The sequence below is a fragment of the Nicotiana tabacum genome, chromosome 7 (genome assembly GCF_000715075.1).
Source record: "Nicotiana tabacum cultivar K326 chromosome 7, ASM71507v2, whole genome shotgun sequence".
Classification (NCBI taxonomy): domain Eukaryota; kingdom Viridiplantae; phylum Streptophyta; class Magnoliopsida; order Solanales; family Solanaceae; genus Nicotiana; species Nicotiana tabacum.
The window spans coordinates 7,507,098-7,579,186 of record NC_134086.1 but is presented as its reverse complement, the minus strand read 5'-3'; the positions used below and the strand labels follow the sequence as shown (position 1 = coordinate 7,579,186).

Here is a 72,089-nt window from a genome sequence, read left to right as displayed (position 1 = left end):
TCATTGGGTCTGCACTCCTGGCAGGAACTATCACCTTATTCTGAACCAAATAATGGTCTTCGCTCCTTAATATACTTCATATAATCAGATTGCAATGATCCTAAATCCACGAGCTCGTCTCACCTAGTAAGAACTGCTCAGGCAATAAGCCACCCCGGACATGATCAAAAAGTCTCATATGCTATCCCAATGTGCCAATAGGCTACCAATTCGAAGACGATACATAAATGAAACGAAATCTGAAAAGGAAATCCAATTACCCCGCTCGCGAATCATACATGCGACCCGGTCAACATAATTGAACAGACACCCCACTCACGAATCATACATGCGACACGGGAACACATCTAATATGAGTTTCCCTCAGAAAAATAGGAAACAAAACACATAAAATAGATATAGGGAACTATACTCAACATCACACTGTTGCGGCGTGCAACCCGATCCAAATAACATACCCATGGCGGCGTGCCACCCGATCCACACATAAAATTCACATAAGGATATATATATCGATCTAAATTACTCATCACAAAAAAATACTGAATATCGGTCACAAGCACGCTAACTGCATAATACCATCCCTGAGGAGACATATGGTGCCATAGGCTACAAAACTCAAGCACAACTGAGGTGCGATATACGATCTAAATCTCGAGAGCGATCCTGCTCATATAACATCATCTCTACGCGGAACCTCAACACATAATAAATTCACCAAGCCATCTCAGAACTAATACGTTGCAATATATCATTACATGAAATAGATGACGATGAAATAGTACCCCAACCACTTGTCTAAAGGAGCGCATTGCTGAAATGAACACATCTGGCCTGATATAGAGCCCATATTCACATTTAGATCCACCCACAGACCTTAGGCTGATACTGATCACACTGAACTGGGCTAATAACATTTCAAAGGTCCATAATAACTCCCTTTTTCTCATAACACACGAGAACTACCATCATAACCGAGGCAATCCTCCATGGTCCACAACCCAATAAGTCGAGTGCCCTTTAGGCATAAACTCTCAAATTAGTGATATTACCACGATATTCATACTTGATTTAAATCTTCAATCAATCAAGTGACTACATGTCACACTTATACAATCTTCCCATGAGATACGCTCCCACGACCTTCCGCACTAGATAACGAGTCTGCACATCTATACCACCGGTCACACTAATGTTGTAGAGCATATCAAGAATCCGTAACCAAGATGTAAGGCCTTCTACACAAAATGCCGATCTTAGGTGACGCTGAAGACAATAACAGCTTAATCCAAATATCCAAATCCCCTTCTTGCTCATCTGAGCTCGTGACATCCTCGTCAAACACGGAACCGCAACCTTGATCCTTACTTTCAAATTTCATACCGCTCACTGCACCTAACAAGCCAATATTCGATAGCACAAGAATTTCATCATAACTCCTGAACACATTCGCATCTTGAATTGATACACCCATTCTGATAATTCCTCTACGAATCTGAAGTCTTTTTCTCATTTTCCTCCCAATGCTACACTGCAAGTTGAAAATATCATAGAACATTCCGAGCCACTTGTCATAATCTTCCACAAAATCTCAATTTTTAACCATACTTATGGACTCGAAATCCTTAGGCACCACACTTTAACCTTTGAATCCACTAGGACCGTTATCCACATAAACACCCATCTCCACAAAGCACACGACTGAATCACTTCCATTGTAAATCACTTCTGTATAAAGCATAAATCTCGAATCTTCCCAAAGCCCGGACATGAGCCAATAAGGCCAACTATAGCATACCTTTAACAATTCCTTCACTCAAATTACTACTTATGTTCTTTCCCTTAGCTGAAATAACTCACCAATATGTTGGTAATCCTAAACCTTACAAATAGATGACCATGCAACCCAACCATAGGCGGTGGGACTCTCCCACTTAGCTTGGAGCCACTATTACACATCTCTGAAACCCACCAAGATTCTTTATTTCTTATTGATATGACCTTACAAAATTATACCGCCAGATTCCTTGAAATCCTTCAATTAGCATTTCATGAACACTCTGAGTCTCTATCAACATCCACATATTCCACCCCTTACCGGATAGCCAATAAAATCCTTAGCAGAAGCTTCGCCAACCACGCGACCGCTGACCTGCTCACAGGAAATAACCCACTTGACTCCATGCTCATTCACTAGCTGCACAATTCCATGCACTCCTCGAGGACATCAACTAAATATGCGACAATATTTTCCTATCCATAGTCATGTTGTATCCTTCATCATATCAAGCAACTCCTTTCCGTCATCTCCAACCCCTAGCCACATAATAGCTAATACTTCAAATTAAATTAGTAGACCCTATCATCGTCCACTAGAACTCCTAAATCACTCCAGACTTTCCTCAAGGATGTAATTATCCTGCTACTGAATCCATATACTACTTTGCTACTTTCCGACTTTGGTCGAACCCTCTTCTTTAAGCAACTATTTGACTTTTGCTCCTTACAACTAGTTCCTTGGAAATTTAACCATCGCATAACACTTCCCACCCGTCCTTCTTCTTCCCTTGATGCCCAGTTGTTGCCTTGATTTGAACCTTATTTCTGCAGCATTTGAATCAATAGATCGCCGCTGACTTTAAATCTCCCCGAAGAACATCTTTCTCGGGCCATCACCACTAAAATCACCATTTCGATCCTGAACCACCGCACACCGTGATCTCTGGCAGTCGCTTTTCCAATACTATTTCACAATATCCATCCGCAAAGGCGAATCACAGAAGATCACAACACTGGTGACCTTAACATATTCCATCGAGGATGACGACATCGCGTCGCAGATAAAAATTTCCACCACACTTGAAAACACCAAGTCTCGTTACTCCATCGATCCAAATCTGGACATTCATAGGCCAATTGCTTTTCTCCGCCAGAAATGAAATACCGAATCTCAGAATCATGCACTGAGTAGACCTTCTATCAAGTCATACACTACTTCCACACATGGACAAACATCCCACCATCACATCAAATACTGTGCGATAACCATTGATGAGCATCATAGCAACCTTTTCATAGCCTCAATACTCTAAAAAGTACAACTACGGAGCTGAAATGACAGAATACCCTTCCGCAAGGCGATGACAATAGCCTAAACAACCTTGCAGGGAGAAACATCCCGCACCACATCTGTAGTACCATTAAAATTCCTGATTTATAATAAGCGCTTCGCGTCGTATAAGATCGAATAGGGAAGAAACAAAGGCATAAGCCTCAAAGGAACCAAATCGCATGATGAGGAATCCAGGAGGGAAGTGCTCCTAACAGCCCTGTAGCCTCTCGAAGATATGTACAGATGTCTCTGTACTGATCCACAAGACTCCACTAGACTCGCTCATGAATCGTGAGACCTAAGGGAATGTAGTGCTCTGATACCATGTTATCATGACTCAAATTCCACTAAGGGTCATGATGGCACCGGACACCGCTGTAAGCAAGCCAACCGCAAATACTTAATTAAATTCTCGTTTAAGTAATTGTGAAAACTATGATTTTCCTTGAATTTGGCTAGTAAAAGATAATCTTTATAAAATAAAAAAAATGTCTAGAAGTTGATACAGAATACCCATAATCATCCCAGAACCTGGTGTCAAAAGTACATGAGTAGTTTCTAGGAAAAAACGTAATACAACTACTGCCCGGAATTCAAATTGGACAAACATGAAAATACAGTACAATACTCTGAAGGAGACTCTGCTGGCTGCGGGTTGTCTCGAGAGGTACAGTTCACCTAAGTCTCCGTATCAACCGTGCTGCTATGCCCACTAGGCCACTAGAGATGCATGTGCCTGTGCAACAAAAATGCACAACAAGTGTAGTATGAGTACAAAAACAACGTGTACCCAATGAGTATCCCGTCTAATCTCGAAGAAGTAGAGACGAGAGGTCGACTTCGACACTTAGTAGTGGTCCAATGATAATATAGTAAAAATGTGAGGAGATCATAGAATTTTATAAAACAACAATTATAATTCATAAATCCAGATAACACGTAAACAACTTCCAAAATATTAATGGATTTCCAATGATTTACTTTTCATTATCTTTATCACTTTATCTCTGGCTAGGAAAGGCAAATGTCGACATTTATAAATCTCAAGCAACAATACAAGCATGCACATATCATGCCGAGATCGTACGGCTCGATCCAATATAAATGTAAAATGTGCACTACAGAGGGTCGAACGACGCGAACCATAGATGCATCTATTACCCCGCTCGTGAATCATCCATGCGACGTATTCTACATAAAATAAACAAACGCCCTGATCGCGAATCATACATGCGACACAGGTATACATAGAATCACATATTCAAACAGTTAATCAAGACTTCATCAGGGAACAACTATTTCCAAGGAAAATCCAATTCTCTTTTTACAATTCAAGAAAATGAAGCTCAATCTTTTAGAAATTCACTTACTATTCCGATGTGATTTAAGCAATTAAAATCATCAATAGAATTACAAATATTTCCAAGTATAGCATGCTTTTGGGTCCAAGACTACCCGGACAATAGCATAATAGTAACTACGCACGGTCTCTCATCACCTCGTGTGTACGTAGCCCCCACAAATAGGAGCACATAACCAATTAACTCACCTATGGGGAAAATTCCCTCTTACAAGGTTAGAAAGGAGACTCACCTCGCTCCGAAGCCTATATTCCGATTCAAGAACGCGCTCAAACCTCCAATTTGGAGCCGAACGATCCAAAACTACTAAAATAGGGTAAGAACTAGTTAATACATGCTCAAAAGTTCATATTCTAATTATTAAACCAATTTCCCAACCCTAAATGCAAGGTTGCTAAAATTCATCCCCGGGCCCATGTGCCCGGATTCCAGAAATTTTTGAAAAAAATTGTTACCCATAACCTAAGGATCAAGAATATATGATTTTTACTCCATTCCCTAACAAATTTCGTGGTTAAATCTTGTTTTAACCAAATTCTAGGTTTTTCATCTAAAACTCTTGATTTTCCCTAATTTTCACATGTTAATCAACCCATAATCTATGTATTTAACTTGTGATGTGTAGAAATTACTTCCCTCTTTGATCATGATGGAATCCCTCCTCAAATGCTCTAAAAATTCGCCTTAGGCCAAGTGGGAAATGAAGGAAATGGGCTAAGTCTCGGGATAAAAGCCCTAAGTTCCAGTCGCAGATGTCGCATTTGTGACATCCGGCTCACAAATGCGATGTTGCATTTGCGACAATTGCATCACAAATGCGAAGCCTAGCCCACCCTGCCCTGGTCGCATTTGCGACAATATTCTTCGCAAATGCGAAGGTGACAACCTCGTAAAATCGATCCTTCGTCCGCAAATGCGAAGGTGACAACCTCGCAAAATCGATCCTTCATCCGCAAATGCGAACTTTCCCCTAGAAGCCTAGGCTCGCAAATGCGAATAGAAACTCGCAAATGCGAGGTCGCATTTGCAACCAATGCATCGTAATTGCAATCATACCAGTACCAACAATCCTATTTCTTAGCAAACCACTCCGAAGTTATCCCGGATCGCACCCGAGCCCTCGGGGCTCCATACCAAACACCGACACAAGTCTAAAAACATAACACAGACTTGCTCGAAGCCTCAAATCATATCAAACAATGCTAAAACCATGAATCACTCTCCAATCCACGCTTAATGAACTTTAGAATTTCAAACTTCTACATTCGATGCCGAAACCTATCAAATCACGTCCGATTGACCTCAAATTTTTCATATGAGTCATATTTGTCATTACAGACCTACTCCAACTTTTGGAATCAGAATCTGACCCCGATATCAAAAAGTCCACTTCCGGTCAGACTTCTCAAAAACCATCAAATTTCTATCTTTAGCCAAATGACTCCAAATGACCTACGGACCTCCGAATTCACTTCCGATCGTGCTCCCAATACTAGAATCACCATACAGAGCTATTCCCAGACTCGGAATTCCAAAGGACATTGATAACATTGAAATGCATTTCAACCCAAACTTATGAGATTCTTCCAAAATGCTAACTTCCACAATAGGCGCTAAAACACTCTCGAGTCTTCCAAAACATGATCCGGACATACGCCCATGTCTGAAATCATCATATGAACCTGCTGAAATCTTCGAATCCTGAATCTGAGGTCGTTTACTCAAAAAATCAATCTTAGTCCATTCTTTCAACTTAAAGCTTCCGAAATGAGAATTCTCTTTCCAAATAAACTCTGTACTTCCTTGAATTCAATTCTGATCATGCGCACAAGTCATAATACCTGAAGTGAAGCTGATCATGGCCTCAAACTACTAAATGATGTGGTAGAGCTCAAAACAACCGATCGGGTCGTTACAAGAAAAAAGAGTACACATGTTTAGAAATACGTCTTTTGGTTGCCTCGTTAAAAAACCTTGTGAGAAAAATCCAGTGGGACAAAACCTTGTAAGGAAAAAAGAGTACAACGCATATTAACTCCCCCTGATGAGAGCATCAGTTCACATCCTTCAGCCTTCACATCCCATCTTGTACACTAGTTTCTTGAAGGTTGACGTTGGTAAAGATTTGGTGAATAAATCAGACATATTTTCACTTGAACGAATCTATTGCACATTGATATCACCAATCTTTTGAAGATAGTGTGTGAAAAATAATTTTGGTGAAATGTGATTTGTCCTATCTCCTTTCATGAATCCTCCCTTAAATTGGGCTATACATTCTGCATTGTCTTCATACAAAATTGTGGGTAGTTTGTCACACTTCAAACCACATTTGTCTCGAATAAGATATATGTCACGACCCCAAACCCCGATCCGGTCGTGATGGCGCCTCTCGTGAAGACAAGGCCAGCCAACCAAACCAATTTGCCTTTTCAGAATAGTTAATATTAATAAGCAGTTTTAGCATAATTAAATAGCCACCATCTAAACAAAAGATTTCTTTATAAAGTGCAGAATACAACCCAAACACAGCCCAAACCGGGGTGTCACAAGTCACGAGCATCTATTAGGGTATAAATACAACTACACGGCCTAAAATATACAAAATAGGACAGATAAATAAAGGAAGAAATGCGGATGCTGCGAACGCTGGTAGTCACCTCGCTAAACTCCGATAACTTAGCCTCCGATCAGCTCAAAACCCGCTACCGGGTGTATAAATACCTACATCTGCACACGAGGTACAGAGAGTAAAGTGAGTACTCCAACTCAGTGAGTAATAAAGGTAAATAATAATTGAGAAGTAAGAAATCACATAAAGCAACCAACATGTTGTATAGAAGCAGTGTAAAACCCTTTGAGAAAAGCAGTGAAACTGTGAAACCTTTAGAAATATCTTAGCTCAGTTTAAACCTCTTTTGAAAATGACTTTTTCAGCAGTTACGCAATGATTGCAAAACAGTTAGTGCCGATAATCACAAAAAAATCCGTCTCTCGGGTACAAATACCACAGAATAATAGGTAAAATGACAAGTAAATATGAAAGATGAACACATAAAGGTTCGCCCCTCGGGCAATATCTCAACACAGTACCAGCCCCTCGGGCTTACTCTCAGATCACTCTCAGCCCCTCAGGCTCTCTCTCTCTCTCAGATCACTCTCAAAATAGTATCATATAGTAACCGATACGGCGTGCAACCCGATCCATATATCGCTGCAGCGTGCAGCCCGATCCATATATCGGCGACGACGCTCACTAGGGGTGTGCAGACTCCGGAAGGGGCCCCTTACGGCAAAAGCGCAATATCAAGCCACCTCGTGGCATCATCTCTCGGCACTCGGCCTCACATCACTCAAGCCACCTTGTGGCATATACAGTATCTCAGGCCCTCGGCCTCATCTCACTCAGCATATCCTCACGTATGGCCCTCGGCCTCACTTAGTCCAAAAATCATCACAAGTCCCTTGGGCATTAGTAAAACAGTAGTTCTCAGCCCAAAACATCATTTAAAATATCATTTAAGTTTCAAATCCGAGTAAAAGTGGCTGAGTTTGTAAAACAGTAGATATCAACAGGACTGAGTTCAAGTAATAAGTCAAAACAGTGATAAAAATCCTCGAATGGTTCAAATAATTGGCACGAAGCCCAAATATGTCAATTAGCCCAAATCATGATGATAGAAATTTAGTTTCAGTCAAATACACGGTAAAATCATCAATCGGGACGGACCAAGTCACAATCCCCAGTAGTAAAAGACTCCACGCTCATCATCCAGCGTGTGTCTCACCTCAATATAGCCCTACGATGTGCAAATCTGGGATTTCAAGCCCTCAGGATATCATTTACAATCATTACTCACCTCGAACCGACAAAATCTCTATCTTGCGACTCCCTTGCCCCTCAAATTGGCCTCCACGCGCGTCGAATCTATCCAAAATTAGAACGAATACATGACAATATGCTAAGGGAACAAAGCCCAAGCGAAAACAATCAATATCGGGCACAAATCCCGAAATTATCAAAACCCTTGCATGGCACTTCTCGAAACTCAGAAATTTTTATATCATTAGATTCCTCATCTTCCCACGAGTTCATACATATCAAAAGTTCTCAAATCTGACCTCAAATGGTCCTTCAAATCCAGTTCAAAAGTCCAATTTCTCAAGCCCTAGTTCTTCAATTTTAGGCTTATTTTCCATGACTTTCTAGGTGGATTTCACAATAAAAACGAGTATTGAGTTCAAAAATCTTACTCCAGGTAATTCCCCTTGAATCCCTCTTCAATCCTCTTCAAAAAGCTTCAAAATCGACCAACAATGGAGGAACTTAGCCTCAAATTCGCGGAAATGGGTTTTTAAAACATTTTGCCCAGCACTCAATTTTACTTAATCGCGATCGCGGAAAAGCCCTCGCGAACGCAAAGCACAACCCACAATTACACTGCGCGATTGCGAATGATGACACGCGACCGCAATTGACAGCAATGCAAAACTACGCGATCGCGACTCGATCTATGCGAACGCGAAGAGAAAACCTGGAAGCCCCTGAAATAACTCTACGCGATTGCGAGCCTCCTCACGCGATCGCGGAGAGGAAACATCAATAGCAGAGCTGGAGCCAAAACCTGCAATTTTCTGCAATTTTCCCAACATGAAATGGTCCGATTGACCACCCGAATCTCACCCGAGGCCCTCAACCAAACATACCAACATAATCCATAACATAATTCAAACTTGTTTCAATCATCAAAACACCTCAAACAACATCAAATTACTCAAAACTCATCGAATTCAAGCCTAAGTTTTCCAAAAACTTCTGAAATACACTTTCGATCAAAAACCCGACCAACCAACGTCCGAATAACCTGAAATTTTGAACACACATCCCAAAGGACATAACGAAGCTACTGAAACTCTCGGAATTCCATTTGGACTCCCGGATCAAAATCTCACCTATCAACCGAAATTCGCCAAAATACTAATTTTGCCAATTCATGCCAAATCCTTCCACAGACTTCCAAAATGCATTCCGATCGCACTCCTAAGTCATAAATCACCCAACGAAGCTAACCAAATCATAAAATTCCGACCTGAGTTCATATACAAATAAGTCAATTCTTGGTCAAACCTTTCAAATTCAACACTTTCAACTGAGATTATTCTTTCAAATTCATATAGATTTTCCTGAAATCTAAAACAAACGATCTACATCAGTCATAATACATTACATGGGGCAAGTCATGCCGGAGAATTGGCTATCAAGGTAAAAAAGCTCAAAACGACCGGTCGGGTCGTTACATCCTCCCCCACTTAAACACACGTTCGTCCTCGGACGTACCCAGAGTTGTTCTAGAAGCCAACCAATAGCTGAATAACTTTACCATGCATATGCCCGGGGGTGATCCCACGTCACCCTATCTCATATAGGTTCGATAACACATTGCAACTGAAATTACACAATCCAGTCTGGCCCATAAGCCATAGAACCACATTTCCACTTCTGAAACCATCAATACGATCAAAACCTCACACCTATACTCTGAATAGACCCGAACCAGCGATAATTACCCATGCCTTCAACCTCGGGAGCAATCCCATAATATACCACATAACTCAAACACTCATAGCGATAACTTCTATTCACAGCAGTTGCCCACAACAATCGAATATTGATAGAAAACCTGTTATCAGCTAAAATCTCTTTCCAACACTGTCATATACTGCCAACGATATATGAAACACACAATAAACCATAACTTTTTTTCTCCGATCACCCATTCTTGAAGCCACTTCTCCTCTGACGAATACCATAGCAAATTTCTAAGTCGAACCTCGATATTATCCTTCCAACATGCTGAAATCAAATCTGTTCGTATTCATTAATGATCCCAATGATCTCCTCTAATCCAGCACACCACTCTGGTGACATGACACATCAAGAGAGGCCTAAGCCACAATTAGCATAATACGCGCACCAATAAGAGACTGTCCGAACATACTCAAATCATGAAAAATGACTCAATGAAAGAGTTGTACCTTAAGCTCACCAGCACCACCACAACACAAGGCTGAGAACCCGTCTCATATAATAGAATAGAATATGCGAACCTAACCCGCAAGGTCATATCTCCATATAGCTTCGCTGCAATGCGCGATACTATCAAATACTGCTCCATACGAGACACCTCAAGTCACTATGATCGAAAGCGACAACCACGCGCCATTTGATGTCTGGAACCAAAGAAAATCATTACACCCATGATGAAACAAATAACATAAACCACGCAATCCCGATAGGACATAACTGATACGACATTCACCGAGCAACACCCAATTACTCTTCCCGCTCGACTTCCACTATGAGACCCCAAATGAACTGCACCATATGTGCCCATAACCAACAATTCACAGCGTCTCGCAACACAGAAAGGTAACTCATAGATCTCCCCAGGTCACTAATAAGCCCAATACGGTCGAATCAACCTATTTATCAACAATACGATTCGGGAACAACCAAGCCGACTCAAGCAAGAACACACATCCACATCGGCCTACCAACAAACTCTTTATTAAGGAAATCCTGAAGTTGTTCCTTCCACTACTATAACTCCTGTTGGAGCCATACAATACATTTCCTGGCACCAAATCATTACCAAAATCCACAACCTCGCCCGGAGTCATGTCCGACCACAAGAAACACATCCAAAAAGTCCCTCAACACCGGAACTGAATCAATGGTAGAAACCTCTGCACTGACATCTATCACGAAGGCCCAATTAAGAAAGGCAATCCTTCCCAGCCATTTGCTGGGTTTTCGAAATATAAACCACTCTACTAGAACATAATCTGACACACCTCGCCACTCAACCCGTGGCATTTCTGGCATAGCCCTTAGCGTAATAGTCCAGAATAACCCAACACGGAGTCAACTAGTCTAAACCCCAACATCACATCCAAAATCTAACATACCAAGCAAAGAAAGATCCCCTCGGCATCCAAATCCCGGTAGTTTCTAAACAGTGCCAATACACATGATCTACAACCATATCATAGCCTGTATATGAGAACTTTCGTCTCCACATCCACACAGCACATGAATCACCATATCCAATCCCAATTTCGCCGTCCGAACACATGCCACACCTTTAATACCCAATCATTCCACAATAGATACTCTAAAATTTCCATGTGCCACCAAGAAAACCCGAATATCACCAGTCGATCCAACAAGAAAGTGCTGCAATACTACCGAAGTATCATAAATTTAATCACATTGCCCTTTTTCTGAAACATATACTCTCATCAAATCACTTCCAATTAGCAGTACCATTTCCTTGATTATCTGAGACTACCTGTTGCCTAAGAGTTTTATGAACTTCCTTTCAGAACTGAACTGTAACCTTATACATGCAAATCTCGATCCTCACAACATACCGAATATACCATATCGTCCTAGGATAACATGAGAACTTCATCTCCCTTCCGAACCATAAAAATCTACGTACTCAACTAGTTAAGAACTTTCCATTGGTCCCATCTCAAAGAAAATCAATACACATCCCATGCTCTGCATGCCTATAGAAAATATACATCTCTAAACCGCGGTAAAAATCAACAAGAACTCTCCCAATTCCATTTGCACAAACAAAGCTACGAGGACTGGATCCTTCTAACTAGACCAAGCTAAGCAAGCCATCAAACCCAAGAACATTGCTACAAAATACCTGTAAGAACTCATTACCTCGAATGCACCCAAGGAATTCATCCTAGCCTTACCATGTCGATCCGGTCTACTATCAAACTACTCCATCAATCTAGATTTCCTTCCGTTTCATCTTCAACCAGACATTCCCCCTTGTTGTAGCGCCACAATGCTTGAATCCAGGCTTACCACACGAGACCCAAGCACAAAACTACACTGACTAAGACCCATAAGCCGCTGAATACTCCCTCTACTATTCCCCGAAATACAATATTCCAGAATACTCTACTCTGAAGAACTTCCTATAAATCTAAATCTGTTACCTTTACTTTCCTGATACTGATACATAGAATCCCATAATTAACATAGAAATACCACAAGTCTTGACCTTTTCCAATGAAAACTCAGTCTCTAACCACACATACAACTTTAAAATACCCGATCATTCCCCGTAGAATCTTGAACACCTTAGAGCCATTCTCGAGAGTCATTCACTCTCATTCAAACTATAATTTACCTGATCAAACGAACAGAACCGCCCGTACTTCATTAGCAATCTGACACCGCTAGATGTATCCTTATCTCAATACAACCCAGCAACCTCCTAATCTATGCACCGAGCATCCTTTACCAATGACAACTCAAGACTGTGAGCACGTGATTTTTTCCTTATATGAATTACTCCCATAAATTTGAAACAAAATAATTTTTTCTCATTGTTTGCAATTTTGGGAATTTTTGTGGCATTTCCTTTTAATTGTTTGCATTTTGTTTGTGCATTTTAATTAGTGAAAAATATCAAAATATGTTGCATTTGTATTTAAGGTTAATTTTACATTTTAGGATTAACTAGAAAATTAATTGTTGCATAAAATGGAAAATCACAAAAAATTTAGTTTAATTTGCACTTTTAATTTTAAACTTTGATTTTGAGTTGTTTTCTTTTCTTAATTTGTTTTTAATTAATTGTGTTAATTATCATTTTAGGGTTAATTAGTTTTTTTAGTTCTAGGAATTAATATTGGATTTTAATTAGATTTCGAAAATTAAAGGAAAAATTGAAAAAAAAAAGGAAAAACAAAGATGAAATCAGATTTTTCTTCTTTGGGCCAAAGTCCCAACAAATCCCCAGCCCAAACCTAACATCATCAGCCTACCCACCCCAATCATACAGAAACCCGGCCCAAATCACCCAAACCCGACCCATTCCCCACATATACACCCATAGAAGCCTAATCCTAAATCCCTAACTCAGAAACGCGACTGTTCATCATCTTCTTCTTCATCTCAGCCGAGTTCAACTCGCCAAATATCAAGCGAGTGAACATCAAACCTCATACCACGCGTTCCCCCTTCTCTCCTCTTACCACAGATAATGGTTTCTAATGCCAAGATTCCCCTCTCCTCTCACTAGCTCGAATTTGGATTTATCTAATGATTGGAAGGTTCTGGAGGAGGATTCGCTAGATGAGTGTGAGGCATTGAATTGATTTCACTCAATCCGAGCCCCACATTCATCAAGGGGTTCGTTCTCAAAAGGAACTGGATCCGATTTTGAGAGGGGTTTCGAAAAAATATTTTGAGAAAAAAGTTGAAAGGTTTTCTTTAAATTTTGGGTTTCTATTTTCTGATTTGATTTTCTTCTCTTAAGAGTTCTTTCAAAGTAAGAGAAGCATATACAATTTTTTATTATCTGAGTCCGGCTTTGAGTTCCAAAGAGATAAAAAAAATGAATTGAAGTTCGACCTTGGTTCTATTGTTGTTCTGCTGAGTTGCTATTGAACCTCGCTAGTACTAGAAGGCAAAAGGCGTATCATTAAGGCTGTAGTTATTGAAAGAAGTTTACAACTTCAGGTTCGATTTTCTTTCTCCCATGTAACTCTGTTTTTTAGGCTGTTCTTGAGCTATGGAATTTCTGAGTTTGCATCGCTTTGTTGCTGTCATTCAAGCTTGTGTGGGGTTGAATCAGTGAATTCGAGTTTAGTTCCTTATCGATCTGTGACTAGCTGAGAGTTTTTTTTGTAAAGTTTGTCGAGCTATGTCGATTTTCTTTGATGTATTGTGGCTGAAAACTTGGTTCGAGTTTGTTTGTTGACATGGCTTGGACTTAAAATTAAAGGTTGATGTCCAGTTGTGTGAGCTGAGCTCAACCTTGAAGTTCTGGGAATTGGAAAAATAGCTTCTCATTTCTACTTTAATCCTAATCCATTGAGTGTTATTATATTCATGAAGTGGTTTGAGGATTAATTGTTCTACTGATTGAACATGTTGAGATTGCTATATTTTCTTGCTCTTGTTCGAAAATTTGTATGCATTGTTTCTGCTACAAGACTTCTGCTCTTTCGAGCTGTTGAAGAAGTCAATTTGAGCAGTTATTGGCCTGTCCTGTTTTGCATTGTCTAGGCTGCTCTGTTTCCTGCTCTCGTTCAAAAAATTCTACATTATTTGGTCTACATCAGCTTTGATTTACTAGTAGTTTATGTGTCTATATGAGTTTTTCTTGGTTTTGCGATTGCTAATCAGCCAAAGGGAATCATCAGCAGGGCTATTGTGTTGTCTGCTTATCTGATCAGTCTGGTAGCTAAGATATCTTGTAAAAGCCTACTTGCGCATAAGTTTGGTTGAATTTTGTTGGCTTTCCATATCTGTGCTCATGAACATTCTATTGTTGTCAGTCCAGTTTAACAGTTCAGTCATATAGGATTTGAAAAGGAAATCTGTTGGTGTCACTCTTAGGCCTAATGAATCTCACTGATGTTTGTTGGCTTTGTTTGAAAGTACACCATTCCATGTTGGATTGAATATCTTGGTTTACTTAAAGCTTTGGTGTGAATCTGGATCCTTGTGAGAATCTTATAGTAATCATGTCTCCAAGTCTAGAGTAAACTAAGTGTAGCTTCTTAAGGTATATGTGTACTCCTGTTGTGTTATGGCTCTTTAAGAAAGCATGAACAAGAGTATCCATCTCTGTATATAGTAGAGTGAGGATTTATCCATGTGCGTAAACTTCTGATTGCTCTGAATACAGTCTAAATGGTGGTTAAGGTACTATCTTTCGTCATTGTTTGTGATTCACCCATAGTTTCTTGCACTGATTATCCATGTTTGGTATTTTGCTTGGTTTTGCTATTGGGTTTCCTTGACAATAAACGAATGAGTTCTTTCTTAAGAGCTCAGAATTGGTTGTGCTTTATTATGCAATTTCGAGGCCATTTCGAGTTATATATGTGGGCAGACATATGTTATAGGTATACTTCACCTGTTATGTAAAATAATATATCAAATTCAGCTTCTCCCTCCGAAATGTCACAACAGCTGACAGCTTTGCAATTGATGCTCAAAACCTTAGCTATTCAGTTGTCTCAAGACAGGGGAAAGTACTTCCGATTCTAAAGGATTGCTTACTGAAAATTCCCTCTGGGCAATTCTGGATGCTTCTTGGACCCAATGGCTGTGTAAAATCAACCCTTTTTAAAGATATTAGCAGGTTTATTGAGTCCAAATGATGGGTTCTTATACATGGAGAGGCCAAGGAGCTTTGTGTATCAGAACCCTGATCATCATATCGTGATGCCTACGGTGGAAGCTGATGTTGTTTTTGGTCTTGGTAAATTGAACTTCACACTAGCTGAGATCAGGACTAGGGTGGCAAGATCTTTGGATGCAGTTGGGATGTCTGAGTATTTGAAAAAAATTTGTTCACACTCTTAGTGGTTGTCAAAAACAAAGGGTTGCTACTACTGGTGCTTTGGCTGAAGCTTGCAAAGTTTTGTCACTTGATGAACTGAACTACATCAAATTAGATAAAAGGGCTCGAGTTCGCATTTGTGTGACCCAAATCCAAACCTCAACAACGTTAGATAAAATGTGTCGTGGACCGCGAGTGCATTTATGTGACGCGGTTCAAGACATGTTTTAAATAACGTTGAAATCTTCCAAAAAGATATATTAAATAAAATGGGTTAAAAGGTAGGTTCAAAATGTTCTAAAATCAGCTAGATAGGCCAATGATAACAGTTGAGCAACCGTGCTAGAACCACGGAACTCGGGAATGCCTAACTCCTTCTCCCGGGTTAACAGAATTCCTTACCCGGATTTCTGGTTCGTGGACTATTAAATAGAGTCAAGTTTTCCTCGATTCGGGATTCAACCGGTGACTTGGGACACCATAAATCTCCCAAGTGGTGACTCTAAATCTTTTAACAATAAATCTCGTTCGATTGTCCTTTAATTGGAAAAACTCCTTTATACCCTTCAGGGGGTGTAGTTAAAAAGGAGGTGTGACAGCTCTGACGACTCTGCTGGGGACCGAACCTAGAATCTCTGGTTTAGGGTTCAAGAATTCTAGCTTAGAATAATTGTTATTATTTGGCTTTATTTATTATTTGATTTTATTACATGTTTGGCCTAAATGTGCAAAATATTGCTTTTACCGCTTTGATATTATCTGCAACTGTATATAAACTACTACGAAACTCTTCTCTTCTCATCTTTGGGGATGTGCTCACTGGTCAAGACTCCCTATTCTGTTAGTGTCATACCTTGAAATAAGAAGGAGGCTCGGACCAGTTACTAAGTCGGATGGCCGTTTGGTTCCCGGTACATAGCCCCCTCCTCGGCTCGAGTTGTCCGCTCGGGTACACAATCTAGAACAAATACCCAAGTTTTGAACCTAGAATAACTCAGCTTCATGTCAGATCCCTAGTAGGAACGTTTGTTTGCATCATGTGTATTTGACTTTGGAGGCTCAACACAAGGGTTGAGTCTGTCTAGGACAGGTGTACTAAAAATGAAAAATGACCATCCTAATGCATCTTACTTGCTACCTGTGTATTTATTTGCTTCGGACTTGCATGCTGACCGACTTTTGAATATTTGAAAAGTTGAGGAAAGAGAAATAACAGTATGAGGGTTAAAGAGAGTTAATCGCATGTTTTGAAAAAAAAAAACCAATGTCCAAATAGTGTCGAAACTCTGCCGAATTTTTGAGAAAATGAAAAAAGAGAGAAGGAAAAAAAAGTTTTGTTTCCAAAAATAGTTGTTTTATTTGCCAATGAAAAAAAAAGTTTTTGTTTCCAAAAATTGTTTGTTTTATTTGCCAATGAAAAAAAAGAGAGATTTCAAAAATAATATGTTTTATCTACCCGAACTACGCCAGTTTGATTCTCACAGGGTGTGAGATACGTAGGCAACCTTCATCGGGTCCAACTTCTTTTTTGCAAAAATAGCCACAAAAAAACAAAATTTTACTTCTATCTGAAAAATAGTTAGGGTGATGTCATTCTTGTCAGAAATAGCCGAATGTCCTAAAAAAGGGCGCCAGAAGGCTGTTTTTGCAAGAACAGCCACCTGTGGTCATTTTTTCGAGGTTTTCACCGGTGAGCCAATACAACCTTAAAATCTTCAACCCCGAGGTGCTGAAAGGTCGTATTGGCAAAACCGAATTTTATTTTTAAATGAAAAGAAAAAAAAAGAGAAAAAAGATGTGTCCATTTTGTTTTTGAGTCAATTGAATCGTGATTTTTGCATAACCACCCTAATAAATGTGCAAAAAGAGCACGGGTCAGAATTTGCTAATAACAGTCATGAGCAAGGTCCCTTTGGAATTACATATGTGGTGGGATGATCTAGGTAAATCGGGACAAGACACGGTCAATATATATCTGGGAGGCGTCACTGGGTTGCTGAAGATTAATCCTAGGGGAGACATCGTAAAGGCGTTGGTTACATTTTGGGACCCGGCCCATAACGTATTCCACTTCTCAGATTTTGAACTTAGCCCAATATTGGAAGAAATAGCTGGATATATTGGGAGTCCCAAAGTTCCCCTGAGACACCAGTACCTGATTGCTCCAAGGGCCGTGCACAGATTCCTAGACTCTTTGAAAATAAGTAGGGGGTCCACAACCCAGACTTGGCAGCCGGTTTTTGTACTTTGCAGTTTATATACAACAGATATGGTCATATATGGGGGTTCAACAAGCTGAAAAACAAAATCTGCAGCAAAGGAAACCACCTTAAGTGGGAAGAACATAGGTGTTTTGCTTTTATGGTGGCCTTTTTGGGACTCGTGGTGTTTCCTACAAAATACGGGAATATTGACATACGAGTATCTAGGGTTGTTAGCACTTTGCTTACTCAGGCCAACAGCACCCTCGCGCCCATGATAATAGCTGAGATCTTCCGCGCTCTCACAGCCTGCAAAGCCAGAGGAGACTTTTTCGAGGGGTGCAACATGTTGTTGCAGATGTGGATGATCGAACACTTGTGCCATCGACTTCAATTTATGAGTTGTGGGTCGACAGAAAAAACATGCATAGAAGAATTTTACACGAGGGTTGACGGGATCAGCTTGCTAGAGGGGGTCACAGAGTGGGTAACGCGCCTCCGTTCCATCACTGCAAACCAAATAGAGTGGACATTTGGATGGCTGCCTATGGATGAGGTCATATACATGCCAGCCACCGGGCCTCACTTCCTCTTGATGGGACTTAGGAGTATCCAGCTTTGTGCCCCATATTGGGTTTTGAGGCACCCCGGGAGATGCCAGATAGTTCCGAGAGATGAAGATATTAGTGCTCAGGTAGCTGAGATCGAACCTAACAGTCAATTTCATGAAGCAGCAGTTCGTCAAATTTGGAGCGAATGTCAATACTTAACAGCCAATACCTGTGTACGTGATCGATCCAAGGGTGAGGTTTCGCCAGAGAAATTGAGTTTGGAAGGCCGGCCAAAAGACCCCACCTTCAGGAATTTGTTGAGGCATCACAAGAACAGTGGGTTTGGTTGGCCAAGGAAAACAAGTACAGAGCCACAATAGGAAAATCGGAAAAGCAAATCAGAGAACTTCAAGTCGAGAGTAGCTTGCAAGTTGCGGCAGATGAAGGAGAAAAGAAAAGGCTAGCCAAAGAAAATGAGACCCTCGAGCTCAAATTCAGAAAATGAAAGAAGCGGCAGAAAATCCAGCACGAAGCGACAGAGATGAAACACTTATAGCTAACCTGAGGCAGAAAGTAAATGACTATAGTTTTGATTTGAACAAGGCAGAAATTGAACTAGACAAGGCTCGAAAACAATTGGCTAAAAATGCAGATGAACGAGCACGCCTGGTTAATCAGTTGAAAGAAGACGAGGTCGCAGGGTTAAAGAAAAAGGTCATCGCCACGAAAAACAAAATAATCAAACAGGCAAAAGACTTCAAAGTTGAAAGGGAACATTGTTATACAACATTGGAGCAATTAGAAATAGATTTGCAACAACTTCAGGAGCAAAATCATGCGGCTGAGCAAACTCTGGAAGCCAGGGCCCAACAGATTGGACATTTGTTACAAGAAAAGGGCGTCATAAGAGAGAGAATTAGAAACATCAATGACTACATCGTTATGAAGTGCCAGATCTGTGAGGATATGACTCGCACTACCTTTTTCGCAGCAGTGATGACATTTGTCAAACAGATAATGAACGACTTGGACCGACTTCAAAGGGAGCTTGCATATAGGCCCGCGGCGAGACTGAATGATGTCCCCCGGGCACCAGGAGCATTGATGTATTCATGATTTTTCGTTTGAGTCTGTATGTCCTTTTCTGTTAGAGTCTGTAAGTCATGTTGAGTTTGTATTTTATATCTGTCTTCGAGTCTGTATTTCCTTTTGCTGGAGTACGATAACATATTTTCAGAGTCTGTATTTCGTTTTTGCATCAGAGTCTGTTAGTCTTTTGGAATTTGTTAGTTTTGGGTTTTTGTAATGGAAGCATTTGTTTTTTTATGAAAACTAAAAATCCCAAAAAATGTTTTATTTACTTTCACACTTATCTCCCAAAACTACGCTCGGTCTGATTCATGCGGGGTCATGATACGTAGGCAATCTCCATAGGATTCGACCATAACCAAAAGACAGAAAAGAAAAGAGAAAAGAAAAGAGGGGAAAAATAAGAGAGAGAAAGAAAAAGAAAAGAAAAATAGAAGAAAGAAACGATGGCGATGAGAGGATAAAGAAAGAAAAAGAAAGAACAAAGAAAAGCAAAGAAAGAGAAAAAGAAAGAAATTTGCAAATGGAAAAGCCGGGATGACGCAAGCAGCCAAACAAATGCATGATAGAAACGATTAACTGCTTAGGTGCATTCATTCCTCAAATGTGCGATTACCAATTTGTTAAAAACCTAACCGCTAACAATGTTGTTGTTGATGCATTGAGCTCAGGCAGGTGGTTAGTTGGTTGGCATTCTGGAAACTCACTCATACAACACCCGATCGAAAGACAAGCTGAATATGGCCAATCAGGAATCAGAAACAAGTATTATCGACCCATCGAAAGAAGTGGAAGAAATGGACGTTAATGCAATGAGGGAGGAAATGTATGCTAAAGCAACAAATGGCGGAAATGTACCAAGCCTGGGCAAAGGGGCATCCATGGCCAGTTTATCCCGCTAACCTCGCTTATATCCCACCACTGGCTCAACCTCAGGAACCTCCAACTGTGAACTCATCTCCAACCTTTCCCCTCTACCAACAATGCCAAGGCACCACTTCTCATACATCACAAGCTCCTCCACCCAAACAAGTCCCATACCCTCCTCCGCCAGTCACTCTTGTTTTTGTGGCACCTCCACCTGCTACATTACACCGATCCTTTAGTGAATCTCTGTTCCAGACTCACGACAACCAGTATTATCCCCCTGAACCTACCTTCAAAGTTCCAGAACCCGATTCTTACACCCCTCATCTTGATCTCACGACAGAAACCGAGAAGCCACCCAAAAATTCTGAGCATGAGGAGATGATCAGAAAGGTCAAAAGCTTAGAACAATCATTCCGAGATATGAGGGTGTCAAGTAAGTGTGGCCTATAAAGATTTATGTCTGTTCCCAGATGTTCAGTTACCAGCCGGGTTCAAGATGCCCAAGTTTGATCTGTACGACGGGCATGGCGACCTAGTAGCACATTTAAGGGGATTTTGTAGCAAGATGACAGGAGCAGGAGGAAGAGATGAATTGCTGATGGCATATTTCAGCCAGAGTTTGAGTGGATCGACATTATAATGGTATACCCGACAAGATCACAGCAGGTGGTACACATGGGACGATTTGGCCCAAGCCTTCGCCTGTCATTGCCAGTACAATCTTGAAATTATTCCAGACCATCTGTCATTGACAAAAATCGAAAAGAAGCCCGGTGAGAGTTTCAGAGAATATGGGTTCCATTGGAGAGAACAAGCAGTGAGGGTTGACCCTCCGATGAAAGAAAGCGAGATGGTTGATCATTTCTTGCAGGCTTTGGAGCCCACTTATTTCGGTCACTTGCTGTCAGCAGTGGGCAAATCCTTTAATGAAGTTGTAAAAATGGGAGGCATGGTTGAAGAGGCACACAAGTCCAACAAAATCATGAGTTATTCAGTAATCAAAGCGACTACTCAGTACCATTCAAAACGGTACTGGAGGTGTGCTCGGGAATAAGAAGAAAGAGGATGTTGCGACAATTGAGTCAGGAGCTTGGGTTGGACCCAGAAACCTTCCATGTTACTATAACCAGCCTCGACCCTATCCCCAAACTTATCCCCACACTCCATATAACCCACCACAACACTATTACCCACCGCCAGATCCCCATTTTTCTGCCCATCATGCACAAACCTATACCCAACCTCCCGCTCACATACAATGGCGTGTGCCAGCTCCACAAAACCCATACCAAGATCTACAAAATAACTATCCACCCCCAAAAGCCTACAGAAATCCTCCTGGAACAGGTTTTCGACCCAATCAAGATTTTAAGAATGAGAGGTTGCAGAAGTAGAAGACTTTCACTCTATTGGGAGAATCATATACTAGTCTATTCCACAGACTGAGACAGTTGGGTATGTTGAATCCGATTGAGGCCAAACTACCGAATCCCCTTCCCAAAAATCTTGACCGCTCGGTGAGTTGTGAGTATTGTTCAGGGGCCCCAGGACATGACACAGAGAAGTGTTGGAAACTGAAAACAGCTATGCAAGAGCTTATTGATACTCATCGGATCGAGGTTCAGGCCCAAGAAGCACCAAATATCAATCAAAATCCGCTGCCAGCTCACCATGAGACCCATATGATTGAGTTGATACACAAGGGAGGGGAGCCTAAGAAACCCTCGCAGACAGTGATGATGATCCATTCCAGTGAAACCAGTTCAAAAGAAAAGGTAACCAGTGGGAAATCAGTGTTCCAGTTGAAAGGGGTAGATAATAAGCCAGCTGTGGTAGCCGAGAAAGGGTCGTCAAGCACTGTTGCAGTGAAACTAGAGAAAGCTAAAGTGGTGGTACTAGGGGTTACAAGTAAACCTGTTGTGGTTGTGAAGGGTGCTCGCACAGAGCCTGTTATTATAAAACTAGTAACTCAGCTTCCAGTAATCAACAGCAAGGCGGTCCCGTGGAATTATGAATGAGTGACAGAAACTTACTAGGGGAAAGAAGTTAAAGAAGAAGTGTGTGAGACTCATGGTTTGACTCGATCGGGGAAATGCTTTTCCCCCGAAGAGTTGAGGAATGCTAAGACTTCAAAAGATAACCCAGTATTGGTGAAGAAAGCCATGAGGAAGAAGAAGAGGAGTCCTTGAGAAAGATGAAAGTGCAGGACTATTTCATTGTGGAGCAGTTGAGGAAAACACCGGCTCAGATTTCATTATTGTCATTATTGATCCATTCCGATGAGCACCGTCGGGCTTTGATGAAGATCTTGAACGAGGCCCACGTTCCTGACAAAATCTCAGTAAACCACTTGGAAAAGATAGATAACAAGATATTTGAGGATTAACAGAGTCACTTTTTGGGATGATGAGTTGCCCGTGGAAGGGTACCGAGCACAATAGAGCCCTCTATCTGATGGTGAAATGCGAAGATTTCGTGGTTACTCGGGTACTGGTTGACAATGGGTCTAGCGCAAATATTTGTCCTCTCTCCATGTTGAACAAGCTAAAAGTGGAGGATGAAAGAATTCACAAAAACAGTATTTGCATTCGGGGATTCGACTGTGGGGGTAAAGATTCAGTCGGGGACATAGTGCTTGAGCTTACAATAGGGCCGGTGGAGTTTACTATGGAATTCCAGGTGCTCGATGTGGCTGTTTCTTATAATCTGTTGTTGAGACGACCCTGGATTCATGCTACCAAAGCGGTCCCGTTTATTATGCATCAAGTGGTCAACTTTGAATGGGATCGACAGGAAATTGTTGTACACGACGAAGATAATTTTTGTGTGCCCAATGATTCCATTGTTCCGCTCATCAAGGTTGAAGATGACATGGGGCCGTGGGTTTATCAGGTTTTCGACACAGTATGGGTAGAGAAAATTCCGGAAGGAAAGTGCGTTCCAACTCCAAAGATGGTTGCGACATCAGTCATGGTATCCGTTAAAATATTGAAAAATGGTTTTGTACCGGGCAATGGTTTGGGTGCATCTCTGCAAGGTATTGTGCAACCAGTTTCTCTTCCAAAGAATCTGGATACTTTTGGTCTCGGGTTCAAGCCTACAGTTGCAAATGTGTGACGATCCCGCAAAATGAAACAAAAAGCATGGGCATTACCAAAGCCAATCTCGCATCTGTCCAGATCATTCGTTAGGTCGGGTATCAAAAAGCTATTGTTGTCAAAGGTTCCTGGATCATTGATTGGTGATGATGGAGACTTGGATAAGGGACTCAAAAGGTTGTTCACCGAGGTTAACATGGTTGAGGCTGGGGAAGGGTCAAGCAAGGCAGATGTGCAATTCGTAGGACCACGTGCAAAAATCAACAACTGGGAAGCTACTCCTCTTCCTATCCGGAGGGAGTCTTGGTAGTGGGTTTTGATTTTCTTTTAGTTGTCTGGATTATTCTAGGGTCTGTAATTCAGATATTATGTTCCATCCAGTTGGATGTGTTAAAACCATGTTATCTTTAAATTTAATGAAATGCAATTGTTCCTTTTCCTTCATTTCTTCTAATTTTATTTTTGTTTTCTTCTTTTGTACAGTTCTTTTTATGCTGACATCAATGACATGACATTCATGAGGAATCTTCGGCCCAGTTTTAAAGGCCAATCTAACTCTGAAATAATAATACAAGAAATTGAGTGTGATGACGAGTTGGAATTTGATGATGATGAGGCCTATGAAGAAATTAATAGGGAATTAAGTCATTTTGAGGAAAATCCCAAACCTAATTTGAACGATATAGAAGCACTTAATCTAGGGGACCAAGATAATGTCTGTGAAACTAAAGTAAGTGTCCATTTGGAATCACAACTCAGGGAGGGGATAATCAAAGCACTGTTCGAATTCAAAGATATTTTTGCATGGTCCTATGACGACATGCCGGGTCTAAGCACTGATTTAGTGGTTCACAAGTTGCCCACTAACCCGGCGTTCCCTCCTGTCAAGTAGAAGCTGAGGAAATTTAAGACTAATATGAGTGTAAAGATCAAAGAAGAGGTCACCAAGCAGTTCGATGTAAAAGTCATTCGGGTCACGCGGTATCCCACCTGGTTAGCCAATGTCGTGCCTGTGCCAAAGAAGGATGGCAAGACCAGGGTGTGTGTTGACTATCGAGATCTCAACAAAGCGAGTCCAAAAGACAATTTCCCATTGCCGAACATCCATATCTTGATTGATAATTGTACCAAACATGAGATTGGTTCTTTTGTGGATTGTTACGCGGGTTATCATCAGATCTTAATGGACGAGGAAGATGCAGAAAAGACGACATTCATCACTCTGTGGGGAACGTACTGTTATCTGGTCATGCCATTCGGCTTGAAGAATGCTGGGGCAACCTACATGAGGGCAATGACAACAATATTCCATGATATGATACGCCAGGAAATAGAGGTGTACGTGGATGATGTGATCGTAAAGTCTAGAAAGCAGTCTGACCATGTCAGGGATCTAAGGAAGTTCTTCCAAAGGCTTCGCTGGTATAATCTCAAGCTTATTCCTGCAAAGTGTGCTTTTGGGGTGCCGTCTGGAAAGTTGTTGGGGTTCGTAGTCAACCGCCGAGGTATTGAACTAGATCCATCAAAAGTCAAGGCTATCGAGGAATTGTCACCTCCGAGGAACAAGACCGAGGTGATGAGTTTGTTGGGGAGATTGAATTATATCAGTAGGTTCATCGCTCAGCTCACGACAACTTGTGAGCCTATCTTCAAACTATTAAAGAAACATACTACGGTCAAGTGGACACATGAATGTCAGGAGGCGTTTGATAAGATAAAGGGGTATTTGTCAAACCCACCCGTGTTGGTCCCGCCAGAACCAGAGTGACATTTGATTCTGTATTTGACGGTTTTGGACAATTCATTCGACTATGTATTGGGTCAACATGATATCACTGGCAGGAAGGAGAAGGCCATCTATTACCTCAGCAAGAAATTCACATCCTACGAGGTTAAGTATACTCACCTTGAAACACCATGTTGCGCCCTAACTTGGGTGGCACGGAAGCTGAAACATTATTTGTCATGTTATACTACTTATCTCATATCTCGCCTGGATCCATTGAAGTATATCTTCTAGAAGCCTATGACCACAGGGAGGCTTGCAAAGTGGCAAATCCTGCTCACAGAGTTTGACATTGTCTACGTGACTCGTACTGCAATGAAAGCACAGGCCTTGGCGGACCATCTGGCCGAGAATCCGTTCGATGATGATTATGAACCTTTGAAAACTTATTTCCCTGATGAAGAGGTGATGCACATTGAAGAGTTGGAATAAGTTAAGAAGCCGGGATGGAAACTTTTCTTTGATGGGGCAGCAAACATGAAGGGCGTGAGGATAGGAGCGGTACTTATTTCTGAAATAGGGCAACACTACCCTATTACGGCTCAGCTTCGTTTTTACTGTACCAACAACATGGATGAATACGAGGCATGCATTCTGGGTTTGAGGTTAGCTGTGGATATGGGTGTCCAGGAAGTCTTGGTCTTGGGTGACTCGAACCTTCTGGTGCACCAGATTCAGGGAGAATGGGAAACACAGGATTTGAAACTTATACCATATAGACAATGTTTGCATGATCTTTGTCAACGGTTTCAGTCAATAGAGTTCAGGCATATCCCAAGGATCCATAATGAAGTTGCCAATGCTTTGGCTACTCTGGCGTCAATGTTACATCATCCAGATAAGGCTTATATGGATCCTTTGTAGATTTAAGTTCGTGATCAACATGCTTACTATAATATGGTGGAATAAGAACTTGATGGGGAGCCATGGTTCCATGATATCAAAGAATACATCAGGATGGGGGTATATCCGGTACAGGCCACAGTGATCAGAAAAGAACAATTCGGCGATTGGCAAGTGGATTTTTTTTCAGTGGAGGGGTATTGTACAAAAGAACCCCAGATCTGGGATTGATAAGATGCATAGACGCTAGGAAGGACATAGCCATCATGACCGAGGTACACTCCGGAGTTTGTGGACCGCATATGAGTGGGTACGTTCTGGCAAAGAAGATCCTCCGAGCAGGTTATTATTGGCTCACTATGGAGAAGGATTGCATCAGTTTTGTGCGCAAATGTCATCAGTGTCAAGTGAATAGAGATTTGATTCATTCTCTACCATCCGAATTACATACAATGTTTGCACCATGGCCTTTTGTTGCTTGGAGCATGGATGTCATTGGGCCAATCGAGCCAGCAGCATCAAACGGACACAGATTTATTCTGGTAGCCATTGATTATTTCACCAAGTGGGTTGAAGCGAAAACTTTCACATCTGTGACCAAGAAAGTAGTGGTCGATTTTGTGCATTCAAATATCATCTGTCGATTTGGGATCCCAAAGGTAATCATCATGGACAATGGCGCTAATCTCAACAGTCATCTGATGACGGAGACATGTCAGCAGTTTAAGATTATACATCGCAATTTCACCCCATATCGCCCTAAGGCGAATGGAGCAGTCGAGGTAGCCAACAAAAATACAAAGAAGATACTTCGAAAAATGGTGGAAGGTTCTAGGCAGTGGCATGAAAAGCTGTCGTTTGCATTGTTGGGTTATTGCACTACTGTCCGTACTTTAGTAGGGGCCATTCCTTATTTGTTGGTGTATGGCACGGAGGCAGTAATACCCGAAGAAATTGAAATCCCATCTCTTCGGATTGTCGTTGAGGCAGGAATTGATGACGTTGAATGGGTCAAAACTCGCTTGGAGCAATTAAGTCTGATTGATGAAAAGAGATTGGCAGCAGTGTGTCATGGCCAATTGTACCAACAGAGAATGGCAAGAGCATATAACAAGAAGGTACGTCCACGGAAGTTCGAAGTAGGTCAGTTAGTGTTGAGACGTATCTTGCCTCATCAAGCTGAAGCAAAAGGAAAGTTCGCCCCAAACTGGCAGGGGCCATTTGTCGTAACTAGAGTGTTGCCCAATGGCGCATTATATTTGACAGATGTAGAAGGGAAATGTGTAGAAATAACTATCAATTTCGATGCAGTCAAGAGATACTATGTATGATTTCTTTGTTTGATTGTACTTGTTTGTATTTGGTATATTTTGAAGATTGAAGTGACGAAGGCGTTTTGCTCTACTATCTAAACACTTTATCCCTCATTACCCGTTTTGAGCCTTATTTATTTTGCTTTCTTTCATACCCCTCTTTCGGAATCAGTAGTGAATATTAGAAACACAAGTGTGAAATATAAGAAAAGGAAGAAAAAGAAAAGATAAAGGAAAGGAAAGAGAAAGAAAACAATGAAAAAAAGGAAAAAAGAGAAGAAAAGAAAAACAATAAAAGCAAAAAAAAAATGAAGAGAAAAGCAAAAAAGGAAAAAAAAAGAAAGAGAAAAAGAAAAATCACAACAACAAAGTAATTTCTATGACATAAACTACGTTCGACCTGATTTCTTTTAAGGATACCTAGGTAGCCTCACGGTTTGGTCCCATCAAAACAAAAATCCAAAAGTCCCCAAGCAAGAAACTGGGACAGAAGTTGTGGATGTTGTGAGAAGCCTGATTCCGAAACTTGTAATTCTAACCCATTTGAATTGTTTTGAGCCTTTTATATCCTTTCTTTCCAACCCTGTCCAGAAGCCTACATTACGGTCCAAAGAAAGACCTTCTGATCAGTCTTTGAGAAATGCCAAGTCGAGCAGGTAAATGTAAATCATGTCAGGCGCAATGCTCTGGTTCAAGCATGAAAATAAAATGAGAGAGTCTTATTGGTTAAAACCTTCACAGGCACCGTAAGGCGATGGGAGTTGAGAGAAATAAAAATGAGAGAGTCTTAGTGGTGAAAACCTTCACGGGCACCGTAAGGCGACGAGAGTTGAGAGAAATTAAAATGAGAGAGTCTTATTGGTGAAAACCCTCACGGGCACTTTGAGGCGAAAGTGAGTCGAGAAGTGAAATGAGAAAGGTTTGTTGGTGGAAAACTGTTTCAAGGAACCGCAGGATAAACAATGTCAAGGTTTGGGTGAAGTAATCAGATCATGGAAATTCTGAGGCAACATAGTACGGCGACTGAAAATTGATTGGTTGGACAGATTGGGCCGATTAATCCGAAATGAATGTCATGATCATCGGTACCAGATGTCCCACTCAGATAGGTTTCTTTTTCTTTTCCTTTTGTAGCAGTCATTTGGTTTTGGATTCTTCTTATCCTTAACCCGCAAAGTCATTGCATTTCATTTTATTTTGGGTTTATTTATCTAAGATGTTTCAATGTCAGTCTTGTTCAAAGCAAGTCAAAGCTCACTACCAACTTCCAAAATTGCAAAACACATCGTGGTCAGAGCATACTGAGGATAACATGATGTAAGAGGGGGATAGAAGGAATCACCGAAAGTTTCATTGGTGGAATGGTTCGGTAATGTCATGGGAGACGCAAAGGTTCAGATAAAAAGGCCAGAGGTAAAACAACAGCATGGGTATAGAACACTCGGTTCGTCAAAGGTCATGGGGTGTGAAAGTCAGTCAGAAAGTCAAAGTGGTTCAAGGCCAGTTCGGGGAAGCCAGTCGGAACAAAATAATGCAGCGGAAAGATCTTCAGCAAGAATGCCATCATCTAACCACCATTTTAAACTGACAAATTTTCTTTGATTGAAACAGGGGCAGAAAAGTTCGTTTGCTTCAGAGTAACTCTCTGTGGAGAAAGGCAGTCACCAAACAGGTTTGATTTTTGATTTTCAGGACCCTCCTGAAAAATGGGACCTAGTTTAAAATTCAAAACAATCATGAGTAGCATAATCTAGCATAATTGTAACCCCAAGGAATATAAGTTGGCTTCAAAGTTTGCATGTTTGAGATAGTATTTAATTAAGAGTTGTCAGTACCCTCCTGAATAATGGGACCTAGCTTTAAAATTTCCATGGGATAACAAAATTTAGCGTAAGTTCTGGTGTAGGGTAATATAAGTTAGCCGTAAGATTGTCACTCTTAAGATAAAACTTGACTTTGGATTTTCAGGACCCTCCTGGATAATGAGAGTAGTTTAAAGATCCTCTTAGATAGCAAGACTTAGCAGAAGTCACACCTGTAGAAGATATAACTTAGATTTAAAATTGTCGTTTAGTTAAGAGTTGTCAGGACCCCCCTAAATAATGGGACCTAGCTTTCTAATTCTTAGTAATACTTGGTAATATGATTCAGTTTTACACTCACATCTGTGCCCAGCCACCAAACTGGGGCAAAAATAATTTCTTTGTTTTGTCTATGTTAAAGTCAGGAGCCCGCCTGGAGAGTAGGAAATGCTTTCAAGCGTAGCAGTCAGGAGCCCGCCTGGAGAACAAGGGAGTACAATTTAAATTTTAGCTTTCAAATTCTTTTTTTGTCTGAGTTGAAGTCAGGAGACCGCCTGGAGAGCAGGGAATACATTCCAAGTTAGAAGTCAGGAGCCCGCATGGAGAGCAGGGAATACATTCAAGCGTAGCAGTTAGGAGCCCGCCTGGAGAACAATGGAGTACAATTTAAGTTTTAGCGTTCAAATTCTTTGTTTTGTCTATTTTGAAGTCAGGAGCCCGCCCGGAGAGCAGGGAATACATTTCAAATTGAAGTCAGGAGCCCGCCTGGAGAGTAGGGAATACTTTCAAATGCAGCAGTCAGGAGCCCGCCTGAAGAGCAGGGAATACTTTCAAGCGCAGCAGTCAGGAGCCTGCCTGGAGAACAAGGGAGTACCATTTAAGTTTAGCTTTCAAATTCTTTGCTTTGCTTATTTTGAAGTCAGGAGCCCGCCTGAAGAGCAGGGAATACATTTCAAGTCAGCAGTCAGGAGCCCGCCTGGATAGTATTGGAATACATTCACGTTTTGAAGTCAGGAGCCCGCCTGGATAGCATGGGAATACATATCAAGTTCAGCAGTCAGGCACCCACCTGAAGAAGGGGAAAACATCTCAGTTTACAATTCAAGGTGGCAAAAATAGACGTTTCCGAGAGAATGGAGGACAATAAGGCAACAAGAAACACAAGATCAAGTTGGAAGATATAGATAGGACTTTTTTAATCCATAGATCATAGTTTAGTCTAGCTTCTTGTTTTATTTTGACATGGCGTAATAAGGGAGTTCAATAAGCAGTAGCAACAGCAGCAGCAACAATGAAATCACAGCTTCATGGTAGTCCCAGCTACCAAAACTTTCCGAACTACAGTGACCTGATTCCTTTTTAACCAAGGATATGTAGGCAACCTCGGAAGCAGGGTGTGGTCAAATCTTTCAAAAATGCTTCCCACGGAGTATTCAAACGGAAAAAAATCACTCGTATCCGCTCACTTTATCTTTGCACGAAAACTCTTCGTGTTTTCGGGCAAAGAGGGGCAGCTGTGAGCACGTGATTTTTGCCCTATATGAATTACTCCCATAAATTCAAAACAAAATAATTTTTTCTCATTGTTTACAATTTTGGGGATTTTTGTGGCATTTCCTGTTAATTGTTTGCATTTTGTTTGTGCATTTTAATTAGTGAAAAATACCAAAATATGTTGCATTTGCATTTAAGGTTAATTTTACATTTTAGGATTAATTAGAAAATTAATTGTTGCATAAAATGGAAAATCACAAAAAATTTAGTTTAATTTGCACTTTTAATTTTAAACTTTGATTTTGAGTAGTTTTCTTTTGATAATTTATTTTTAATTAATTGTGTTAATTATCATTTTAGGGTTAATTAGTTTTTTTAGTTCTATGAATTAATTTTGGATTTTAATTAGATTTCGAAAATTAAAGGAAAAATTGAAAAAAAAAAAAAAGAAGAAAAAACAAAGATGAAATCAGATTTTTCTTCTTTGGGCCAAAGTCTCAACAAATCCCCAGCCCAAACCTAACATCATCAGCCTACCCACCCCAATCACGCAGAAACCCGGCCCAAATCACCCAAACCCGACCCATTCCCCACATGTACACCCACAGAAGCCTAATCCTAAATCCCTAACTTAGAAACGTGACTGTTCATCATCTTCTTCATCTCAACCGCGTTCAACTCGCCAAATCTCAAGCGAGTGAACATCAAACCTCACATCACGCGTTCCCCCTTCTCTCCTCTTACCACGGATAATGGTTTCTAACGCCAATATTCCCCTCTCCTCTCACTCGCTCAAATTTGGATTTATTTAACGATTGGAAGGTTCTGGAGGAGGATTCGTTGGATGAGTGTGAGGCGTTGGATTGATTTCACTCAATCCGAGCCCCATATTCATCATGGGGTTCGTTCTCAAAAGGAACTGGATCCAATTTTGAGAGGGGATTCAAAAAAATATTTTGAGAAAAAAGTTGAAAGGTTTTATTTAACTTCTGGGTTTCTATTCTCTTATTTGATTTCTTCTCTTAAGAGTTCTTTCAAAGTAAGAGAAGCATATACAATTTTTTATTATCTGAGTCCGACTTTGAGTTCCAAAGAGATAAAAAAAATGAATTGAAGTTCGACCTTGGTTCTATTGTTGTTCTGCTGAGTTGCTATTGAACCTCGCTAGTACTAGAAGGCAAAAGGCGTATCATTATGGCTATAGTTATTGAAAGAAGTTTGCAACTTCAGGTTCGATTTTCTTTCTCCCATGTAACTCTGTTTTTAGGCTGTTCTTGAGCTATGGAATTTCTGAGTTTGCATCGCTTTGTTGCTGTCATTCAAGCTTGTGTGGGGTTGAATCAGTGAATTTGAGTTTAGTTCCTTATCGATCTGTGACTAGTTGAGAGTTTATTTTTGTAAAGTCTGTCGAGCTATGTCGATTTTCTTTGATGTATTGTAGCTGAAAACTTGATTCGGGTCTATTTGTTGACATGGTTTGGACTTAAAATTAAAGGTTGACGTCCAGTTGTGTGAGCTAAGCTTAACCTTGAAGTTCTAGGAATTGGAAAAATAGCTTCTCATTTCTACTTTAATCCTAATTCATTGAGTGTTATTATATTTATGAAGTGGTTTGAGGATTAATTGTTCTACTGATTGAAGATGTTGAGATTGCTATATTTTCTTGCTCTTGTTCGAAAATTTGTATGCCTTGTTTCTGCTACAAGACTTCTGCTCTTTCGAGCTATTGAAGAAGTCAATTTGAGCAGTTGTTGGCATGCCCTGTTTTGCACTGTCTAGGCAGCTCTATTTCCTGCTCTTGTTCGAAAAATTCTGCACTGTTTGGCCTGTAGCAGCTTTGATTTACTAGTAGTTTATGTGTCTATCTAAGTTTTGCTTGGTTTTGCGATTGCTAATCAGCCAAAGGGAATCATCAGCAAGGCTATTGTGTTGTCTGCTTATCTGATCAGTCTGGTAGCCATGAAATCTTGTAAAAGCCTCCTTGCGCATAAGTTTGGTTGAATTTTGTTGGCTTTCCATATCTGTGCTCATGAACATTCTATTGTTGTCAGTCCAGTTTAACATTTCAGTCATATAGGATCTGAAAAGGAAATTTGTTGCTGTCACTCTTAGGCCTAATGAATCTCACTGATGTTTGTTGGCTTTGTTTTAAAGAACACCATACCATGTTGGATTGAATATCTTGGTTTACTTAAAGCTTTGGTGTGAATCTGGATCCTTGTGAGAATCTTATAGTAATTATGTCTCCAAGTCCAGAGTAAACTGAGAGTAGCTTCTTAAGGTATATGTGCACTCCTATTGGTGTTATCGCTCTTTAAGAAAGCATGAACAAGAGTATCCATCCCTGTATATAGTAGAGTGAGGATTTATCCATGTGCGTAAACTTCTGATTGCTCTGAATACAGTCTAAATGGTGGTTAAGGTACTGTCTTTCGTCATGGTTTGTGATTCACCCATAGTTTCTTGCACTGATTATCCATGTTTGGTATTTTGCTTGGTTTTGCTAATGGGTTTCATTGACAATAAACGAATGAGTTCTTTCTTAAGAGCTCAGAATTGGTTGTGTTTTATTATGCGATTTCGAGGCAATTTCGAGTTATATATGTAGGCAGACATATGTTATAGGTATACTTCACCTATTATGTAAAATAATATATCAAATTCAACTTCTCCCTCAGAAATGTCACAACAGCTTACAGCTTTGCAATTGATGCTCAAAACCTTAGCTATTCAGTTGTCTCCAGACAGGGGAAAGTACTTCCGATTCTAAAGGATTGCTCACTGAAAATTCCCTCTGGGCAATTCTTGATGCTTTTTGGACCCAATGGCTGTGTAAAAGCAACCCCTTTTAAAGATATTAGCAGGTTTATTGAGTCCATATGATGGGTTCTTGTACGTGGAGAGGCCAAGGAGCTTTCTGTATTAGAACCCTGATCATTAGGTCGTGATGCCTACAGTGGAAGCTGATGTTGTTTTTGGTTTTGGTAAATTGAACTTTACACTAGCTGAGATCAGGACTAGGGTGGCAAGAGCTTTGGATGCAGTTGGGATGTTTGAGTATTTGAAAAAAACCAGTTCACACTCTTAGTGGTGGTCAAACACAAAGGGTTGCTACTGTTGGTGCTTTGGCTGAAGCTTGCAAAGTTTTGTCACTTGATGAACTGAACTACATCAAATTAGATAAAAGGGCTCGGGTGCGCATTTATGTGACCCAAATCCAAATCTCAAAAACGTTAGTTAAAATATATCGTGGACCGCGGGTGAATTTATGTGACGCGGTTCAAGACATGTTTTAAATAACATTGAAATCTTCCGAAAAAGATATATTAAATAAAAGCGGTTAAAAGGTTAAAATTTCACATAGGTTCAAATTGTTCTAAAATCAGCTAGATAGGCCAATGATAATAGTTGAGCGACCATGCTAGAACCACGGAACTCGGAAATGCCTAACACCTTCTCCCAGGTTAACAGAATTCCTTACCCGGATTTCTGGTTTGCGGACTGTTAAACAAAGTCAAGTTTTCCTCGATTCGGGATTCAACCAGTGACTTGGGACACCATAAATCTCCAAAGTGGTGACTCTGAATCTTTTAACAATAAATCCCGTTTCGATTGTCCTTTAATTGGAACAACTCCTTTATACCCTCCAGGGGGTGTAGTGAAAAAGGAGGTGTGACAAAGACATCCCGTGATTTTCTTTCCCCATGAAGCATAGTATAACCTTTGTCGAAATCTTCCTTTACTCGAGCCATTCTCGGTCTCAATTTCCGCAAGTCATAGATAATTCACTCGCACGCTTCAAACTGGAACCAACATAGCACCTAACTGTGCCATCAACTGCTCACAACAGACTCCCCCACTTGGCGCGAAGCCATAGATCAAGATACCCTCAATAACTCATAACACTTTTACTCTATTGATGCCACAATATCATAGTGAGATTAAACTCAAATCATTTGTAAGCTTGTGAAAACACAGATCATCTAGTACTGTAAATCTTCTGCAAATCTCGCATTCATCCCCACAACAGTTAAGCCCACTCTCTTTAGCGACCTGAAATTTCAAATTTCAACACATACTTTTCACTTACACATGAGATCTTCTAACATACACATAAGGATCACACCACTTCAGAACACTCCGTAGGAGATAACCCGCCTGCTTCGCGTCAATATAACATTTTTGTATACCTTCCACTGTCACACATTACACAGTCACTTAGTCTTCCTAAGTCTGAACTCATACCGCAACGTGAAATTTACTTCACTCCAATTAGGAGACATGAAAAGATTCTTCACGCGCCCATAACTTGTGGTTATACCTCGAATCAAGATGGAAATCCAGCACCTAATAGTCCTTCTATCACCCAGCAGACCTTCCTCGTCACTTCCAAGTCATATAGATACATCTCGCAGTACTAACATACTCATCACATAGTTACCCAACTGTCACATCCACTAATAGGGACAATACCCAACATATAATATTCAAACTTGCTCACACAATCAGCACCTCGGTGCTCAAGCCATAGGCAAAGATCCGGCCTCAAGTCCTCCAGACTGGCCCAACATCAAACTCACAGAGATCACGCCTCACCCCTCGATCGGGGAATCACAAGTCATCAAGGCACATCTGATACTGAGCACTTATGCACGCATGTGAACGCGTGGAAGGAATTTCAAGAGTTACTTTTCAAGCTGAATCAAGGACGCATGATAAGATTCCAAGAATGTGAAGTTTTCCTAAAGGTTCTGTAGCCTCTCGAGGATAAATATAGACGTCTCCATACCGATTTGCGAGACTCCACTAAACCTGCTCATGACTCGTGAAACCTATGTAACCTAGGCTCTGATACCAACTTGTCACAACCCCAATCCCTGATCCGGTCATGATGGCGCCTCTCATGAAGACAAGGCCAGCCAACCAACCCAATTTGCCTTTTCAGAATAGTTAATATTAATAAGCAGTTTTAGCATAATTAAATAACCACCATCTAAACAAAAGATTTCTTTATAAAGTGCGGAATACAACCTAAACACATCCCAAACCGGGGTGTCACAAGTCACGAGCATCTATTAGGGTATAAATACAAATACAAGGCCTGAAATATACAAAATAGAACTGACAAACAAAGGAACAAATGTGAATGCTGCGAACGCTGGCAGTCAACTCGCTAAACTCCGATAATTTAGCCTCCGATCAGGTCAAAACCCGCTACCGTGTATATAAATACCTGCATCTGCACACGAGGTGCAGGGAGTAAAGTGAGTACTCCAACTCAATCAGTAATAAAGGTAAATAATAATTGATCAGTAAGAAATCACTTAAAGCAACCAACATGCTGTATAGAAGCAGTGTAAAACCCTTTGAGAAAAGCAGTAAAGCTGTGAAACCTTTAGAAATATCTTAGCTTAGTTTAAATCTCTTTTGAAAATGACTTTTTCAGCAGTTACGCAATGATTGCAAAATAGTTAGTGCCGATAAGCACAAAAAAACCCTCGGGCACAAATACCACAATATAACAGGTAAAATGATAAGTAAATATGAAAGATGAACACATCAAGATTCGCCCCTCAGGCAATATCTCAGCACAGTACCAGCCCCTCGGGCTCACTCTCAGATCACTCTCAGCCCCTTAGGCTCTCTCTCTCAGATCATTCTCAGAATAGTATCATATAGTAACCGCTACGGCGTGCAGCCCGATCCACATATCGCTCCGGCATGCAGCCCGATCCATATATCGCTGCGGCGTGCAGCCCGATCCATATATCATCGACGGCGCTCACTGGGGGTGTGAAGACTCTGGGAGGGGCCTCTTACGGCCCAAGCACAATATCAAGCCACCTCGTGGCATCATCTCTCAACACTCGACCTCAAATCACTCGGCACTCGACCTCACATCACTCAAGCCACCTCGTGGCATATACAATATCTCAGGCCCTCGGCCTCATATCATTCAACATATCCTCACGTATGGCCCTCGGCCTCACTCAGTCCGAAAATCATCACAAGCCCCTCGGTCATTAGTAAAATAGTAGTTCTCAGCCCAAAACATCATTTAGAATATCATTTAAGTTTCAAATCTGAGTAAAAGTGGCTGAGTTTGTAAAGCAGTAGATATCAACAGGACTGAGTTCAAGTAATAAGTCAAAATAGTGAGGAAACAGTGATAAAAATCCCTGAAGGGTTCAAATAATTGGCACGAAGCTCAAATATGGCAATCAACCCAAATCATGATGATAGCAATTAAGATTCAGTCAAATACGTGGTAAAATCATCAATCGGGATAGACCAAGTCACAATCCCCAGTAGTAAAAGGCCACACACTCATCATCCAGCGTGTGTCTCACCTCAATATAGCACTACGATGTTCAAATCCGGGGTTTCAAACCCTCAGGATATCATTTACAATCATTACTCACCTTAAACTGGCGAAGTCTCTAGCTCGCGATGCCCTTGCCCCTCAAATTGGCTTCCACACGCGTCGAATCTATCCAAAATTAGAATGAATACATCACAATATGCTAAGGGAACAAAGCCCAAGCGAAAACAATCAATATCGGGCACAAATCCCAAAATTACCAAAACCCGAGCCCCGGGCCCACTTCTCAAAACTCAGAAATTTTCACATCATTAGATTCCTCATCTTTCCACGAGTTCATACATATCAAAAGTTCTTAAATCCGACCTCAAATGGTCCTTCAAATCCCAATTCAAAAGTCCAATTTCTCAAGCCCTAGTTTTTCAATTTTAGGCTTATTTTCCATGAATTTCTAGGTGGATTTGAAAATAAAAATGAGTACTGAGTTCAAAAATCTTACCTCCAGGTAATTCCTCTTGAATCCCTCTTCAATCCTCTTCAAAAAACTTTAAACTCGACCAACAATGGAGGAACTTAGCCTCAAATTCGCGGAAATGGGTTTTTAAAACATTCTGCCCAACACTCAATTTTACTTAATCGCGATCACGGAAAAGCCCTCGCGATCACGAAGCACAGCCCACAATTACTCTATGCAATCTCGTACTCCCTCACGCGAATGCGATGCTCAGAATCTCCCAACTACGCGACCGCGATTGACAGCGACACAAAACTACGCAATCGCAACCCGATCTAACTCGATCTATGGGAACGCGAAGAGAAAATCTGGAATCCCCTGAAATAACTCTATGCGATCGCGAGCCTCCTCACGCGATCGAGAAGAGGAAACATCAGCAACAGAGCTGGAGCCAAAACCTGCAATTTTCTGCAATTTTCCCAACATGAAATGGTCTGATTGACCACCCGAAACTCACCCGAGGCCCTCGGGACCTCAACCAAACATACCAACATAATCCATAACATCATTCAAACTTGTTCCAATCATCAAAACATCTAAAACAACATCAAATTACTCAAAACTTGTTGAATTCAAACCTAAGTTTTCTAAAAACTTCCGAAATACACTTTCGATCAAAAACCTGACCAAACGACGTCTGAATAACATGAAATTTTGAACACACATCCCAAATGACATAACGAAGATACTGCAAATCTCGGAAATCCATTCTGAATCACGGATCAAAATCTCACCTATCAACAGGAATTCGCCAAAATACTAATTTTACCAATTCAAACCAAATCCTTCCACAGACTTCCAAATATTATGATTAGTTGTTGAGGGCCCCGCAATTTGCATTTTTTATTTAGCGAGGCTCTTCTCATTATTTTAGAAGAGGATATCCTAAAGTGACTACATTTCTATTATTTTGTTTCCAGAAATAGAAGAAAGAAAGATGTATGCTAATCGAAGTATATGCTTTGGCCTAAACCGGACTCCTATCAATTTCTGATTAGTTATTTATAAAGTGAAAAGACGTCATACCTTACGAAAATGCTTTAGTTGAACAAAGAAATTACATATGAGATTGATGAAATGCAATACTTAATCCGACAACATCCTTAAGTTGAATCTAAATCAAATTGCTTAAACAGGATTAATAGAGTTCCTTATTAAAAGATGTTACTGATGATGTTCAAAACTAGTCCTATAAACTGCCTAAAGAAATCGAAACTGGATGATTCAAAACTGTATTATATTTGGCTAGATTTAACAGCCATTTGCCCCTACCTATTCAAACATGCTAAAAGAATGAGTTTAAGTTTAACAATTGTATAAATAGTGTCACATTCCATGGATCGTATTTACATCCTGTATGCTAACTAAACGAATCAAATACCGCAGTTTCAGATTAACATAAACTTTACTTAAGTACAAACTTACCAATATATTCTCTATTAGCTATAAACTAAAATTTACACAACTTAACAACATTTATGAAGAGGCAGTCAGTAAATAACAGGTGATTGTAACTCCTTCAAATCTTTCTATTCATGCTTTTCAATGTTACAATCAGCTACACCAATGTGAGACTCGAGATGTGTACCTGGAAATACTGAAAATGCAAAGGAGAAGAGGAAGAAGATAGGGAAATCAACAGCAGCAAGAAACAGAATTAGCAGTAGCAGCAGGACACAGAATAGCAGCAGCAACAGGAAACAGAATAGCAGCAGCAACAACTCACGAAACAATTGGAGTGGGATCAAGACCCCAACTAGACCAAGTTCCCGAGTAAAACAACAACAACCAAGCAGACTCAGTTGGGATTTGGGAGAAATCAGTTTTGCACAAACAGGTCAAGATTTAGTGAAATCAAAACAGCAAATCAAAAAATGTAATTTCTAATTCTGCCTGTCTGTGTTATCAAAGAGAATTCTTTTCCAGTTTTCTGTCTTTCAGAACTTAGTTCTCAAAAATGCTCAGTCCCCCCATCTCTGATGGAAGTTCTTCTTTTTATAAGCCTAAGGTCTGCCCTTTAACAGCCTGTTCATCAATCACCAAACACCCTCCCATGTGCTCTCTTCTTTTCAGTTCCACTTAGCTATTTAAGTATTAGAACCCCATCACATTCCCTGGCAGACTTACTCTTTTGAAAGAGGTTTAATACTTCTTAAACTAAAGCAGGGTAATGGGCAGCAGAATATATCTGACAGCATGTACTGTCAATTATTTTATTCAAAAGCCCTTATGCAGGGCACAGGCTGTGCACAAATGCACCTGTGGTGCACAAATGCACATGTTGTGCACAAGTGCACATGCCCTCCAATTCAGAAGTTAAACAAACATTCCTTTTACATTTCTGATTCAAATTAACAACTATAAGTAAACAAACTCAGTTCCTAATTGATTCAAACAAATGTGTCCAGAAGCAAATCGATTTGTTATTGTTCAGGCAGCTGAAACTAATTGACGACACATGTCGACTCGACTATATTAGTCATAACATGTACAATCGTAACCAAAAATCAGACATTTAACAGTATCACATAAGGGGTTCATATTGCAATGTTAACACAGAAAGGCCCTAGGAACTAAATGAACGAACCAATTCAATATTCATTTGATTGTACAGCTTACACATGCCATTATCAGTGAACAGAAAAGGGACCTAATCAAACACGTAGGTTCAAACAAAGTGGGCAGGACACAGTTGATAAAACTCAAAACACAGATTTCACGAAACATGAACAAACTTTAGAACAATCTCATGGACTAAAACAAATAAAGAAAAGAAAGCAAAACTCACCTTAAAACCCGAAAAATCAAAAGACCCTAGCTTGGACTCGAACAGACCTTTCTTAAGGCTGAACGGACTTTAATCGAAGTGTTTCTCAGATGAGAAACACTTCGATTAAGGTCCATTAGACCTTAATCTCTTCGGCTTGAACAAGACACGGACCATTGACGAGGAACCCTAAGGTTCCAAAAATCAGATCTGGGATTCATGCTTCCCTGGTCAGATTCGGACCAAACCAAGCATGGTTTGGTCACGAGGGGGTCTGGGGAGTGTCTGGTGTGAAACTGGGGTCAAACGGTGTAAGTCAGGTTCCGACTCGAATCTTCAAACGAATATTCGAGAAGGTGGGAAGGGATTCGAGTTAAGAAGTTAACAGATCCATGTTCAGGATGGCAAGGGGATTCTAGGGTGTTAATGTGAAAGTCACCGGCGTTCATGCCGCCGGGTTTCTAGTGAAGGGATATGGGGGCGGCTAGGGTTTGAAGGGGAAGGGTCTGTGAAGACGAAGGCCGGGGTATTGGATAGGGGGGCAGGGTAAAGGTTCTAGGCTTATATAGTTAGTAAGGGATCGATTTTTTGCCTTTGGATGGGGTGAGATGAAGGGTCAAGATCTTTTGGCTGATGGGGAACGGTGTCGTTTCAACCTGAAGGGGTTTGGGTCGGTCCGAGTGGAATGGGTCGGGTTTTGTTTATGGGTTATGGGGAAGTGATCTCGGCCGTTGATCAATCTGAGATCAACGGCCCAGATCAGATTGGATTAAAACGGCGTCGTTTGGACGTTCTGGGTGTCAGCTGGTGTGGACCGGGTTACACATGGGGTTTTGGGTTTGAGTTTGGGCTTTGAATTAAAAATAAAAATAGGCCCAACCGAGTTTTAAACCCAATTCTGCATCTCCTTTTTTTATTATTTTTATATATATATTTTTTATTTTATTTTTAAAACAAAACCTAAGTAAATAAAAATAAAATTTCATAAACACTTAATACAATTATTTGCACACATATATCAAAATATTTAAAGCAGGCAAGATCGAACAAAACAACAATCACGGAACAAAGATGCATATTTATGATTTTTTTAGTTAACAACCGGATTTCGGTTCAAACAGCACATGACACACACATTTTTTGTATTTTGTTTTAATAAAAATGGGCAAAAATCATAAATAATTAACAAAGTGCCATGTAAAAATCCAATTCGTACAGCAGGACCATTTGTTATTATTTTTTAATTCTTTTGGATCGATTGTCGTGTAAAACAAAAATCACGTGCTCACAACTGCCCCTCTTTGTTCGGAAACACGAAGAGTTTTCGTGCAAAGATAAAGTGAGCGTGTATGAGCGATTTTTGCCTATGGACTACTCCGTGTGAACCATGTTTTTGAAAGATCTGACCGAATCTTGCTTCAAAGATTTCCTACATATCCTGGGCTAAACAGGAATCAGGTCAATGTAGTTCGGGAAAATTTTGGTAGCTGGGACTACCATGGGATTGCAATGCTTGCTGTTACTGCTGTTGCTGTTGCCACTGCTGCGTCACTGACCGCCTTATTACAACCAAAGGAAAATTGGAACTGAACTAACTACTTATATGCATGTCAACTGCGAGTTACAAGATTCCTATCTATGATTCTTTTGCGACTTGATCTTGGGTCTTAGCTGATTGTGCTTGGAGACTTTGATCCGAATCTTGATGCTTGCGAGTTGCGGCGACTTGCTCAATCTTTGGGATACTGAGTGAAACGCGACTGGCGGAGTTCAGGACCTTAGTCAAATGTTGGAGTCGATCCGCCTTCCATTTACTTTGATATTCTCAGGACATCTTCTTTTTGTCTTTTTTCTTCTTTGATTCTGAGTTGAGACTCATCTCGTGGGTCATTTCGAATCGGGTGGCTTGAGGTTAGACCTGCGGGAGAAAACAAACAAACGAACGAAATTTTCTGCCCCAGTTTCACTAGGAAATTTTCGTGAATTATTCGCCAGGAAGTTCATAAAATTGATGAAGGAAGATAAAAATGCTCAGTTCAGGGCTGGAGCCCTAATACCGACTAGCTGGGGAGAAGTTCAGTTTAGGGTTTAAAACCCTAATGCTGACTAAAGGAAAAATTCAGTTTGGGGTTTAAAACCCTAATGCTGATTGCATGGAAAAGCTCAGTTTAGGGTTTAAAACCCTAATGCTGGCTGAATGGGAAAAAAGTTCAGTTTAGGGTTTAAAATCCTAATGCTGACTAAAGGAAAAATTCAGTTTAGGGTTTAAAACCCTAATGCTGATTGCATGGAAAAGCTCAGTTTAGGGTTTAAAACCCTAATGCTGGCTGAATGGGAAAAAAGTTCAGTTTAGGGTTTAAAACCCTAATGCTGACTAAAGGAAAAATTCAGTTTAGGGTTTAAAACCCTAACACTGATTGCATGGAAAAGCTCAGTTTAGGGTTTAAAACCCTAATGCTGGCTGACAGGAAAAGAGTTCAGTTTAGGGTTTAAAACCCTAATGCTGATTAAAGGGAAAAATTCAGTTTAGGGTTTAAAACCCTAATGCTGATTGCATGGAAAAGCTCAGTTTAGGGTTTAAAACCCTAATGCTGGCTGAATGGAAAAAGTTCAGTTTAGGGTTTAAAACCCTAATGCTGACTTAATGGGAAAAAAGTTCAGTTTAGGGTTTAAAACCCTAATGCTGACTAAAGGGAAAATTCCGTTTAGGGTTTAAAACCCTAATGCTGATTGCATGGAAAAGCTCAGTTTAGGGTTTAAAAACCTAATGCTGGCTGAATGGGAAAAAAGTTCAGTTTAGGGTTTAAAACCCTAATGCTGACTAAAGGAAAAATTCAGTTTAGGGTTTAAAACCCTAACGCTGATTGCATGGAAAAGCTCAGTTTAGGGTTTAAAACCCTAATGGTGGCTGAAAGGAAAAACTCAGTTTAGGGTTTAAAACCCTAATGCTGGCTGAAGGGAGAAGCTCAGTTTAGGGTTTAAAACCCTAATGCTGGCTGAATGGAAAAAGTTCAGTTTAGGGTTTAAAACCCTAATGCTGACTGAATGGGAAAAAAGTTCAGTTTAGGGTTTGAAACCCTAATGCTGACTAAAGGGAAAATTCAGTTTAGGGTTTAAAACCCTAATGCTGATTGTATGGAAAAGCTTAGTTTAGGGTTTAAAACCCTAATGCTGGCTGAATGAGAAAAAAGTTCAGTTTAGGGTTTAAAACCCTAATGCTGACTAAAGGGAAAATTCAGTTTAGGGTTTAAAACCCTAATGCTGATTGCATGGAAAAGCTCAGTTTAGGGTTTAAAACCCTAATGCTGGCTGAATGGGAAAAAAGTTCAGTTTAGGGTTTAAAACCCTAATGCTGACTAAAGGGAAAATTCAGTTTAGGGTTTAAAACCCTAATGTTGATTGCATGGAAAAGCTAAGTTTGGGGTTTAAAACCCTAATGCTGGCTGAATGGGAAAAAAGTTCAGTTTAGGGTTTAAAACACTAATGCTGACTAAAGGGAAAATTCAGTTTAGGGTTTAAAACCCTAACGCTGATTGCATGGAAAAGCTCAGTTTAGGGTTTAAAATCCTAATGCTGGCTGAAAGGAAAAGCTCAGTTTAGGGTTTAAAACCCTAATGCTGGCTGAAAGGAAAAAGCTCAGTTTAGGGTTTAAAACCCTAATGCTGGCTGAAAGGAGAAGCTCAGTTTAGGGTTTAAAACCCTAATGCTGGCTGAATGGAAAAAGTTAAGTTTAGGGTTTGAAACCCTAATGCTGACTGAATGGGAAAAAAGTTCAGTTTAAGGTTTAAAACCCTAATGCTGACTAAAGGGAAAATTCAGTTTAGGGTTTAAAACCCTAATGCTGATTGCATGGAAAAGCTCAGTTTAGGGTTTAAAACCCTAATGCTGGCTGAATGGGAAAAAGTTCAGTTTAGGGTTTAAAACCCTAATGCTGACTAAAGGAAAAATTCAGTTTAGGGTTTAAAACCCTAATGCTGATTGCATGGAAAAGCTCAGTTTAGGGTTTAAAACCCTAATGCTGACTGAATGGAAAAAGTTCAGTTTAGGGTTTAAAACCCTAATGCTGACTAAAAGGAAAATTCAGTTTAGGGTTTAAAACCCTAATGCTGATTGCATGGAAAAGCTCAGTTTAAGGTTTAAAACCCTAATACTGGCTGAATGGGAAAAAGGTTTAGTTTAGGGTTTAAAACCCTAATGCTGACTAAAGGGAAAATTCAGTTTAGGGTTTAAAACCCTAACGCTGATTGCATGGAAAAGCTCAGTTTAGGGTTTAAAATCCTAATGCTGGCTGAAAGGAAAAGCTCAGTTTAGAGTTTAAAACCCTAATGCTGGCTGAAAGGAAAAAGCTCTGTTTAGGGTTTAAAACCCTAATGCTGGCTGAAAGGAGAAGCTCAGTTTAGGGTTTAAAACCCTAATGTTGGCTGAATGGAAAAAATTCAGTTTAAGGTTTAAAACCCTAATGCTGATTGCATGGAAAAGCTCAGTTTAGGGTTTAAAACCCTAATGCTGGCTAACAGGAAAAGAGTTCAGTTTGGGGTTTAAAACCCTAATGCTGATTAAAGGGAAAAATTCAGTTTAGGGTTTAAAACCCTAATGCTGATTGCATGGAAAAGCTCAGTTTAGGGTTTAAAATCCTAATGCTGGCTGATAGGAAAAGCTCAGTTTCGGGTTTAAAACCCTAATGCTGGCTGAAAGGAAAAAGCTCAGTTTAGGGTTTAAAACCCTAATGCTGGCTGAAAGGAGAAGCTCAGTTTAGGTTTTAAAACCCTAATGCTGGCTGAATGGAAAAAATTCAGTTTAAGGTTTAAAACCCTAATGTTGATTGCATGGAAAAGCTCAGTTTAGGGTTTAAAACCCTAATGCTGGCTGATAGGAAAAGAGTTCAGTTTGGGGTTTAAAACCCTAATGCTGATTAAAGGGAAAAATTCAGTTTAGGGTTTAAAACCCTAATGCTGATTGCATGGAAAAGCTCAGTTTAGGGTTTAGAACCCTAATGCTGGCTGAATGAAAAAAGTTCTGTTTAGGGTTTAAAACCCTAATGCTGATGGCTGGGGGCAAAATTCGAGAACAACAACTGACCTCTTTTCTTTTTTTTTGAATTTTCTTGTTTTAGTAGAAGATAAAAGGGAGTTTGGTGGAAACTTACCTTTCGAGTGAATTCCTTATTGCCGAAATGTTTCTTGTACCCATGTACCTTCTTCTTTGGGCGACACCTGCATCTTGCACGGTTGTCTTGGATTAAACCTGTTTCAACTTTTCAGACAAAGAACATTTGTTAGTTCGGAAATGACGGTCGGTTTGGTGACCTTGATTGTTCCCGTTTGCTTTGTTGCGTCTTCATTTCTGTTGCGAAGTCCCGCCATTGATTTGATTCATATGTCGGAACCTTTTAGACTGCTCAGGTTTGTATTTCCAGATTCCGTGATGATTCGCCTCACAAGGCTCTTTTTCTTTTCTCTCTTTCTTTTTTTTTTGTCCCGTTTTGCTTGGAGGTTCTCAACGGGGGTTTTATTGGAGGTATACGGTGGGGATTTGTACAAAAGGAAGCTCTGAGGGGGAATATTTACAAAGTGGATTCTTTGTGCGGATTTTGTACAATGGGGCATGCTGGGTATTTGTTTCAAAGCGGGCTTTCTAGGATTTGTTGGGGTAAGCTTGTTGGGGAATTTTTACAAAGGGACTCGCTGGGGATGTGCTGGGGAAATTCCAACAGGATTTTTTTTTCTTCTTTTTTTTTTATTTTTATATTGGGGAGACTCTGTGGGAGGATTGTACAAGGAGAGACTCTGTGGGGATTCGTCCGAAGGCAGACTTGCTGGGGGAAACTTCTCTTTTTCCTCTTTACTTCGAACGCCATCAAACGTCATGATTCATCAAGTTTGGACAGACGTACCAACGAAATGGGGTGTTTTCCTTCATGAAACGAAACTCCGTGAAAACAAACCTGCCACCTGCCCTCTCCGGTGTATCCTGAACTTGGGGTTAAAACATAAAAGAGATTCGAAAAGAAACAAAGAAAGGAGAAAACATATTTCAGGAAGGGAGTGTCCCTTTTGGGACGAGAAAGACTTATCTGAGGAAGATAACGCTGGCTTTAAATGACATGACATGCTCTTTGGACTGGACGCCTGACCTTCCATGAACTTGCGTTTCCCTGAACCAGAACGGATCTGTGATTCCAAACCGGTGGAACTTTGCCGAGACCTCCTTGGGGTGGAGTCATTCTTTTCGGCCAACAGCGCCCTTTGCGGGTTTTCGCCAGCTGACCTCTCTCATTTCTCTTCCTGTCATCGCTTGATAGCACTCTTTGTGAGTTTTTACTAAACAAGCTCTCTCATTTTGGTTTCTCTACTCCCGTCGCCTCGTGGTGCCCGAAGGTTTTCACCGACGAGACTCTCTCATTTTATCTCTCTCAATTCAGAGTGTGCCGGTCTCCATTTGTGACGCTTATTGGTTCCCCACCATCTTTGGTAATTGATTTGAAGGCTTGTGCTTGGTAAAGAGAGGTAGATAATACTAACTTCTCAACTGCTCGACGTGCCCCGGTTTCCATTTCAGGGCGAATGGGATTTTATTGTTGGTGTGACTGAACCTCAGGGAGAGGCTGCCTACGTATCCTTTCGGAATCAAGTCAAACGTAGTTCAGGCTCAATCAATTGTTGGTTTTTTTTTTCTTTTTTTTGTTTTTCTTTTTTTGTAAGCGGCTCAAAGGTTGGTAGAGAGAATTGGGTAGTGTTTGGGGAGTAGCGGGGAATAAATCCTTCGTCGTTTCAAATGCGTCAAGACTACTGGAGTATAATTCAGACGTAGTATCTCTTGACTGCATCCGCATTTACTGCTGTGTCGGGGTCGTTTCCTTCGATATCACCTAAATACAATGCTCCTCTCGGCAATATCTTCCTTATGATGTATGGGCCTTTCCAATTTGGAGCAAACTTCCCTTTTGCTTCCTCATGATGCGGCAGAATACGCCTCAGTACCAGCTGACCTACTTCGAAATTCCTGGGTCAGACTTTCTTGTTGTAAGCACGGGCCATTCTTCGTTGGTACAACTGTCCGTGACAAACCGCGGCCATTCGCTTTTCATCAATCAAAGTCAATTTCTCTAACCGAGTCTTGACCCACTCGCTGTCTTCGATTTCTGCTTCGACAATGGTTCGAAGCGAAGGAATTTCTACCTCTGCCGGTATTACAGCCTCGGTCCCATAAACCAGAAGATAATGAGTCGCTCCTACTGATGTGCATACCGTAGTGCGATACCCCAACAGTGCAAATGGTAACTGCTCATGCCACTATCGGGAACTTTGGATGGTTTTCCTCAAAATCTTCTTGATGTTTTTGTTTGCCGCTTCTACAGCGCCGTTGGCCTTTGGCCGATAAGGCGTAGAATTCCTATGCGTTATTTTGAATTGCTCGCATATATCTCCCATCAAATGACTGTTCAAGTTTGCTGCGTTATCTGTAATGATAGTCGCAGGAATACCGAAACGACAAATAAGATTTGAGTGTACAACACCACAGCTTTCTTAGTGACCGACTTGAGAGTGACAACCTCTACCCATTTTGGGAAGTAGTCTATGGCAACCAGTATAAACCTGTGTCCATTCGAAGCCTTTGGTTTGATTGGTCCAATGACGTCCATGCCCCAGGCGACAAATGGCCAAGGCGCAGACATGGGATGCAGTTCTGTGGGAGGTGCATGAATCAGATCACCGTGCACCTGACACTGATGACACTTCCGAACGAAGCTAAAGCAATCCTTTTCCATGGTTATCCAGTAATAACCTGCTCGAAGGATTTTCTTTGCTAAGACATACCCGTTCATGTGAGGTCCGCACACACCTGCGTGTACTTCGTGCATGATTTTCCTCGCTTCCTCGATATCGACACATCTTAGGAGATTGAGGTCCGGGGTCCTCTTATATAACAATTCACCGCTCAGAAAGAAACCACTTGCATGTCGCCTAATGGTCCTCTTTTGATCTCCAGTAGCGTGCTCGGGGTATTCTTGTGTCTTCAAGAACCTCTTGATGTCATGGTACCAAGGCTGCGTATTTGATCCCGCCTCGATTACATTGCAGTAACCGTGTCTTTCCTTGATTTGGATTTCCAAAGGATCGACGTGGGCGTTGCCCGGGTAGGGTAGCATTGAAGCCAAAGTAGCAAGTGCATCTGCCAGTTCATTGTGACACCTCGGGATATACCTGAACTCTATTGATGTAAAGCGCTTGCTGAGGTCCTCTACATGCTGTCGGTATGGGATAAGTTTGACATCCCGAGTTTCCCATTCACCTTGGACTTGTCGGATAATCAGGTCAGAATCTCCCATAATCAATAAGTCTTCGACATCCTGATCGATTGCCATATGCATGCCCATGATGCAGGCTTCATACTCAGCTGTATTATTCGTGCAAAAGAAACGCAGTCTAGCTGTGGCGGGATAATGCTGACCGGAGGGCGAGATCAAAATTGCCCCAATTCCTACACCTTTGGCATTCACGGCTCCATCAAAGAACATCTTCCAAACATGAGCGTCCTCCGAGATTACTTCTACAGTATTTACCTCTTCGTCTGGAAAGTAGGTATCTAATGGCTGGTATTCCTCATCGACCGGATTTTCGGCCAAATGATCTGCTAGCGCCTGGGCTTTCATTGCCGTGCGAGTGACATAGACTATGTCGAATTCCGTAAGCAAGATTTGCCATTTAGCCAGTCTCCCGGTAGGCATTGGTTTCTGAAATATATACTTCAAAGGATCCAACCTGCTTATGAGGAACGTAGTGTGGGCTTGGAGATAATGTCTCAACTTTTGAGCAACCCATGTGAGAGCGCAGCATGTCCTTTCCAGCAGAGTGTATTTGGCCTCGTAGCCGGTGAATTTCTTGCTCAAGTAGTAGATTGCTTGCTCCTTCTTTCCGGTTACGTCGTGTTGCCCGAGGACGCAACCGAAAGAGTTCTCCAAGACTGTCAGATACAAGAAAAGTGGCCTTCCCGGTTCTGGAGGGACCAAGACCGGGGGATTCGAAAGGTATTCTTTGACTTTATCAAAGGCTTCTTGACACTCAGTTGTCCATTTAATCGCCGCATCTTTCCTTAACAGCTTGAATATGGGCTCACACGTGCTTGTCAGCTGGGCAATAAACCGACTGATGTAGTTCAACCTGCCCAACAGACTCATCACGTCTTTCTTTGTTCTCGGGGGAGGCAGATCTCTGATGGATTTTATCTTAGTTGGATCTAGCTCGATACCTCTCCTGCTTACGATGAAGCCCAAAAGTTTGCCCGACGGAACTCCGAAAGCGCATTTGGCTGGGTTTAGCTTCAAGTCATACTTCCTTAATCTCTCGAAGAATTTCCTCAAGTCTTGGATGTGATTATCCTGTGTCCTGGACTTGACTATCACGTCGTCCACGTACACCTCTATTTCCTGATGCATCATGTCATGGAAAATGGCAGTCATGGCCCTCATGTAAGTAGCCCCAGCATTCTTCAAACCAAATGGCATGACCCGGTAACAGTAGGTGCCCCAAGGCGTGGTGAAGGCAGTTTTCTCGGCGTCCTCTTCATCCATCAATACCTGATGATACCCAGCGTAACAATCTACGAAAGACTGTATCTCGTGTTTGGCGCAATTATCAACGAAGATGTGGATGTTGGGAAGCGGAAAATTATCTTTAGGACTTGCTCTATTCAGATCTCGGTAATCTACACATACCCGAGTTTTCCCGTCCTTTTTTGGTACTGGAACCACATTCGCCAACCATGTTGTATATTGGACTACCCGAATCACTCCCGTTTTCAGTTGTTTGGTGATCTCCTCTTTAATCTTGTCACTGACCTCAGTTTTGAACTTTCGTTGCTTTTGTTGAACTGGAGGACAATCAGGATGAATCAACAATTTATTAACCACTAGATCAACACCTAGTCCCGGCATGTCATCATATGACCAAGCAAACACGTCTTTAAATTCAAAAAGAAGTTGAATTATCGCCTCTCGCGTTTTCTTGTCCGTGTGAATGCTTATCTTGGTCTCCCGGATTTCTTCCGGGGTTCCTAAATTTACCGGTTCAGTGTCATTCAGATTTGGCTTAGGTTTATTCTCGAAATATTCCAACTCTCGATTTATCTCCCTAAAAGCTTCTTCCGCATCATATTCTGGTTCTGGGTTCATTAATTCGTAGTTAAATAGCTCATTGTGATCTGGGCGTGAAGTCCGCAAGCATGTCATATTTAAAGCCGCATTATTATGACTGAAAAGAAAGATAAAAGGAAAAATAACAAAAATCAGAACAAAAGAAAGAATGGGAAAGCAATGATGATTTTTTTTTATTTTTCTTTGGAAAGTTGGAAGACAACAATGTTTACAACTTAGGAATTCAAAACAACAATTGAAAAGAAGGAAACGTTCAAGTTATGTCCTGGAGATAACTTGTGACACAGGAAAGGTGGCAGGACAGGTCTACCCGGACTTCCGTCTAGTCGGGAATGGCGTAGCCTCCCAGTTTTGAAGTTTGGCGTTCGGCCCCATGTACATCATCTCAGCAATGCTTGTGCCTTCACCTGGTTGAACCATGTGGACCTCGTAGAGCATCTTTCTCATCGCCCCACATATCTCCTCGATTTCCTCAGCTGTGAAGACCTCATCATCTTCTTCTTTAGCGTACCTTGGCCTGATGAAAGTTGCATATAAATCCGGCGGTGGTCGAGGTAACTTCCAACCCTCATTTTTCCTTTTCTTTGCCCACTCTTCGTCTGCTGGAGTAGGTTTGAAACCTAGTCCAAAAGGTTTCTTGGTGACTGGCAAGGTAATGGGTTCTGTTATTCCCTGAAGGGTTCGTCCAAGCCCCTTCCCTGGCCTAAATCCGTGCCGGATCATCTCTTTGGCCACCATAACCGAGGCGTTAGACAAGAAAGGCTAGGGGCAGGGTATTCCCTCTTCGTGCTGCTCTGCCAGTACAATCTCAAAAGCTTGATAGACCGTATGTTCGCTCCCTTCTCTCGGTTCCAGATATGGGATGGATGGGTCCCGATAAATAGCATGCTCATCTTCCCCATGGACCACGATCTCTCTGTCTTCGTACTCGAACTTCACCATCTGGTGAAGGGTGGAAGGCACGGCTCCTGCCGCATGGATCCAAGGTCTACCAAGGAGAAAATTGTAGGATGTATCCATGTCGAGCACCTGGAAGGTTACTTGAAATTCGACTGGTCCTATGACCAACAACAGGTCTATTTCTCCCATGGTATCTCTCTTGATGCCGTCAAAAGCCCTTACGCAGACATTGTTGGGTCGGATTCTTCCGGTCCCAATTTCCATTCTTTGTAGCGTGGAGAGCGGGCAAATGTCAACGCCTGAGCCCCCATCCAACATTACCCGCTTGACATAATAGTCTTCGCATTTAACTGTTAGATGCAAAGCCTTGTTGTGTGCCGCTCCTTCCGGGGGTAGATCGTTCTTGCTGAAAGAGATTTGGTTGACGGCGAAGAATCTTTCTGTCATCCGCTCTAATTGTTCTACCGAGGTTTCAACTGGCACATATGCTTCATTCAGAGTCTTCAGTAAGATCTTTTGATGCTCGGTCGACCTCATTAACAATGACAACATGGACACTTGCTCGGGGTACTTGCGCAGTTGATCTATCACTTCGTAATCCGGCATTTTCATTTGTTGGAAGAACACCTCCGCTTCTTCAACACTTACGGGCTTCTTTGGCGGGAAGCACCTTTGTGTGGCGTCGTTTAGTTCTTGGGTATTTGAATACCTTATAATGAAAGTATTTTCTGGAAGTTCTCCCATGACCTCTTTTCCTTTGTACATTACCAATGTCTTTTGATAATTCCACGGCACTGTGGATGGGTTGGTCATTGGCTTTTGCGGCACGTGTCCGATAACCACTGGCTCATTCAGCCGAGGTGGTTGAATCGTCCCCCGGACCACATAGGCCCCTTTCGGCACGTACATAGGTTTTGTCTTTTTGATTCCGAAGTTCTGCGTCTTCTCAGCTCGACCTCGTGGTATGTAAAGAACCCCACCCTTTACCGGTACCACTTTCTTCTCCACCTTCTTCTCAGGCACTTTCTTTATAGCTTTGGCCTCCTCCCCCTTTTCTGGTTTCTGGTCTACTTTGGGCCTCTTCCCTGTGTCGACAATGGCAATTATGGCTTTCAGAGCGGGGTCGAACTCTTTGTCTTCACAAATCATTCCGATCAGCGGCCCATTATTGTGAGCAGGTAATGGATTGTTAGTTACATTCGGGATCTCCTCGTCCCTTAGCACTATTTTCCCTTGCTTTATCAAATTTTCGACCACTCTTTTCAACGACCAGCAGTCATTTGTATCATGTCCCTCGGCCCCTGAATGATAGGCGCATCTGACTCCAGCTTTGTAAGAAGGTGATGTCAGGTTTTGCCTTGTTTGAGGGATTGGTTGCAAGAAACCCAACTGGACCAGCTTTGGGAACAAAGTTGAGTATGGTTCACCGATGGGCGTGAAAGTCCGCCTTCTGGGTGGCTCCTGAGGGCGGAAGTTATTCTGCGGGGGTTGTGGGTTATAGTGGTTGCGGTAAGGAAGCTGATTTCTGGGAGGTGGAGCTGGGCCTCGGTTGGCTTGTTGTGGTGGATGGGTATAAGGTTGGGCATTCATGACCATATAAGGTTGATGAGCATATGCCAAATTTGAGTGGGGGTAGTAGTGTTGTGGGGTTCTTTCCGGAAAACAGGGCCTGGGATGACGATACTCCCTTGTTTCCGAGGCTGCCATAGTCGTTTCTTCCTTCTTTTTCCCTCTTGTCGTTCCTCCGTACCCGCTTTGGACGGCCTGGGAGGTCGCCCTTATGGCTGCTTGACTCAGAATCCTACCTGTTTTCAAACCATTTTCCACCATCTCTCCAATCTTGATCGCTTCCGCGAATGGCTTACCCATGGCTGACATCATGTTTTGGAAATAGTCAGACTCTTGAGCCTGGAGAAAGGTAGTGACCATTTCCACTTCATCCATGGGAGGCTTTACTCTTGACGCCTGTTCACGCCACTTAATAGCATATTCTCTGAAGCTTTCTGAAGGTTTGTTCTTCAAATTCGACAGAGAATTTCGGTCTGGCGCAATGTCGATGTTATACTGGAATTGTTTCACAAAATCTCTGGCGAGATCATCCCATATATGCCATCGGGACATTTCCTGGTCCATATACCATTCCGAGGCTATCCCTACTAGACTTTCCCCAAAATATGCCATTAGCAGTTCTTCTTTTCCGCCGGCTCCTCGCAATTGGTTGCAGTATTTCTTAAGATGTGCAATGGGGTCACCGTGCCCATCGTATTTCTCGAACTTTGGGGTCTTGAAACCCGTTGGCAGGTGCACGTGAGGGAACATGCACAGGTCGGCGTAAGAGACGCTCTTCTGTCCGCTCAATCCTTGCATATTCTTCAAACTTTGTTCAAGGCTTCTCATTCTCTTGGCAATCTCATTTTGTTCTGCAATTCTGGGGTTCTGATCCTGCCCGGGTGCAAGCTCGCACTGAGGCGGTAGAGGATTAGTGCTGGTAGCGAACCTAGTTGGTTCCATTGAGAATGATGGTGCTTGGAATGTAAAAGAGGATGAGTCAAAGCTTGGCTTGTACGTGGTAGGCTGTGCCGTAATCGGGCAAGGCGATGCAGTAAAGATGTTCATGCTTGCATCAGTGGATGACATTCGGGGATGAGGCTCAGAAGGCGATCCAGCAGAGAAGGCTGAGGTGGCTGGGTACCCGAATGGGGTAGCAGGATAATTTATGGGGACATTAGAAGTCCCACTCGACCTGGAGAATAATTCAGGGAATCCGGGGACGACACTCGGCGGTTCTTTCCCATTATTCCAGTCGTCCAACATTTCCAACATGCGGAGCCGTAGGATTCTATTTTCCTCCGCAGTTGCGGATTCAGGTGTGAGGACGGCTGAGATTGAGCTCTCCTCAGAAACAGGGATTGTTTGCAATGGAATTTCTGAAGACATTTCCACACTTCCTTTTGACCTGGTGAAGTAAGTGTGAGTACTGCTTCTGGTCCTAACAACAGGTAGTTGAACACTTCTCCTTGACCTCGTGAAGTATGAGTGCGAGGCCAGACTTTCACCAAACCAACCGTCTTTTCAAAACCCTGGATACTCAACGACAAACGCACGGTTAATTTGCAGCGAATAACAGGTAGTTAATCTCACGTTGGTCATGATGCACCTATACAGTTAAGTGGATTACTACATGTTTGCTACGAGAGCATGCGTCATTCCGGCATTTTTCCTCTTTATTAGTTTTTCCCCTTTTTATTATATTTTTCTTTTTCTTTTTTTTTTTTTGTTTTTCTTTTATGTTTTTTTTTATTTTGCAGTAAAAGAAATGCGACCGGATCCGATGAGGATTGCCTACGTATCACGATGCCTACGTGAATCAGATCATTACGTAGTTCGAAAAACACAAATGAGCGTAAAAGAAGCAACCTCTTTATTGTTGAAATGGTCTATTACAAACTACATTTTGCAAAAGAAAGAGCAAACTTTGAAAATAAACCTAGACTCAAAATAGACTAAAAATCACCTTGATGGAAAAACAGGCAGAAGATGCTAAGATACAGGCTTGACTTATGAGTGCATTATGGTTTTGAAAATTGGTGTCCGCGGGGCATCGTTCGGCCTCGCCGCGGTCCTAGGCGTGATATCCCTCTCAAGTTGCTCCAGCTCATGCATAGTCTGCTTGACATAACCCATCACTGTCGAGAGGACGATAACGCTAGACATGTTCTCACATTGTAGACATCGTCTGGTGATGGCATGGGCAATGGCCTTGATCCTATCTCTGGTTTGCTTCTTCTCTACGAGTAGGCGTTTTATCTGATCGCTACATATCTTGAATACTTGAGTATCCTGTATATGCTGATGCTTCAGTCGCCGTACTTCCAACTTCATCTGGGCTATTGAGTCGTACCAGTATCTGCTCTCAATTTGGAAATCCTTGGCCTGATTAGCTGCTTTAATCTCAAGTGCAGCCATCTTTCTCTTTATTTTAGCAACAGTTTTCTCGTGGTCGCCTTCCAATTGATTCAAATATCGGCGATGCTTATATGTTCTTGTATCCCACTGTGCCCTGAGCTCCGCTATGACATTTTCAGATTTCTCCAAACCATCTTGCCATTCCCTGATTTCACTTTTTAACCTTTTTATCAGCTGCTCGTCTGATCGATGCCTTGGCTGTTTATCTGCATCCACCCTTATCTGTTTGATCTGGGCTCTGAGCATTTCGTTTTCCTGAATTAACCTGTTCCGCTCTCCCAGATTGGTAGCAGCTTGCACGTTGTGCTCATATTTCAAGCCTTCTATTTGTTGCTTTAACCTGCTGATTTCGGCGCAATAGCCTTTTTCCTTTGCTAACCAATCCCACTGCCTTTGCGATGATTTGGTGAAATTCCGGATGTGGGGTCTCTTAGCCGGCCTTTCATGCTCAAATTCCATTCTATACCATGCAATGTAACCTGGCGCTGTCTCTCCTTTGGCTCGATCCCGCACGCAAGTATCTGATTTCAAATATTGACACTCACTCCAGATTTGGCGAATCTTTGCTTCTGGGAATTGTCCGTTAGGACTTATCTCAATTGCTTGAGTGCTAAGACCTTCCTCATGAGGTACTGTCTGGCATCTTCCGAACTGTCTCAAAACTCGGCAGGGTGCGTAAGGTTGAATGCTCTTAAGCCCCATCAGTAAGAAATAAGTTTTAGCTGCCGACATATATAGGATCTCATCAACAGGCAACCATCCTAGCGTCCATTGTATTTGGTTGGCAGTAAGAGCTTGAAAGAACGAGGTCCATGCCAGGACTCCTTTGGGCAAACTGATCTCTTTGGTTCTCGTGTAAGATTCTTCTATGCAAGTCTTTTCCGGGGAACCCATGGCTCAAAATCTCGGAATGATGGCAGAGGTGATCGGTCATCCATATCTATAGGAGCAAGTTACAACCTTCGAAGAAATTTCCCCCAGCTTTACAAGCTGTAAGAGCTCGAAAGATGTCAGATACCACCATAGGCGCGAGAGTACTGTCACTTTGCGTGAGTAAAGTACTGACGACCCCGGATATCTTCAAATCAATGTTTTCGTCTTTCCTTAGAAATACCAGAAGGCCCAGGAACATCATCATGAACGCTACCCGTTTGTGCTTGTCCCACTTCTGACGAACTCCTTTGCTGCACAGTTTGTTGATTGGATTATTGAATCCCCCTCATGACCGTACCTATCATATATGAAGCATGGAGTACAAAATCCGGCTGCCAGATCCGGGTTGTGGACTGTTCTAGGTATCTTCAATGAATCTAGGAACATATGTACCGTGACAACTCTTGGGGCGACCAAGTATTTTTGCCTCAAGGGAAGTTCAGTATTCCCAATGTATCCGGCCATTTCTTCCAAAGTCGGGGTGAGTTCAAATCAGAGAAATGGAAAACATTGTGCGCCGGGTCCCAATAGGTAACCAAAGCTCTTATGATATCTCCCCGAGGCTGGATTTCCAACAAACCCACAAGACCTTTCAGATATTTCTTGACCTCATTTTGTCCTTCAGCACCTAGATCATTCCACCATAGCCGTAACTTCACAGGGATTTTGGTCATTATTGAAAAATGTTCATTTTGCATCGTGCTCATCCTGCACATTTATTAAGGTGATTTCAACAAAAATGACTTTGACTCAAAAATATTTTACAAAGGGGATCAAGTTTTGAACACGACTTTAAACACTTTGAGGACGAAGATTTTAAGGCCGTGTGGGTCAACTGGACAAAAATACTAAACAAGACCCAAAGGTGGCTGTTTATGCAAAGTCAGCCTTCCGGCGTCCCTTTCGGGAACATTCGGCTATTTATGACAAAACAACATCACCTGACTTATTTATGACTCTTTTTATCGTTTTTTTTTTCAAATTAGAAAACTCAATATTGCCAACACGACCTTTCAACGCCTCAGTGACGAAGATTTTAAGGTTGTGTGGGTCAACTGGACCAAACCTTAAAAAAATGACCCAAAGGTGGCTGTTTATGCAAAGTCAGCCTTCCGGCGTCCCTTTCGGGAACATTCGGCTATTTACGACAAAACAGCATCACCCGACTTATTTATGATAGATTTAAAATTTGACATATATTTTTGGCTATTTTTAGCAAAAGGGAAGGTTGGACACCACCCCACTTATTTATGGCAAAATTTAAAATTTGACACGTTTTTATTTATTTATTGATTTTTGGCTATTTTAGCAAAAGGTGGGGTTGGACCCGATGAGGGTTGCCTACGTATCTCACATCCGGTGAGAATCAAACCGGCGTAGTTCTCGAATATCGTAAATAGAAAAAATCAAATAAACCTAGAAATCAAGAATACATATTTTTATTATATTTTTTCTTTTGCAAAGAGATAAAGACTAAAGAAAATATTATTTTTTTTTTAGGAAATATTTGGACTATTAGTCTGAATTTATAAAAGGGGTACTACGAAAGAGACAACATTTTTTTTTGAATTATGAATTTCCGTTTTTTTTTACTTTTAAATAAATACCTTCTCTTTTTTTTTTGATTTTGGAAGTGATAAAAAAAAAGAAAAATTTTTATATTATTTTTTTTTAATAACTCAAACTAAGAAGACAAATTTTGTTTTTATTCTCTTTTTTTTTTAGAAAAATTCCGGCGAGGTTTTGACACTACTTGGACATTGGTTTTATTTTTCCAAAATAAGTAATTATCTCCTTACACTGCTATTTTTCTTTTTTAGAAACCGGTCGGCATGCGGAACCGAAGCAAATAAATGCGCAACACAGATAGGAATGCAGCATGATGGTCTTTTCATTTCAGGTTGCTAGTCCTAGACGGATCCAACCCCTGTGTTGAGTCCCCTAAGTCAAATGCAACATGATGCAAATAAGCGTTCCTACTAGGGATCCGGCATGAAGTCAAGTAATTCTAGGTTCGTAACCTGGGTATTTGTTCTAGACTGCGTACCCGAGCGGACAACTCGAGTCGAGGAGGGGGCTACGTACCGGGGACCCGCGAGATCGTCCGGCTTTGTAACTTGTCCGACCTCTTTCTTATTTAAGGTATTGACATTAACAGAATAGGGAGTCTCGACCAGCGAGCTTCTCCCCGGAGGTAAGAAGAGAAGGGTTTCAGCGCAGTTCATATACAGTTCAGATAATATCAAAACGGTAAAAGACAACATTTAGCACGTTATGCAAAAACATGTAATAAAGATCAGATAATAAAGCCAAATATAACAATTATTCTAAGCTCGAATTCTTGAACCCTGAACCAGTGGTTCTGGGTTAATATGTCCCCAGCAGAGTCGCCAGAGCTGTCATACCTCCTTTTTGCGCGCCCGCCCCGAAGGGTAGAATGCGCGAGGGGAGTTTTTCTAATTTAAGTGACAATATTCGAAATGGGATTATTTATTTAATTCAGAGTCGCCACTTGGGAAAGGTTTGGCTTTTGGTGTCCCAAGTCACCGGTTTATCTTGAATCCCAAATCAAGGAAATTTCGACTTTTCCAAATGAAGTCTGCGAACCAGAAATTCTAAGTAAGGAATTCTGTTGACCCGAGGGAAGGTGTTAGGCACCCTCGAATCCCGTGGTTCTAGCACGGTCGCTTAAATTGTTATAATGGCTAAATATCTGATTTAAATACATGTTATGACTTACGTGCTTTTATTAAGTTTAAACCGCTTTTATCATTATCACTTATTTTTATAGAATTGCAACGTCGTGAAAATGCATCTCGAACCACGTCACAATCAATGCGCCCGTGATCGTCAACACATTTTGACTTCGTTGAGATTTGGATTTGGGTCACATCAATGTGCACCCGAATTTAAGAATATGATTTAATTAAGCCGCGCCTAAAGAGTCTAACGCGTTATTATTTTTTGAGAAGGCCATGAGATTCACTAAACGGCCTAGCCTGAATTCTAAATATTATAATTAGTTGTTGAGGGCCCCGCAATTTGCACTTTTTTATTTAGCGAGGCTCGTCTCATTATTTTATAAGAGGATATCCTAAAGTGACTACATTTCTATTATTTTGTTTCCAGAAATAGAAGAAAGAAAGATGTATGCTAATCGAAGTATATGCTTTGGCCTAAACCGGACTCCTATCAATTTCTGATTAGTTACTTATAAAGTGAAAAGACGTCATACCTTACGAAAATGCTTTAGTTGAACAAAGAAATTACATATGAGATTGATGAAATGCAATACTTAATCCGACAACATCCTTAAGTTGAATCTAAATCAAATTGCTTAAACAGGATTAATAGAGTTCCTTATTAAAAGATGTTACTGATGATGTTCAAAACTAGTCCTATAAACTGCCTAAAGAAATCGAAACTGGATGATTCAAAACTGTATTATATTTGGCTAGATTTAACAGCCATTTGCCCCTACCTATTCAAACATGCTAAAAGTATGAGTTTAAGTTTAACAATTGTATAAATAATGTCACATTCCATGGATCGTATTTACATCCTGTATGCTAACTAAACGAATCAAATACCGCAGTTTCAGATTAATATAAATTTTACTTAAGTACAAACTTACCAATGTATTCTCTATTAGCTATAAACTAAAATTTACACAACTTAACAACATTTATGAAGAGGCAGTCAGTAAATAACAGGTGATTGTAACTCCTTCAAATCTTTCTATTCATGCTTTTCAATGTTACAATCAGCTACACCAATTTGAGACTCGAGATGTGTACCTGGAAATACTGAAAATGCAAAGGAGAAGAGGAAGAAGATAGGGAAATCAGCAGCAGCAAGAAACAGAATTAGCAGTAGCAGCAGGATACAGAATAGCAGCACCAACAGGAAACAGAATAGCAGCAGCAACAACTCACGAAACAATTGGAGTGGGATCAAGACCCCAACTAGACCAAGTTCCCGAGTAAAACAACAACAACCAAGCAGACTCAGTTGGGATTTGGGAGAAATCAGTGTTGCACAAACAAGTCAAGATTTAGTGAAATCAAAACAGCAAATCAAAAAATGTAATTTCTAATTCTGCCTGTCTGTGTTATCAAAGAGAATTCTTTTCCAGTTTTCTGTCTTTCAGAACTTAGTTCTCAAAAATGTTCAGTCCCCCCCTCTCTGATGGAAGTTCTTCCTTTTATAAGCCTAAGGTCTGCCCTTTAACAGCCTGTTCATCAATCACCAAACACCCTCCCATGTGCTCTCTTCTTTTCAGTTCCACTTAGCTATTTAAGTATTAGAACCCCATCACATTCCCTGGCAGACTTACTCTTTTGAAAGAGGTTTAATACTTCTTAAACTAAAGCAGGGTAATGGGCAGCAGAATATATCTGACACCATGTGCTGTCAATTATTTTATTCAAAAGCCCTTATGCAGGGCACAGGCTGTGCACAAATGCACCTGTGGTGCACAAATGCACATGTTGTGCACAAGTGCACATGCCCTCCAATTCAGAAGTTAAACAAACATTCCTTTTACATTTCTGATTCAAATTAACAACTATAAGTAAACAAACTCAGTTCCTAATTGATTCAAACAAATGTGTCTAGAAGCAAATCGATTTGTTATTGTTCAGGCAGCTGAAACTAATTGACGACACATGTCGACTCGACTATATTAGTCATAACATGTACAATCGTAACCAAAAATCAGACATTTAACAGTATCACACAAGGGGTTCATATTGCAATGTTAACACAGAAAGGCCCTAGGAACTAAATGAACGAACCAATTCAATATTCATTTGATTGTACAGCTTACACATGCCATTATCAGTGAACAGAAAAGGGACCTAATCAAACACGTAGGTTCAAACAAAGTGGGCAGGACACAGTTGATAAAACTCAAAACACAGATTTCACGAAACATGAACAAACTTTAGAACAATCTCATGGACTAAAACAAATAAAGAAAAGAAAGCAAAACTCACCTTAAAACCCGAAAAAACAAAAGACCCTAGCTTGGACTCGAACAGACCTTTCTTAAGGCTGAACGGACTTTAATCGAAGTGTTTCTCAGATGAGAAACACTTCGATTAAGGTCCATTAGACCTTAATCTCTTCGGCTTGAACAAGACACGGACCATTGACGAGGAACCCTAAGGTTCCAAAAATCAGATCTGGGATTCATGCTTCCCTGGTCAGATTCGGACCAAACCAACCATGGTTTGGTCACGAGGGGGGTCTGGGGAGTGTCTGGTGTGAAACTGGGGTTAAACGGTGTAAGTCAAGTTCCGACTCAAATCTTCAAACGAAGATTCGAGAAGGTGGGAAGGGATTCGAGTTAAGTAGTTAACAGATCCATGTTCAGGATGGCAAGGGGATTCTAGGGTGTTAAGGTGAAGGTCACCGGCGTTCATGCCGCCGGGTTTCTGGTGAAGGGAGATGGGGGCGGCTAGGGTTTGAAGGGGAAGGGTCTGTGAAGACGAAGGCCGGGGTATTGGATAGGGGGGCAGGGTAAAGGTTCTAGGCTTATATAGTTAGTGAGGGATCGATTTTTGGCCGTTGGATGGGGTGAGATGAAGGGTCAAGATCTTTTGGCTGATGGGGAACGGTGTCGTTTCAACCTGAAGGGGTTTGGGACGGTCCGAGTGGAATGGGTCGGGTTTTGTTTATGGGTTATAGGGAAGTGATCTCGGCCGTTGATCAATCTGAGATCAACGGCCCAGATCAGATTGGATTAAAACGGCATCGTTTGGACGTTCTGGGTGTCAGCTGGTGTGGACCGGGTTACACAAGGGGTTTTGGGTTTGAGTTTGGGCTTTGAATTAAAAATAAAAATAGGCCCAACCAAGTTTTAAACCCAATTCTGCATCTCCTTTTTTTTTTATATATATTTTTTTTATTTTATTTTTAAAACAAAACCTAAGTAAATAAAAATAAAATTTCATAAACACTTAATACAATTATTTGCACACATATATCAAAATATTTAAAGCAGGCAAGATCGAACAAAACAACAATCACGGAACAAAGATGCATATTTATGATTTTTTTATTTAACAACCGGATTTCGGTTCAAACAGCACATGACACACACATTTTTTGTATTTTGTTTTAATAAAAATGGGCAAAAGTCATAAATAATTAACAAAGTGCCATGTAAAAATCCAATTCGTACAGCAGGACCATTTGTTATTATTTTTTAATTCTTTTGGAGAGATTGTCGTGTAAAACAAAAATCACGTGCTCACACCCAGCATCGGCATAACCAACAAGATCGGGATTGTAATCATTGCAATAAAATAAGCTCATATCGGTAGTCTCTTTTAGATAATGCAATATATGTTTGATTTCATTCCAATGTCTCTTTGTAGGAGCATAGCTATATCTTGCTAAGATATTAACTGAAAAAGTTATGTCACGCCTTGTAGCGTTAGCAAGATACATTAGTACATAAATTGCACTAAGATATGGTACTTCAGGACCAAGAAGTTCTTCATTATTTTTATGAGGTCTGAATGGATCATTATTTATATCGAGTGATCTCACAACCATCGGGGTACTCAATGGATGTGCTTTATCCATATAGAATCGCTTTAAAATCTTTTCAATGTATGTTGATTGATGGATAACATTTTCATCTTTCATATACTTAATTTGTAGACCAAGACAAAATTTTGTTTTTGTCTTTATAAGATTTTTCATTTCAAATTCTTTCTTTAAACAGTCTACTGCTTCAGAAAGATCCTCGGGAGTTCTAATGATATTTGAATCATCAACATATACGGCAATTATAACAAATTCAAATCCAGATCCTTTTATAAAGACACAAGGACAAATTGAATAATTCTTGTACCCTTCTTTCAACAAGTACTCTCTCGAGCGATTATACCACATGCGCCCTGATTGTTTCAATCCGTATAAGGATTATTGAAGCTTTATTTAATGAATTTCTTGGAAACCATAATATGCTTCAGAACAATTTAAATCCTTCAATGATTTCCATTATACGCATATCACATTTTTCATGTATTGCCAGAATAAAACCTGAAATGCTAGGATATTTACAAATCTTCTTGTGACACTAGTCGTCTTTATGGCTATCGACTTGTCTTTCTTCGCACAAGAACACATTTATACCACCATTGGCATTATACTTTCAGGTGTTGGGACTATCCGTCCAACTTCATATTTTTCAGGTGAAATCAATCTTGATTACGTATTTTTTTTATATATTGGCCAATCATTTATGTGTCCAAATTTCATAATAGATTTGAGCTCAAGATCCTCGTCAATATTAATAATATTTAGTGCTACATTATATTAACAATATCATCGACGATTATTTTATATCAGTTCCATTATTACCTAATACATACATAACTTATTGAGATATATTTATCTCATTATTTTCAGGTACCTAAGCCTCTCCCATGAGGTCTTATGAAGTGTTATGTTGTGGTGCTCTTCTAGAACACTTACCTCCTTATTATGACCATCTTGAATATTTGACCCTCTCCTTCTTCAAGGAGTTTTATCTTTGGAAACGATTGGTCTATTACACTTCATGCGTGTCATAGACTCTGTCCCTCATGGACTTTATTCTATTTAGAGCATTAGCAGCTGAAATATGACATTTAGCTTTGGGTCAACAAATGCGTCTGGCAATAATTTGTAAATGCATTATCACTTGAACTTCAAGTTCATATTTTCTTGTACGAGGATCTATATGTATTCATAATAATTCATTTCACGTATCACTTTTTTGGCTATCCATTTTCTCCCCCTTATGTTAGGATCACCAACACATTTCCCAACCTTCTTTGGGAACACATCTTTGTGCATTGTGGTAGAATAATTAAATCATATAGCACATCCATATTTCTATATAGAAATTATTTAGTTCCTGACCTTGAACCGATTGTAGTAGGGGGAAATTTTCATAACTTGGCTAGATGCTTACAAGTGATACTGTATATTAAATAATACATCTCATACCAAATATCATTTTTGGGAGTTTTGTTCTCATAACCAATGATTTAGCTATAATTGAAGGCATAAAATTTCTGCTAAACCAACTTGGATTTAAACCAATATTATTAAGATAAATCATCATAATTTATATTCTGGAACTGTGTTCTAATAACTTGAGCAAGCAATCTTGCAAAAGCCAAACTGCAAGTTGATAACAAATGCACATGTGACCATAGAATAGATGCATCTATTAAAATTATATAATAGTAAACGGTCCACATGGCAGGTGACTAGGCCCATATATTTATCACCTTTTATTTGTTCTAGAAATTAAGGGATTCAATCCCAACCTTAACTGGTATATCATGAGAATAAACATCACAAGAGAATTCTTGAATCTTCTATTCTTTAATATATGCCAATGTAATCCTCAATTAATTTTCCGCATCATAATTGAACCAGGATGGCCAACCGGTCATGCCAACTAATATTTATTTCAAGCGCCCTCTAATTTACTTGTGGCTTGTGATTGCGTCATCATGCTTATACTTGTGTAGTACAAATAGAATAAAAGTAAGGTAATCTTTCATATTTACCTGGTATGCTTATAGAAATATGAAGATATTCAATATTCCTTTCATTTATAGTCTCAATCTGCCAACCACTTTGACTTATACATTTGAAACTCAAAAAGTTTCTTTTGAGACTTTACAATATTAATGTCATGAATAATTTTATTCATCCGGGTAGTAACAAATTAGGTTTTTTGGAGCTCTTAACAACTTTTGTACTATAAGATCTTTTATCATACCATTCATATGGTAAATATCTCCTTTACAGAGAAACTTATATCATAATAAATTGTCATGGTTAGAATCATCATAAGCAAAATCATTTCTTGATTTAATTTTTCCTTTAATAACTTTTATAAGGCATGACAAAATAATATTTGGTGTATCACATGTACGCGACCAATGACATGTAACCACACAATAATATTTATTCTCTTTATTTCACTCAAACCTCCCTTAGAGGTGAGTTGTATGGTATTCATATAATCATGAATTGCATGTCTTTATTCAGCTTTTATCACATATTGCCACATTCAATTTTAGGAATGGGTTTTCATTCTCAATGCTTATCACAAGTCACATTCTCTTCAAGGAATGAATCATAATCAGTGACGTGCTTTATTATTATAGGGGGTGGCGTGGGCCTTGGAGCCATTTATAACCCTGTCCAGTAGCTTGATGATGAATTCAAGCCAGTTGATTTGCCTTCCACTTTCAAGGCACTCCATCAGAACTAAGTCCATATAGTTAGCAATATGCCTTCTTTCCTGCCCGGGCAGTAGGCACTTGTTGACAAACTCAAAGAGGAATTTGTGTTGTGGCTTCATTTCACTCTTGTGCACAAACTTGACCTCATTCACTTCTTCAACACTACAGAATCTCCTAGTAATTTCCAGGGCAGGAGGAAGGTAATACATACTTAACAATCTTTGTCTGGTGTAGTCATCATATCCCTCAGCAGGGATGTCAAGAATCTCTCCCAACTTCTCTGCATCAAATGTGACTTGAACTCCTTTTACATGGCTGGTCACTCTGCCATCTTTGACCTCAGCATTTTCCATGAATTCAATGATCTCATTCCTGGCTAGCCTTCCATTCATCTGAAGGACCATGTACTTCAAGCCCTGAACAGCTAGGGCATCAACCAAACGAACCATTCCTGGTTCTACTAAGTCTTTCAGCAATCTTCCCTTCAAAATATTTCTTTTGTCAAACTTGACTAGCTTGTCTTGTTCACTATTAGACTCACTTTCTTTTTCACCACTCCATTCCTCATCTTCAGAAACTCCACTTTTCACTGCAGACCTCGTCCTCTTGGCCAATGAAGGTTCAGCAGCCTTAGACACATATGAAGACTTCTTGGAAGAGGTCTTGGTCTTTTTGGGATTGGGAGTCTGACCGTCCGTTGTTGTACGGTCCTTGGGATGGACCTGTTCCATCTCCTCAACATCAACAGCTTCATAGGACTCTGCAACCTTACCTTTTTCCTTTATCCATCCTCTTCTTCTTACTTTCAGCCAATGCCTTTTGCAGTTCACTCTCACTCTGTTTCACCCTGCTTCTTGTTGTTCTTCCCTTTGGCAAAGGAGTTCAGTAGTTGTTGGGGAGGAAGACTTTCATTTCTTGGAAGGTTAATCAGCACTGGGGGCTTTTGGTGTTGGATTTCTCCTTTTCTTTAGATCATAACTGGCACCTACTTTCTTCAGAAGGTCTATTAGGGTCTCCTCAATAGATGAAGCAGGTTCATCTGCCTGTGAACTAAGATTAACCAACCCTTCAGCAGCCTCCCCTAAACCACTTCCCCCTAACTTCTTGCCACTTTCTTCTACAGTTGCCTGTGCAACCCTACAGATAGCTGGTAACGACAATTCAGAAGTGGGTGAAGAACCAACCACTCCTTTCCATTTTCCCCTCATATCACCACATACACCCTCTCTCTCCTTTTCCTCTTCAATTTTCTTTTTACCTCCACTCCTTCCCAATTCAGGCATTTCCATATCCCTGATAGGCCCAACCAAAACAAACCTATTTTCTAAATTTTCAGCCAAAGCAGAACTTACCTTGGTAGGGGAGTTTTGAGTCTTCTCAGAGTAAGACGACCTAGGTCTTTCCCCTCACTCACAAATTTGAACAAATCGTCTAAATTCTCAGAATCTTGGGATTGGGTATCCTTCAATTGTGCGTTTAATCTCTTTGACAATGCATCTGAGGCTACAGTTTCTCGGGCTAGCATTTTAACATGTCTTTTCTTAGGCTGGGGGTTTGTACCGGTGGAGAAGGCATGGAGGAACCAGAAGGGGATGGTGGGGGAGGAGTCCTTGGGTTTTCTTGAGGGTTCAACATTGTAACTGATGGCTTGAGAGAGTTTGTGAATTAGGCTTTTGGAGAAGAAAACAATTTAGAGTGAAAATGATTTTTGACGGTTTAGAATAATGAGGGTGACAAAAGGTAATAATGCGTATTTAAAGGGAAAGAGTCATTTAATGGATAATGGTAGATTTAGCAGTCGATTAGAGGTCTAATCAACCTGAAATTGCAGGTTGAACGAATGGTTAGGCTTCCCTAGATTTTAGGCATTTTTGTCGTGAGAATTTTAAAAAGGACAGAACTGGTTCAAAAACAAACGGATAGTATTTTCTAATGTGTTGAAAAATGGTAGGACTCTGTTCATGTTTTAAATATTTATATTTCTAATTGTGCAGAGTATAGAAAACATACCTTGTCATTCAGGTAAATCAATATTGATGAACCAGGTTCTTCATTTAGAGTTCTCTTGATCATGCCTCAATTTACCACAATAGAGAAAATTTTGTTAGAGTCAGTGAGTCATATCAACACATGTCATAGGAGTATACTATTTACAGTACGAAGCTGAGTAAAAATTAATCTAAATATTTACATAAGTTCCAGATTTCCTAGCCAAATATTTTTTAATTTATTTTCATATATATTTTTTTATTTTTTTCATTGAGCATTCTGAGCTGGTCCCATTAGGTGATCTTAATCATCCCTAATTATAGCATGTTCCTTTCAAAGCTTTCTCTACTCAGTGCTTTAGTAAAGATGTTAGCAATTTGTTTATCAGTAGCACAAAATTCTATGGTAATCAATCATTTCTCATAGTTGTCCCTTAAGAAGTAATGTCTAACATCTATGTGCTTAGTCATCTTATGATGAACTGGGTTCTTTGTCATACTTATAGCACTAGTGTTATCACAAAAGATAGGAATGCAACCAACTTCAATGCCAAAATCTATCAGCTGCTGTTTGATCCACAACAATTGAGTACAACAAAAGGCAACAACAACATATTCAGCCTCAGCAGTGGATAAGGCCACTGAATTCTGCTTTTCAGTGGCCCATGATATCAAACATTGTTGGCCCAAGTTCAGGTGATGTTTTGAAGAATGACAAATGAACTCAGTCATGGACCAGGTCCATCATGTGAGGCACAGTGTTTATCAACCTATACATGTGAGATACACGTGAAGGAGATAAGTCTCAGTGATCAAGTAGCAATATCTCCAGAACTGATCGAAAAGATTGCATATTAGATGAGGAGAGAAAGTCCCCTTGTGAGAAGAGGACACAATCCGGATAAAGGATAGGGTTGGAGTTTGTGTTGTTCACGGGCTCAACTTCGATAGAAGATCAGCAATTGAGTCTCAATCAAAACTCTAATTACTAACTCATTAAATAACAATGATTGTTCTCTTTTACAGGTATTGCACATACGCAGAAGTTAAACTAAATTGAGAGCAAGGCAATTTTGCAAGAAATTTATGTGAGATTCGAGTGTGCACTTCTGAAGCTACTTGAACGAGATAGAAGAACCAGTTCCATTGTGTTTTCTGTTATTCTAGTTCAATTGTAGTAGGTGGTTTAAATTTGTACCTTTCAGCTTTCATAGAAGCATTTGTACTAGGTACTTTAAGTGTTCAAGTTATAGGCTAACTTGAAGGTGTTGCAACAGTTGAGGCTGTGTGCTACACAGGGATTAGAGTTAATCCTTAGGTTTACAAAGAGCTTTGTAAATGCTGTTTTGGCTCAGTGATTTTAGTGGAAGTTTGGGAAAATCCTACTGAGTAGTAGGTCGTGGTTTTTTGCACCTTTTGAGCCAGGTGTTTTCCATGTAAAAATCTTTGTGTTCTTTACTTTATGTACTTTTAATTCCGCAAACAGTAGTAGTTAGAACACCTAGAAGAACCAGGTTCTTCTAAAGCGAAAATTGGGTATCATACAAATTACCCCCCCCTCTTGTGTAGTATTGACATTTAGAAGATCAATTGATATCAGAGAAGGTTATCCTTGAAGAGGCTAACACCTTAGAAAAAGATTAACATGAGTGCACCACCTGGGAACTGGGAAGGGCAATCTACTGCCAGGCCTCCACTTTTCATTGGACAGTACTACTCTTGGTGGAAGAACAAGATGAAGGATCACATTATAGGAGAAGACTATGAACTCTGGGACATAGTCACTGATGGTCCTTTAGCAACTACAATTAAGAATGAGGAAGGAGTGGATGAGCCAAGGACAAGGGCTGACTGCACTGCTGAAGACCTGAAGAAGTGGGAAAAAAATGCTAAGGACAAGAAATGGCTTGTGTGTGGACTAGGTAAATATGAGTACAGTAGGATCCAAAGTTGTACTACTGCTAAGGAGATTTGGGACACTTTGCAAGTGGCTCATGAAGGAACACCTCAAGTGAAAAGATCCAGAGGAATACTGCTGTATTCTCAATATGAGAATTTTACTATGAAGGAAGAAGAAATTATCCAAAAGATGTATACTAGGTTCACTACACTGACAAATGAACTTAAGTCTCTTGGAAGGATTATTCTTGAAGAAGACAAGGTTGAGAAAATTTTGACAAGGGTTCTGCCAGTCTCATGGGAAAGCAAAATCACTGCTATTCGGGAATCTAAGAATATTGCTACTCTCAAGCTGGATGAACTAATTGGAAATCTTACTGCTTATGAACTAAGAAGGCAAACTATGAAAATGGATACACCCAAGAAGGAGAGAAGCCTAGCTCTCAGAATTGCTGAAGGTTCAGATCTGGAAGATGATGAGATAGCTATGATCACTACAGATTTCAAAAAGTACCTAATGAGAGGAAAGTGTTCTTCAAGAGGTCTAACCTTCAACAAGCCAAGGGCTCTTGAGAAATAGACCAATGAGGGTTGATACAAGTGTGGTAAGACTGATCACATAATCAAGAACTGCCTCAATGGGAAATTGAGTGGAAGAAAGAAAGGGCTGAACGAAGGAACGGGAAGAAGGAACAGGTTCAACCAAAAAGGAACAAAGGATCAACAAAGGCTATGGTTGCTGCCTGGGGAGAAACATCAGATGAGGACTCAAAAGGTGAAGCTGAAGAAGAACAGGCTCTTATGGCCATTGGAAAATCAGATGATGAACAAGAGGTAAGTATTCTTCATCTCAAAGACAAGATTAAATTTCTGTCTAAAGAAAGGTTATCTGAGTTGTTACTATACTTCATTGATGAGTATGAAATCATCAATAATGAAAAGGAAGATCTGTATAGGGAATGTGTTATCCTAAAAGCAAAATGCAAAAGTCTAGAGTCTAGGGCTAATGAGAGTGATTGCAAAAATGCTGAGTTGAAGAACTAGGTTCTTGAACTTGTCACTAGTATCCTAGAACTTAGGTCTAAAAATCTAAAATTGAAACTAGGAATAGGAAAGAAGAAAGCTGATCTCACCTATCTCACTCTACAGGAAAACTTAGGAAAAATGAAGGATGAATTGTATAAGAAGGATGAATTGATTAAAGTCCTAAAAGAAGATCTAGGAAAGGTGAAACATGAACTATACAGAACTTGTAAATAGAACAAGGCTTCTGATGCACTTTCTTGGTTGCAAGAGCATCACAGCAGCAATAAAAGGGGACTTGGCTATGGGACTCAAGCACCAAAATGGGACCCTAAAAGCAAGTACCTCACACTTCTTGAGAATAAGATCTACACCCACTGTGGCAAGACTAGTCATTACAAAAATGAATGTAATGCAAAAGAAAAGGCCAGTCAAAGGAACAAAAATTTTGTTCAAGAAAAGAACAAGCTACCTGGGTGGGCTAGAAGAAATCTGATTTATCCCTTTGCCCATAGAAAGGGACCCAAACTAGTTTGGGTTCCTATTACTAACCCCTAATTTTATTTTGCAGGTCTAAGTGAAAGGAAGTAGCCAAATATGGTACATGGATAGTGGTTGCTCAAAACATATGAATGGGAGTAAGGACCAGTTCCTTTCACATGAGGACTTAAAAGGAGGTAATGTCTCCTTTGGCAATGGAAAGAAAGGCGAGATTATTGGGGTTGGAAAGGTAGGTAAGATAGACTCTCACTCCATTGAGAATGTCTACTTGATAGATGGCTTGAAATATAGCCTGATCAGTGTGTCACAACTGAGTGATAGAGATAACCTTGTAGCATTCACCTCTACCAAATGCTTTGTGATTAATCTTACCACTAACAAGATTGTGTTGCAGCGAAGGAGAGTTAACAATATTTACATTGTAGATTTATCTACTCTCTCAAAAAATAAACTCACTTGCCTAAGTGTGTTGGTTAATGATCTCCTCTTGTGGCACAAAAGACTTGGTCATGCAAGTCTAAATCAACTAAACAAATTAGTCTCTAAGGACTTGGTGATAGGGTTATCTAATATCAAGTTCAAGGAAGACAAAGTTTGTGAGGCATGTGCAATGGGTAAGCAGGTAAGATCATCCTTCAAAAGCAAGAAAATGGTAAGTACAACCAAGTTGTTGGAACTAGTCCATATGGATCTATGTGGTCCAATGAGAACTATGAGTAGAGGTGGAAAGAAATATGTAATGGTGCTTGTTGATGATTATTCTAGATTTACCTGGGTTCTATTTCTAACTTCCAAAGATGAAGCATTTGACATGTTTACTGCATTTGTTAGAAAAACTTAGAAACAATTAGGAAATCAACTTGTATCCATTAGGTCTGATCATGGAACTGAATTTGAAAATTCCAAATTCGCTGAATTCTGTGATGAAAATGGTATAGACCATAATTTCT

At 40.5% G+C, this 72,089-nt stretch overlaps 2 pseudogenes; both read left to right on the top strand.

Annotated features, from left to right (window-relative positions):
• The first annotated feature begins 15,208 nt into the window (after positions 1-15,208).
• On the top strand, positions 15,209-32,994 carry LOC142161967 (ABC transporter I family member 10-like; annotated as a pseudogene).
• A 577-nt stretch (positions 32,995-33,571) lies between these two features.
• Positions 33,572-34,206, top strand: LOC142161966 (ABC transporter I family member 10-like; annotated as a pseudogene).
• Positions 34,207-72,089: the final 37,883 nt, after the last annotated feature.